Genomic DNA, 72,089 nt, shown 5'->3' with positions numbered 1-72,089 from the left:
AATAAGCACTTCTTTATTCTTTCTTGCCTCATGTTTATAGAATGTTTTCTCAGACTCGGGAGTTTCTCGTTCAAGGGCGCAGACATGTTTGTTGATAATTTCAGAATGTAGGACCCGATCAATATTTCACCTTTTTACAGATAGCCAAATTTGTGTAAGAAACATTTGAATTAATAACTCATTTGATTTCAAAACATTGAAATATGTTTTATTTTTAGAGAGTATGTTTTACTTTGTGATAAATATCGATAAAATTATTTTCAATCGAGTTCGAAATACAGAATAAATTTATGCAACCAACGTCTCGCGAAAACTCACGAGGGTGACCTGTCACAAACGAGTATGGCTGCCGCGAAGTTAGACCCAGAGATTTTGGAAATAATATTTTCATATTTAAGTATATCTGATCTTAGGAATTGTTCATTAGTTTGTAAAGATTGGTACAAGTTTTTAAATGACGAAAATAATGATGTGTGGAGATTTCACTGTGTGAGGAAACTGGCTGAGGAGGCTTTAAAATCTGACTTGTTAAAAAATGTTCCTACATACAAAGCGAAATTACGCGCATTTTATCATGCATGGAATCCAAATGATTGTTCAAAGAACATGTACGTTAAATCCAAAGGGTTTTCGGTGCATCGGAACCCTATCGCTCAAAGTACAGACGGTGCACGGGGTAAAATTGGTTTCCGGTCAGGCCGCCACTGTTGGGAGGTGTGGTGGGAGGGACCTTTAGGGACTGTTGCTATGATTGGACTGGCTACCAAATATGCTCCTATGCAGTGTCATGGATATGTAGGATTACTAGGTGCAAATGACCAAACTTGGGGTTGGAACCTAGTGGATAACTATCTTCTACACAATGGAGACAGTCAAGGAAATTATCCAACAGTGAACAATGCACCTAAATATCAGGTGATGAGATGTGTTCCTGATGAGTGTTCTGGTTTTATATAAAATTTTTATGCTATTTTATGAAAATCAATGGGCTTATCACAACAATATTTTTACACTGTTAATATTTGAATGTGTAACATTCCATAATACCATAATATTATACACTGTCAGAGTTATCCCTAAGTAAGAATTTAAATTGGTAACGGTACGTTTCGCCCCTATTGATGTTTCGCGCTGAGACCATTCGCCCCAAAAGACCTTTTGCGCCGAGACGTTTCGCACCCGATTTAATCTTCATTGTCTATAACGATATAAATACGATATGTTTTAAGATAAATATTTACATATAAGGTTAATATTGACTTTATTTAAAAAAGTTCTAAAGTTACTAAAAAAACTTTCATGACTGTTTAAATTGTTGAAAATAGGCTTATACCATAATTAAAGGTATAATTATCCATGTGCAGATATAATTATGTTTATTCAGCAATCATAATTGTCTGATTCAGTTTTGTAATTAAGGTGTTATAATTATAATTTGGTTTTCAGTGTCCGCAGGGACTTATAGGTCCTTATACGTCCCTGCGGTGTCAGGTGTTAAGTATAACCCATATAAATTGGTATTATTGATTGAACCCATAGGCACTCCCCAGCTTAATTGTTAAAAAATATATATCTACTATACTATAAAAGTTATGTTTATAGTATAGTAGATATATATTTTTTAACAATTAAGCTGGGGAGTGCCTATGATTGAACCAATGGATTGGATTAATATAACACAGTATAAAAGTTAAGAAGTTGATAATTGCTGTTAACAAGTGATAATTGCCACATAATTGATTGATCTTCGGCGCGAACCGTCTTGGGACGAAACGTCTCAGCGCGAATGGTCTTTCGGGGCGAACCGTCCCGCACTCTTTAAATTATAGCATGGGACATTAAAAAAGTAGAAGGGGGTCTGGGTTCCTCCCTTCATAAAGGGACGAGGGGGGAATACCAGAGTAACCAAAGGACTACGTCAATCTGATTAAAATCAGATCCTTTGATTCGCTCAGATTGCTACACAAGGATCTGAAAAAACCCTATTCAGGGTCATCTCCTGGTGACCTTTCAATTATCCAATCAAAAGTTTGCTTCCAAGAATTTAGAAGTATCTCGGAATTCAGTTACAGAAGTGAAAGCCTTGATGATACACAAACAGAAAATTGTGACTTGGTTTCTGTACCCTGTCAAAAGAACGACCACAGTTTCTGCTGTATAGAAATATATAATTTAGTATTGCTTTTGCCTTTTTAGCTCACCTGAGCTGAAGGCTCAAGTGAGCTTTTCTTATCAAAATTTGTCCGTTGTCTGTCGTCGTCGTTGTTGTCGTAAACTTTTCACGTTTTCATCTTCTTCTCCAGAACTACTGGGCCAATTTGAATCAAACTTGGCACAAAGTATCCTTGAGTAAAGGGGATTCAAGTTTGTTCAAATGAAGGGCCACGCCCTCCTCCAAGGGGAGATAATTATGAAATAGCAAAAAAATAATGGCTAAATTATTGAAAAATCTTCTTCTCAAGAACCAATGGGCCAGGAAAGATGAAACTCATGTGGAATTATTGTCAGGTAGTGTAGATTCAAATTTGTTCAAATCATGACCCCCGGGGGTAGGGTGGGGCCACTATGGATGATCAAAGTTTTACATAGGTGTATATAGGAAAAATCTTCTTCTCAAGAACAGCAAAGCAGTGATTGGTAATATTTATGTGGAAGCATCCTCAGGTGGTGTGGGCTCAACTTTGTTCAGATCATGACCCTCAGGGTAGGGTAGGGCCACAATGGACAATGAAAGTTTAACATAGGACTATATAGGAAAAATCTTCTTCTCAAGAACAGTAAGGCCATGATTGGTCATATTTATATGGAAGCATCCTAAGGTGGTGTAGATTCAAGTTTGTTCAAATCATGACATCCCGGTGGTAGGGTGGGGCCACAATGGACCATCAAGTTTTATATCGGTGTATATAGGAAAAATCTTCAAAAATCTTCTTCTCAAGAACAGCAAAGCTATGATTGGTCATATTTATGTGGAAGCAGCCTCAGGTGGTGTAGATTCAAGTTCATTCAAATCATGACCTCCCGGTGGTAGGGTGGGGCCACAATGGACGATCAAAGTTTTACATAGGAATATATATGAAAAATCTTCAAAAATCTTCTCAAGAACAGCAAAGCAATGATTGGTCATATTTATCATGTTTATATGGAAGCATCCTCAGGTGGTGTAAATTCAAGTTTGTTCAAATCATGACCCCCCGGGGTAGAGTGGGGACAAAATGGACGATCAAAGTGTAACATAGGTGTACATAGGAAAAATCTTCAAAAATCTTCTTCTCAAGAACAGCAAAGCTATGATTGGTCATTTTTATATGGAAGCATCCTCAGGTGGTGTAGATTCAAGTTTGTTCAAATCATGACCCCCAGGGGTAGGGTGGGGCCACATTGAACGATCAAAGTTTTACATAGGAATATATAGGAAAAATCTTTAAAAATCTTCTCAAGAACAGCAAAGCCACAGTTTGTCATATTTATATGGAAGCATCCTCAGATAGTGTAGATTCAAGTTTGTTCAAATCATGACCTCCAGGGGTAGGTTGGGGCCACAATGAAAGTTCAAACATGTAGAGAAAAAAGGTCACAGTTATTTAAAAAATTATGTGAGCATCCTTAGTTAGTGTAGATTTAATTTTGTTCAAATGATACCCCCTCCCACTCCCTTCTGTGGGTAGGTTGGGACCACTTATGCATTTAAGATTTTCAATACTAAACTGATTTTTCCTCTTTTCCTAGCCACAGTACTCAGGTGGGCGATGTGGCCCCTGGGTCTCTTGTTATACATTCTCAAACTATACACATTTACATTATTAAATTTCCATTGCCAAGGAATTGAGCAGATATACGTTTCAGATTTTATCTGGATCAAAATAAACAAGTTGTTTAGTCCTTCTGTTAATCTAGTCTGCATCATCAAGATGTTTGCATTTATCTCCAAGTAAGGTGAACACAAATGTAGGATTGATACAGACTTCCTTACAGTGGCTGGGGGTTCATTCCACCAGGTCTAGATGTAGGAAGTTGTTGAACAAACTGTCACACTTCAAATTTTTGTCACTCGAGTAAACCTTTTTGGGCTTGCTTTAGTCCATATTTCATCAGCTCTTCGACCCCAATTAACCTATTTCAGATATTTAAGCCAATTTACAGAATCATCACTGATATTCATCCCCAAACTCCTGGGTCAATATCAAACATGTCAATGTTAAAACATTTATATATTCAGAAAATTTACTATTACAGTGTTACTGTATTGCTTTTTAAAATGATTTTTGGTACATGGTGTTTTGGTACATTACATGATGTTTTATTTATTTTAGGTGGGGGAGAGGATTCGAGTGATACTTGACTGTGAAGACAATACATTAGCATTTGAAAAAAACTATGAATTTTTAGGTATGGCAAAGATTTACGATTATTAAAAAAATACAGATTGAATAAGTTCGCCTACTACAAAAATTGCATATTTAAAATAACGCTCAAACTAATTATTTTTAATACTAGACTAAAATAGTAAATTTTACCTAGATTAGAAGAGCTTTATATGCATTGGTAATTTGTCCATCATCCATCTGTCTAGCTGTTCATCTGTCAGTCTGTAAACAATTACTGAAAAACACTACTCCTCCTCCTACAGTTTTGTCCAATTTCAATAAAAGTATTGTTTGTTTGGAATTGCCTCCCACCTCATTGAAATGACCCCTCCTGGAAAAATTTTATTGACCAAAAATAAGGTTTTTTTTTTTTTTCAGTCAGTTCTTGGCCTGTTACCATATGTGCCATCCAATCACTTAATAAGTGTAGGATCCAATCAAAACTGGATTCCTGGTTGATGGGAGATACCCTTTTCAAAAAGGCAGAAAATAATGTGTTCATTCCTTATTGAGATTTTTATCATCAATTTTTAATTTTTTAAAAAAAAATAATTTCCCTCCCTCCCTCCTGGGTCTGAAACCTCCCAGGCGGCAATTCCAAACAAACAATTTTTGAAGGATGGCCCAAAGTTGATACATGTACACAAAATACATATTTCTGTACATCAGTTTTTGATTTTAATGAAGTTTGTTTCATAGTTACTAAAAATAGATATAGTCCTTTTGAAATTCTTTTGAAATGTCATTCCTTCTAAAATCTTTGTCTGATTTCAAGAAAACTTGTTACACAAAGAGATTCATCGTTGGATACACATGGATGATGTCATCCTTTACTCATCATCACTCGGTGTTGAGTAAAAGATAACGTCACTTGTGCATACATGACAGTGAAGTAGATTACTCTATAAAACTTCAATTTTTCTAGCAGATTTTGATTTTGACAAAAACAGTGTTGCCATAGTTACTTAAACTTGAAATTGCTTTTAAATTTTTCAGTTTTAGGTCACAATAAACGGATTTCAGTTGAAATCTTGGCACAAGTAAAGCCATGTGGCCCTTGAAGCTTTTGTTATCATGTGGCATGTAGCTTCTGAAAAAAAAAACATTTTTACTTGATTTTTTTCTTATGTTTCTTTTTCCTGATTGATACTGACATTTTATTGGCTATACTTTATTTTGATAAGGTGTGGCTTTCCGTGGGTTACCAGACACGCCCCTGTATCCTTCCGTGTCAGCAGTGTATGGCAATACAGAGATCTCAATGGTATACTTAGGACCGCCCCTCGACGGATGACATCAGTTTCACAGACTAGCACAATCCACTAATAAGAATCAATATAACAGATCTTGTGCTCCACAATGGAGATGCGAGTCTCTGTTTAGGGAGACTGCCTTTTCCCTCCATGTGAGTGGGACTGGAAATTTCCATTAAGTTTGAGTAAAATCCAGTGAGAATCATGTGTTACCGAGATTTTTTATGTTACTTTTGCTGGACCAAAAGTAGGAAAATATATCCATTCTATGTGTCTCTCATTACTGCTGCTATACAAGATTACAGAGTATTTGTAGGTCAACAAGAGCAGACATACCATCTGTGTGTGTGTGTATGTAGATTTATAAATAGTGTTTGTGTTTTCAGTCTTGGACTGAGATTTTTATGAGATGTCTGAGATTTGAGATTTTAAATGACATGCTTGTGTGCTGTGTTGTAGCAGTATAAACCATGTTTATTATTATTATTCTTATTACATTGTGTATTTTTTTTTTTTTTGGTACAAAAAACCCCATCTGATGCTGATGTCAAAGTGCTATTGTAGCCGTTCATAGAGTATTTAACTGGGCGAAAAATATGTAAAAAGTGCTTAATGAGAATTATTGATATGTTCCTGGATTGCATACATTTTCCAAAAACTTTTTTTGTTTTAAGAGTGTACATTTAAGAGATCTTGTTCCTTTAGCTACAAATAATCATATATTGATCCTATTACCGGTACTTTCTAAATTTGTCTCCATGATAACATAGAGATGTGTGCATTAGTGGAATGTTTTTCAAGGTCTCTTAATACTAACTAGTCATGAGATATTTTTCTTTTTTCCATATAAGGTATGATCATATATTGTATGAAGCTTCAATGTAATGAAAGTGATTAAAAAAAGTTGAATAGTTTGAGAAAAATTTGCATCAAATTTTCTTTGGTTAGCCACTGAGTTGGAGGAGTAAGTTTCACTTTGCCTGATAATAATTTTACTCTCGAGTCTTAATGACTGGTAGCAAAGTAATCTTACAAGTTGAGCATTTTAATTCTAAACCTGTAATGTAATTAAAAAACCTTCTCATGTAATTATAAGATATTAGAAATATGTACACGAAATCTCATTTTTTAGTCAGTTTTATAAATTAATGAATGTGTTTTCATAATGTACTTATTCATTACATGCTTGATATAGTGGAAGTGTACATTCACTTCCAATAGTTTAATATAAAATGAATTGTATGAGTATGAAATATTATGCAAATGTAAATGCAGAAATGAATGATAGTCAGGGGGTAAATGTAAAAGATTGAATTAATTAAGATGTAATAGGAGATGTACATGTGAAAATGATGTCATGCATATATTTATATGTTAAAGCTGTATAAGACCGCGGAACATTAACTGGCAAAATTGGAAATATGCAGCTTACGTCATTTCCATCTGTCGCAGTCAAAACACTTGATGATATACAATGAAATGGGCGGGTACAATTTGACACGGACGTCTGCGAAAACATTGGATTGAAATTGCAATTCGAAATTCATTTTCAATCCACCTGAGCTATTTTTCGCAAAGTTATAATGTATGATCGAAACGACAAAAAATTTCAGTTCCCAAATGCGTATAGTTTGAAATTAATGTATAACAATTTTCTATTTTGAGGACAAACAAAAGTTGAAGAAGATGTAGCTATATGTATATTCTTTTAGGGGAAGACCATTTGATTCTAGAAGTTGGGGGGGGGGGGGGGGGGGGGCTGGCAAATTTTGTCGAATCAGATTATTTATCATTATGTCTCACATGAAAGAATATATTGAATATTTGTAGGATGAAAAAAGACATTATTTATTTTCTTCTTCACTGAAAAAATTTGAAATTCAATTTCAATCCATCTGAGCTGTTTTCAAACCTTAAGTTGAATGTATGATTCAAAAGACAAATAAATTCAATTCCCAAATACATATTGTTTGAAATTCATATTTATAGTTTTTTAGCCTATAATTTTACGGACACGTCAAAGTCCTAGAATACAGAGATTATTTTTTCAGAGGACGGTTATTTGATTCTAGAAAGGGGGGTGTCAAAAATTGTCGAGTCAGATCATGCCTTCACATGAAGAATATATCAATTCCTAGGATGAAAAGAGCTTTTATTTTTTATTTTTTTTTCTTCTCTGAAAAATGTTTGACAAACTAAAACAGGGAGGTGTTGTCCAAACTAAAACAAAACGTTCTTATTCATTTCCAAGATCGTTCATTCCCCCCCCCCCCCCTCCAACCACCCAACACACACATACCAAACAGAAATCAAATATTTGTTCCTTTATATTTCTTTAAAAACATGGGATAGAAAATTTTGATTTATATATATATTTCAAATTATTTGTCTTCTGTGTCAATCAGTAACACCGTGCGTTCTAGCGTAGCTGAGGTGGATTGAAAATGAATTTCGAATTGCAATTTCAATCCAATGTTTTCGCAGACGTTCGTGCGGAATTGTACCCGCCCATTTCATTGTCTATCATTAAATGTTTTGACTGTAACAGATGAAAATGACGTAAGCTGTATATTTCCAATTTTGCCAGTTAATGTTCCGCGGTCTTATTGTATACAGTGTATGATTGTACAACTCAGTGAAGGTTTTAATAAAATTTCTCAGAAACAAAGGATGTGTTGTGAATATCAAATAATTTAAAGCTGTTTGAAGCAGGAAAGGGGGAGAGAATAATAAAGCTGTGTTTAAAATTTCCAGGTTACCTCCCATTCCCCAGTGTGAGTGGGTTGGCTCTCGCTCTCAACCTTCATCAATGGTTGATTTAAAGGGTATGGGGACAAGTATACCCCCATCCCTTAAAAAAATTGAAAATTTTATTTGCCTGAAATAAGTGTAAACTATATAATGTATAATAGAATTAAACTGGTAATGCATTCGAATCCATTTTTAGCTCACCTCAACGAAGCCTACATAGATAATGCATCTAGTGATGAACACTACCAAACTTGCTTGAGGTGCTGGATCAAACCTAGATTTCTGGATGAGTGACCAGGGTTAAATTTTGGGAACAGGTACATTCCCCACTAATGACAAAACCTCATTGTATAATGCCTCTAAGGATTTACAGTTCATTCTCTCAAAACAATGTAAATAGTACATGAGGTACATAAACATATAAAAACGTATATACGTATAATACATTGGGTCAAGCAAAAGGTGAGATATAATTAAGCTAACTAAGGAGCACAGACCATACTATTAATTTTAGTAACAAATGTACATGCTTCAAATGCAGCAATTAACCTGACGCACATTTTCCAAATGAGTGACCAGGTTGTGCTTGAAGACAGCCCCTCTCCCTCCCAATTAAAGAATCCCGGAGTTTTTCGACTTTCTTCTCATAAATAATCTTTAAAGGTTTGTGATCTAACACATACAAATATGTCCATAAAAGATAATATATGAGAAAAGAATTCGGAAAGGCCCGGGGATATATATTGGGGGTTAGGGGTTGGTTCCTAACCCCAAGCAACTCTGGGTCCATTCCCAAGAAACTGCAAGTCCTTTATGTATTACATACTTTTATCCAAAAAATTATGCAATCGCATCCAAGGCCATGGGGTGGGGGAGGGTGCGATTGCACCCATTTTTAAATACACTCCAAAATTTTCATCTGCTTCAAAGTAATGCCGCTAGATTTTGTTTATTTTTAAAATATGTAAAAAGAAAAAAAAAACTTGAAGAATTACCATAACCCTCCAAAATGTATCCATTTATTTAAAAAATTACAATAATAAGTAAGGGGTACTGGCCATCCCTGCACCCCCTTTCCAGAAACCTGGAGACGACCCTTGTATTTTTAACACATATCTGACCGAATTGTAAATCTAACCAATATCACTTTCGTATGCAAGAAGGCATGCTTAGTCTATGTTTTGTATTCAGTAGAAACTGTTCATATATAGCTTTCAGAGATATCTTTCATTGTAAGCAAAACTTCCCCCAAAAATCTGAAAAGAAAAATAAATAAATTTAAAAAAAAAACAATAAAAAAAATAAATAACTCCCCAAACTCGACATTCTTTTATAATGCTGGAATCTGCCAGTCTTCATCTTACATCAACAAAAAGTTGTGGGGGGGGGGTGTCAACCAGCATCTAAATGAAAATCAACATATAAAAACAACAGCAAAAGAAATTACTCTGAAAAAGTAGAGGGCGGGACCCCCCCCCCCCTACCCTGCATGGCCCTGCGTTCTAGGGGCCTGAGTGTTTATGTAGTTTACTGCAGAAATCCATTTACCTGGTAAAACTTCGTAGATAAGCCACGAGGGTAAAAAAAAATATAACCCTCTTTCGGCTTGGTTTGCGTAGTGAGTGCTAGTGGTAATAAAACTATTAAGCATTTAGATATTCCTTTTAGTGGATTTTATTGATCAAGTTGGTCCTGAACAAAATACACGGAAATCATGATGACCCCTGCCAAGACGAGAACACCCAACACCGCTCCAACGAAATATGATACTGTGGCTTTTCTTCCAAGGAATTTTGCTTCATCAACATCACCATTCTTATAAGCTTTATCCCCAAGCTGCATCCAATGAACACCAGGCATGCAACAGAGCAAGAAGAAGAAAAAGAAGCAGGGACAGTGCAGGGCGCTGTGTATCATGTGGTTTATTCTGTTGTGGGGATTCGATTTCACCAGGAACTCATTGTAAACTGATTGCTCTTCCTCTGGCAAATTATAAATAAAAAAGTGCACGGGTTCATTTTCATAGTGTGGTCTCTCAGCGCCTAAATGCGGAACTTCGATTGGTTCCCTAGACAACGGGACCGTTCTTTTCACAGCTCTTGGGGTTGTTGGACAACTGTAAGCTTTCCTTTCTGTAGGAAACCCCGTACTTTGAAAATTTTCCTCAAGTTCTTCACCAATGAAAACGTTTAATTGTCTTGTTGTGTGAGGGTGTTTAGATTTCATGGATCCGGTATAGGACAGTTTGGAGATTGCCCCTGGAGAATGGATTCCTTCTTCTGTATACGGATTGTGATAAGTGGAGAAATCGGAAAAAGGACTTGAGACTTCGCTTTCTTTGGTTTCCGGATTATGGATATGTAATGTGAACTGGTCTTTCCCTTTATATTTATACTTCTTGGACTCTGTGGTTGAGCATTGAGCTGTGTCAATTCCAATGCTTTCATATTCGGGTTCTATGCTGGATTCCGGAATGGTTATTTCGGAAGTCGTCGGCATGTATAAATGTTCATCAGCCATTTTAAAGATTCTGTAAAAATAAAATTACATTAAATATTCTGTAAATGATATATAAATTCATTTTATAATTCGATTAAACCTCTGTATAATATTCTTTTCTATTCTTACTGAATAGAAATTGTCTTTTCTTGGCTCAAATTTACAATATACAATTAAGAGATTCTTATTAATCCAGCGGCACTGTACGCCTTCATTCTCATCATATGATCTGGTACTTAATATATCCTTCATATATATTCCGGACGCTCTATAACAGACTACTCTATATTATAAGGTAGATCGACAGCTCATCAAACTGCACAGATTCAGCTGATAATAAAAGAAACTGACCCTACAACCATGTATCATAAATTTAGGGTTCTTTAGAGGGCATCAACCTGGTCTTTTTCATATCCCATTTAGTACAATGTATGTTTCAAAAAGAACAATTTCAAGAACCCAATCATGTCGCAGAGTAACAAGAAATTGCATACCATACATGTACCAATGAACGAGGAATTTTTTAGTTTTAGACATAATTACAGGTGAAAATGATTCTTAACATTTTGCCCTAGTGATCCACCGTACTTTTCAATAAAAAAAAAAAGGTCTCTAGATAGCAGTCATGGGTCAAAACTGTCGGTTTCCGAATATTGTTGTTTATGACATTTTTATCAAAGGGAACCCAGTGTTAAATCTAGTATCATCAGATAAATCATCAAATGATAATTATAGAATATTTATCATCTAATTAAAAGAACAAATAACTCTATCGAGTAAATATTTTAAAAATTATAATTTGACAAGAAAACGCCTTACCTGTTCCACTGCTTAGTTACCTTGTGTGAGCAGTGGCGTGAAACCGAAGGCTTTTGTTTTTGACAATATTCTGACGACAATGGTCGCAATTTATCACCACATTACCTGTTTTATCAATTGAAGCAAAAAAGAGTTTTTATGTAATTCGCATCTGAGAATCTCACCATTGCATGTACACTGTACATGTATTTGTTCCATAGAGTCGTAAGCGGTTACCCAATATCAGGAATAGTGGGCTTTTATCGTAGCTTCTTCTAATTCTTTGTTTTTAAAGTCACATTATATTTGTTACATGATAAAATTATAACATTTGGGGGAAGGAATATCAATTTTCCCTTTAAAAAAAACTCTTTTCCAATACAGTATTTCAATATACATGTAGGTATAAAATATAAGATTTTGAAAGAATTCAAAATTTTAAAAACGGGGTGTCTTGATAAGTTACCCTTGCGATAGATAATAAAGCCTGTACAAGATTTTAAAATTCTCTATGTATTCTATGCCCTTAATTTATTGTCCGCTCAAAAAAATTGCATGCACAAATTGAAAACCTGACTATTTGAATAGTTCTCCTGAAAATACAGGCCCACGGGTATGAACAGTTTCAGAAGTGTGTTTGAGAGTGTCAGGGTGAGGTTGTGTGTGTGTGTGTGGTTTTTTTTTGGGGGGGGGGGGGGACTTCCCCAAAAACCTGAACTGATCCAAAAAATAAGTGTGGGGGGGGGGGCTTCCAAAAATAATATTAATCTGACAAAAAAAAAAAATTAAAACTGTCCAAATCCTAGAATTTGCCAGCGCTTTTCCTTACAATAACTTAACAAAAAAAGGTGAGGAAGGGGGGACCAGCAACTAAAGGAAAATTTACTATTGCAAAATACTATACTCAGAAAAAGTGCTCCCCCCCTCCGCGTTCTACGGTTCTGAGCTAATCAAATCATATGCTATATGAACTGCAAATACATGTGCATATTTTTAGTTCCTAGACCACCTGAGTCACTCGTCGGTTGTAAAACTCCTATTAGCACTGGCATCTAGGAGACACACTTTTTGCATGATTACAATGAATACTTTTAAAACTTTCTTCCAAAATTGTGAAATTTATAGCCCTTGGTCTTTCTGCCAGGTCCAAGGGTGGTGCTAAATTGGACATGTGTAGACAATTCATATAATATCTTTGAAAACATTTTTTTCAAAGGACATCTACTTCAGAAACTGCGTATATGATTACAATCAATGAGTACTTCTGTCTTCAACCATTACGAAAATTGTAAAATTCATGCCCCTCCCCTTTCCCAGTTCCATTGTTGAAATGAAAATTTTCATTGTCAGAAAGTCAAAGGGGTTAGACACAAAATCTGTAACTTAAATAGTCTTCTCCGATACAACATTTTGTAAAATTGCCATAATATGAGTACATGTACATGTAATTGGACTACTGCAAAGAAAATAATATAGTATCAAAACATGCTCAAAATGTGTAGATAAACGATATAATAAAACCTTGACGATGTGAAATAACGACGTATCAAAGACTGAAAAAAACCTCTTTTTTTAAAAAAGCAAAACATTTATAAAAAAAAAAAAAAAAAAGAAGAAGACTTTTTAGGAAAAGGGCCTTATTCATTTGAAAACGCTTGAATAAAACTTGAATATTAGATGCATTTTGTAGATCAGAGAAGGGATTGTATCGCATACACATCACCAACTGCCCATCGATAATGTACATAGATAATGTACAAATTATTGAACGATGATAGATTATTTACTAGAGAATGCTTTACTGTTGCATATTCGTTACAAATAAAAATGGCATGACTCTTCTTAAGTTCACTTGAGCAATTTGGACTGGAGAAATGAGCCAAAGTTTAAAATTCTCAACCTTGTGTGAATTATATACAAATGAGAGAAAAAAATAGGAGGTTTTCCAAAATTTATGGAAGTTGCCTCTCTTGTATTAGATCATGTACTATCTAGAACGCATTCCACCTTCTTATAATATCAGGAATAAAAGATATGTTGAATAATTTTAGTCTGCATTTTGACACCTTTGGAAACCACTGTCCGTCCGTCCGTCTGTTACGCTTTGGGGTGCCCATCTCTTATCCTCAACTCCTCTTATACCACTGAATGAAATTTAATATGAGACTTTCACAGAATCTTTATTACATAGTACACTCCTATTTTACGTTTTGATCTGACACATATTTCGGGTCTCCCATAGCAAAACATGGACTTTGTCATTATAATCATATGGGAGGCAGGGATATCATTTTGTGAGCTCAGTGCTCACGGTACCTCTAGTTTATATCTATAAAAATCCTCTTGGCTCATGATCATTCTAGCTGATAAACTGTTTGAATGATTACTATAAGCAACTATAGTCCTTTACAAAAAAAAAAAAAAAAAAAAAAAAAAAAAATCAGATTCATTTACCCGGATTCATGGGCCAGGCTCGTGGGTGGTTTAAGTTGGTTGTATATTATGCATTTTTAATACAGTATACATACGTTATCTTAAGCTTCTTTGCTTGTATTTTCTTGAAGCCAAGCTGCATGAATAAGGCAACGATTATATTAAAATCCACATCAAATTTTAAAGTTGACACACGAGTTTAAAGTTTCAATTCCTTGTAGGGCCAAAGTGATCAGCACGAGAAACTCATGATACTTAGGTATACCATCAAGACCCTGAGAATATTGCATTCTCCGAGTTAAAACTTATTAGGTTATCAGAGATTACAGAGCTTACCTCAACGAATGGTATCTTTATTTTAAGTAAGGCAAAGTCCCACACTAAACTAATAATCTAGTAGTGTGCATCCCTAGATGCAACATTTATACAATTTTGGTCTGATAGGGCATGCAGTTACTTGAGAATGGTTTTGTTCTATCCTTAAACTACTAATTATCCATTTATTTTTTTTTTTTTAGTAAAATCCAACATCTAAAGCAAATTTTAAATATTCATCCCTTAATGCACCATCCACGCAAGTTTGGTCTAGGGAGGGCTTGAAGTTCAAATGGAATGAGCCTGCTCCAAAAACTTTGACCTGGTCACTCATCTGGAAAATGTAGGTCAGATCCAGTATCCTAAGCAGGTCCAGCAGTGTGCATACTGTGTGCATGTATCATCTATGCAAGTTAGGTCAACATGGGGCATATAGTTACTTTAGAATGAACATCCCAAGAAATCCCGTCCGGTTTAGCTATGAGCTGAACTCAATACAAGTGCTATTAACGCTAATCACCGATATTCCCCTAAGAGTGATTCGAGACAATTTATGGCAGAATCTTGTAGAGGTGGATCTAAAAAAAAAAAAATACTTTTACAAATATTTTCCTCGGATGTCATTGATAATTAAAGCATTTATTTCCTTTAATATGCTCAATATGATTTTGCTACCACGCGTTCTTCTACCTTTTTGCATGTGGAATTTATTTAAATTTTATTTAGAATTAATTAAATTTATCTTGAAATTTAGCGATTTCTTTTTTTATTATAGCCTTAAAATATTTTTAAATCTCAGGAGAATCTATAGTGTACAAGTCCCTCTAAGACACCGTGAGTTACCCCATACCCTGCATATTTAACTTACCCCTTGAGAAGAAGGTAAACATGGCCTATTTACACCCTTCCTACTACGCATTCAAAGGCAATATTTCTCAATATTTGAAATTTTAATTCTTTTCCAAGTTCAAGTTCAAGTTCAATTTATTCACTCAAACCAATTAATGGTACATGAGGTTCTATGTACAATATATACAAAAACAATATGCAAGATACACGTGAAATGGCGGAAATACATTCAAATTATAAAGTAACCAAAAAAAAAAAAAAAAAATAATAATAATAATAATAATAATAATTATGGAGGACAGACTTGTTCATATACCCTATCTATGTAGCTGCATAGTTTGATTAATACCTTGGAGTCAGCAGTTGACAACAATTCTGAGAATTTGTAGAAATTTGGTCTATTACAATATTTACCCGGTAGATACTTTTTTCTGCATTCTGAGAAAAATTGACATTCTAAAATATAGTGATACTCATCAGCTATTTGTCCATTATTACAGATATTACAGAGTCTATCATTTTTGGGAATTCCAAACCATCTCCCAGTCTCAACTGGGAGATGATGATTTGCTGTTCTTAATTTAATTAAAATTGTTCTAAATTTTTTAGGTAGAAAGTCTAAATATTTTTCAAATCCAAATTCTGTTTTGAAGATACTATACATATGACCTTTAGACGAATCGCGCATATCACTTTGCCATTTCTGTATGTACTGATCTTTAAGACGTTGTTCAACTATAATTTTTAGCCATTTTATATTTAAAAAGGCCTGTTCATTCCATATATTTGAGAAGCCACAAGTATCAAGTATATTCTTAATACATAAAATCCAAGGGTTCTTATGACTTCCTGAACAAAACTGTTCAAATAAATTCTTATATGTAACATAAACAATCTTATTTTCAGGGCTTACCAGTAATTTTGCCCAATGTGATATCATTCTTATATACACCGTTATATACAAAGGGAATCGACCCGTTTCGCCATAAACCATATAACTAGGAGTACTACTTTTCAGATTAAAAATATATTTCAAAAACTTGAGATGGACGCGTTCAATTATTTCAATGTTCTCAAAACCCCATATCTCGCATCCATACAAAAGTACTGGTGTGACAACTTTATCGAACAAATCAAGCTGGCAATCTACTGGTAAATTAAATTGTCTAATTTTTCGTATAGCACCATACATGGCTTTTTGAGCTTGCTCACATAAATGTTTTTTAGCCTTACAAAATGAACCGGATCGGGAAAATAGTATACCTAGGTATTTAAATTCATTCACAATTTCAATAACAGAATTATTGTAGTAGAATACATTTTTTACAGATGGACCTTTCGAAAAAATCATAATTTTTGTTTTGTCTACATTGACATTCAGTTTCCATTGTAAACAATACGAATGAAACTCATTAAGAGCGTGTTGCAAACCCTCAGCAGACTCAGACATCATAACTGTATCGTCAGCATAGAACAAAATAAATAATTTAAAATACAGCCAAAATTGGTTTTCTACAGTATTTGAACTGCTTGCATTAAAGGATAGCCCATGCACATTTTTACTAATGAGAAATTCTTCTAAATCATTAATATACATAGAAAACAAGAGAGGCGATAAATTTTCTCCTTGGCGTACACCAATGTTACAGTTGTAAAACTCAGATGAAAAACCATTCATAGTCACAAGGGACTTAACTCCATTATACATATTTTTTATAAATGTAAAACATTTACCACTAATGCCATTATTTAACAATTTGTACCAAAGCCCATTTCTCCACACCGTGTCGAATGCCTGTTTAAAGTCAACAAAAGCACAGAAAAGTTTCTTTTTGAAAGACATAACCATATTTGTAAGAAAATGTAAAGTCAGTATATTATCTAAGGTCGAATATCCTTTCCTGAAGCCAGTTTGACTTTCACTTATAAGGTTTAAATTCTCTACATAGCATTCCAAACGTTTACATAAAATGGAGGTAAAAAGCTTACGCAGCTAGGTTAAGGACGCCCATGAAATATACGCCTTAATATATTCAGGGAAAATGAATACAATTTTAATATTTTTTATAACAGCATTAGTTTTGATGAATGTGAATCGTGGTGTGTGCACTTGTATATATCGGGTCTCTGCTGAGTTCGGCCAATGCGACTTCGCTTACATCAGCTGTTTGTCACGTGACAGGTTTACAATTAGAACATATATGTACTACTACAAAGATCGTAAAAGTTCAACGATATACGGGCCTCTTTCCGCTATAAAATTTATTTTGTTTTCTTTGAGACAAATTCCTTAACATGAAAAGTGCTGGGAGCAACTTCCTCGTGCTCGGGAAATTTGTAAAATTTTGCCGTCTTTCTGTAAACTCCAGACATAGATATAATACACATTAGAATAATGTTACATTACGAAATAAATAAACAATGCACAACCAGCTCCCAGCACTTTTCAGAATAGTAGGAATAATAGCTACACGTGTTTAAAAATTCAGAATTTATAGTGAAGCGGATATCGTTGAACTTTTTGACATTTTCGAAGGACTGGACCTGTCATTCTAGCACGTTACTGTACAGATGTGCTCCCTACGGCTTATATATTATGTCTACACATGATCAATTTAGTTTGACAATATAATGTAGATTAATATATTTCAGAATACGTCTCTATTTTGGTCGGACTACGCGTGTTTCGTCATTAATTTTATTTTTACAAGCTATGATAAAAGCTTGATCCACGCCTCAAGTACAGAGAAACTGCGTGTCAAACTAAGAAATGACGTCATCTCAGTAAGTACAGCGAGATCAAGCTGGCTTTCATTCTACAAACGCTAAGTGCTATTATGGCAAGATAAGTTGCACACTCAATTATTTTTATAATATTTGTGAGAAACGAAAGTATTTAGTTTGTTTTAAAAAGAACATATAGTATTTATTTATCGAGATTCATTTGCATTGCTTTAACGTGACGTCATAATAGCTTTCCCGAACCTCGGCATAGACTGACGTATATATGGGAGTCCTTAACCTAGCTGCGTACCAAGACAACTTAAAAGTGTTATTGGACGATAATTTTCTGGATTTGTTGGGTCGCCTTTATTTTTGAAAATCGGTTTGACAATACCTGTGAGCCATTCGTCTGGAATGACTCCACTATCAAAAATCAAATTAAACATTTTTTTGTATACAGGCAAAAAAATAGATACTGTTGATGAAATATGTTCGTTTAACAATTGATCGTAGCCTGCGGCCTTATTATTTTTCAATTTTTTTACTGCAAATAAAATTTCTTCCTCACTAATCTCAAAGTTCAAAAAATCATCACATTCATGGCTGTCTGTTGAGAACCTTAAAGTATCACCATCTTCTACGTCATTATCATAACCTTCATTGATGCCCTTAAGAAAATCATACATAGCATTAATATCTACAGCACATTTATTTGACATATTTGGACCATTTAAAATTTTCCAGTAATCTCGAGTATTTGTAGAGCGTAGTGATTTCAAGTTTTTTGTCATGCCTTTTCTATAATCTTTTATACATGAATCCAGTATCTTTTTATAGCTTTTGCTTTCTAATTGAAGATTAGCTTTATTTTCTAAACAAGAATTTTTACTATTTAATCGCTTTGCTAAATGATATCCCCCAGACACTCTCCTTCCCATCTATGCCCTAAAATCAGCCCATTCCACCCCGTATACATCCGAAGACATATTTATGAAAAAACCTGTGTTTTTATATGGCATTACTTTAGTAACCTGTGATACGCTTATATTTTCTAAAAAAAAAAAAAAAAATAAGGGTTACAAACTCAGACATGGAATTTAATTTCCTTTTTATTTTAATTTGTTTATCGTTTACTCGTTTATTTTCTATAATTATATGTTTCATTTTAAACTCGTTATTATTATTGAGCACGTAGGAAATTGAAATCACGCCCCCCCCCCCCCCGAAAGGCCTTATATTATATTGTTCTTTTAAAGCTTTAATTTTAAATCTGAAAAAAATGTTGGATCCTTCCCTCAACAGTGCTGCCATCATTTGTCTCGCATCACTCTCATGGGTAATATAAAGATTAGCGTTAATTGCGCTTTGATTGAATTCAGTCTAAAGCAACACCGGAGAAAATCCACAGAATTTCTTCCCATGCCTGTTCAAAAAACATTATCTTGGTCACTCATCCGGAAAATGTAGGTCAGATCAAGCATCCGTTGGAACCTGGCAATGTGCATCCTTAGATGTATCATCCATGCAAATTTAGTCAATGTAGGGCTTATAGTTACATGTACTTGGAAATTAAACCTGCTCCAAAAACATTAACCTGGCCATTCTTTGGCTGAAATCTAAAACCTTGATAATGATTGGTACAATGAAACACACTAGAACCATCGTCCATGCATCTCTGATTAATATAGGGCATAGAAGTATGGAATCCGGATAGGGCCATATAATAGTTCACTATTGCATCATAGCACCATCGAGATTTGGGTCGATGGTGCAATTACGATGAAGCGATGGTGCGATGACAATGAAGCGATGGCGCGACAATGATGATGCAATGGCACGATGTTCAGCGATAGCATAATTGTGCGAGGAAGCGATGTTTACTATCGCTCTAACGTGCTATCGCACCATCGTCATCGCATTTTCGTGCTATCGCATCATCGTCATCGCACCGTCTTGTCTTCGTGCCATCGCTTCATCGCATGGCGCCATCGACCCTCAAGTCGATGCTCGATGGTGCGATAGTGAACTACTATCCTCATTCCATAAGAAGTACTTGAAAAGAAATCTGCTCTAAATACGTTAACCTGGGACGCCGACACTGACGCCGACGCCGAGGGTTTTACATAAGCTCCCGTCCAACTTCGTTCAGATGAGCTAAAAAAGACGAAAGTGACTGTCCTATAAAAGTGTCAGCCTACGCGACAGCTTTCAGTTAAAATTCGTTAGATTTTATGGAAAAAATTGTCAATATCATAGGTCAAGGTCACTAGGATGAAAGTGGATATGTTACATACGATAAAGAGGAAGGAAAATCTTTGGGTTTTTAAGGAATGGGGTCAATTTTTTTCATGGAAATATTGAGGGGGGAAATCTGAAGAAGAACAGTTAAGTCAAAGTGATCCAGATGAGTATTGCGTCTACAGACCTCATGTTAAAAATTACGTCTACAACGTTCTTAATATCTTTTACTGTCTTTTATTTCTCTAAACCCCCAAAAGTTATAACCTTTCTATGCAGCATAAGCAGGCTTGAAATGATATTTTAATTGTGAACACAGATTATTTACACCTCTTCATTCAACAAGCATCTTCCGCTGACTATCCAACTCTTCAGTGGCCATTATGAGATTACGCTAAATGGTACTCAAATATCTACAATTCATACGTAGGCAGGGACAAGCGAATAAGTATGATCCAAGAGTGTCCGAGGATATAATGTAATACATATATTCTTGCAGTATATATGAACGCGTGCATGGCAAACTCCTGAAATGATAAAACGGCTTGGAAACACAAAGTCTTCTTAAATTACAGTACTGCAGTGATGGTAATCAGAAACATTCAAAACCCAAAGATTGCGTAATTTTTTGAAAACATCACAGTACCTGCTATCACAATTAATATTTCACAATCTCCCTTAACCCATTCACACCTTGTCTAACGGTACCCATGACTCTTTCATAATACGGCAAAATGTGTCAATTTTGTGACAAATATTTGTATTTTCTATCATGTAAACATGTTTTTGTTTACCCTTGTTAACTCCGACCCTTTCCTGGCCTATAAGCGAACAGCTTGGCCAGCTGATTACCACATATCTCTGAAAGCCATTTCCTGATTAACTTGATCCCTGCCCACGTGCCAAAGAGCCCTGAGTGGCTCTAGTGGAACTGTATGTATACAAGTCATTAATCAGTCGTCTCTGGAACAAACTGGTATGTATAGATACTTGTTCCTTTTTTCCTCTTTTTTGTCGAATCTTTTCAAAAATACTATAATTTAAGCATTACAAATTGTAAAAGCAAACTTATTTTCAATGAAGTTCAAATTGACAATTGGTCATCTCTTAAATTTAAATTTCAGGTAACTAAATCAACATAAAAGAGTGGTTTTTGATAAGAAAATGGTATTTTGCATGACATGCGTGTAAATGTTTAAAAAAAGCTTCGTTCTTGAATACAGTTTAGATAAGGAAGTACAACATAAGGTTTCCATTTAAAATTCCACTATAAAACAAGACCGGAATTCAGGGCATTTTAAAAAGGAATCTGAATAGTTTTTCAGGTGTCATTTGTACCTAATGTAATTAATTGTGTTTTGAACTGAGTAATTATGATAATGAAGGTGTTCACTCAAATTCGATCCCACTCTAAACATGTATATAAAACAAGGTGATGTACACAAAATGAATCAGGATTTTTGTCGAGGTAAATTCCGAATTCATAGTGTATTGATAAGATCACAGTACAGGTACCTGACGTTTTTACATAATTCTCTTTATTGATAAAAAAAAAAGTCCATACAATAATAACGTTATTATAATAGTATGGAATTTTTTTTTATCAATTAATGCGGGAAAATATTTTTTAAAAAAGTCAAAAAGCCACACAGGGTATATCGGGGAGGGGGTGGTATCAGGACCCTTTGTTTGAGATTTAAGATAACCTTTTCAGTTTCTCCATTTTCTGTCTATATGTACATTGTATTTTTTCCTGTCCATCTAGCTTTCTTCAAGATGAGAGTGTTCGGGCTTCTTTCGTTGGCCTTGCTGTTCAGTATGGCGGTGTCTGGTAAGTTTAAGCATTGATGTACTGTAGTAAAATAATGCCTTCAGTTTACGAGATAACGAAGCCAATACTTTATTTGCAATTCCCCCAATACATTTCAGAAGAAGAAAATTGTTTTGGGAACACCTGTGAAGAATGCATGAGAAACAGCGAGTCTGGAAGATGTATCTGGTGTGGAGCCGCGGTCAGTTTGGTTTGATAAATATTTGTTTGTATAATTAATTCTGAACTAATCGTAAAATTTGATACAGGTAGGGTGTTTGTATTAGTGGGGGGGGGGGGGGGTCTGAGTTCAAAAAAATCATCATCAGATATTATCATAAACATTTTATCATAAGCTTGTGAATTCCAATAAGTGGCATTCACGTGGGTTCAAGAAATAAATAAATAAATAATAAATAAATAAACATAAGGAAAAAGCATGTAAATCTGTTTTATGTTTTGAGTATTTGCATGTTCCATCATATTGAATAAATCTGTTCATTTGAAGACTACATTTATGGTAATAAACAGCAATAATGCACTTCATTCTTTGGGTTGGGACTTTCGAATATTAAGTTTCTCATCAGTGAGTTGAGTAACGATATGGAGATTGTATTTTGCACTTGTTCGAGTCCAACACATATAGAGTTGAGAACGTTTTTTTAACATTAATTATAGTCGAGATAGTAGATGGTATTTATACTTAATAGAAGGGGTTCATGGCCGTAGGAACCGGGGGGGGGGGGGGTGGGGGGTGCCCATACCCCAATAATTTTGCCGATATATAGAATACTATAGATAACATAACTACTATATGCTTGTGCCCCTCTATAAAAACGTCTGATTAACTTTTTTTTTTTTTTTTTTAAATTTTTATATGTATAGTTGTGCCCCTTCATAGTGAAATTGCTTCCTACGGGCCTGGGGTTATTTGTACACATTTATCAGCACGTATTTAACAATGTCAAGGGTAGATAGCGGCTGCGAATACTCGGTAGGATCCACTCAAGCACTTCCGAAGTGCTGCAGATGTTGAAGACGACACACTTGTATTGTTATACAGCCACTTATGAAATACTTTTACGAGAAAGACACTAAAATTCTCTTAAAATATCATATGAAAATCATGGATTTTTCACAATATTATTAACATTTATATTCTGAAAATGTATATTTTTTTAATAGAACTTTACTTCCGGTCCTCGCTGTATGTACATAAGAAATTTCAAAATGAGACAGAAGTGCCCTGGAAGTCTTGTCCACTGGCCTACAAAGCTAACCTACATTAAAGTAAGTCAACTTGAAATAATATTCAAACTACATGTACATCTTTTTTTTTATTTTCACAAAATTAGTCAGATTTATGAACAGAATGTTTTATTTTCCTTTAATCTTTTTTTTTTTTTTTTTTTTTTTTTTTTTTTTTTTTTTTTTTTTTTTTTTACAACAGAGCAGGGGGTTTTCCGATTCGGTTATTATAGGGAATGATATCAACAAGTATGCAGGTCGTAAAGGTAAGCCCCATATTAACAATGCATATCATCAATTATAGAGAACACATTAACAGGTATATTGGATGAAACTAACTATTACAGCAAACACACCCATGATATTAAATATTGGTGTCTGAAACAGCGAACTACTTCGAGTAAAAGTCGGGTAATGTTAAAAAAAAAACGGAAAATTCTTTATTGTCTCTATCAAAACTATTATATTTTACCTTATGCAGGTGGTGTAACCGATCACAGAATTGGTGTGAAGGTACCTGATACAATGTCCAGGAAAAAGAAGGTATATCTACACTGTCCATGTTTACACTACAAAATCTCTCATCTTCCTAGTTGTTACACCCAATCATTTGCTTATTGACCACAAATCGTATATTTCCTCTAAATTCTTTGAATTTGATGATTTGATATTCACAGGTCACAGCTGTTGTTATTTTACCAAAACCTGGAAATGACGACCCAGTACAGGTCACCGTAGACGTGGAGTGCAGTAAGAGGTAACGGGGAATTAAGACTTTATTACACGCGGTCTGTAAATGCTTAGCCATAATAATTAATATGCGAAAGATATTTTTTTACGTTTGATATTTTCACTTCTAGAGTTGTTTCAAAGAAAAATCCATACAAAGTAAAATGTAAAAAATTGAAGCGAGGAGAAGAGGTAAGACGCAATTAATTTTATCGATATAATTATCTATTTTAGGTTTAAAGTATTCTTAACAAAAAAGAAACGGTTCCTTACAGAAAAACTTGTTTCTGCATCATTTTTAGAATTTCAGTGTATTCTTTTTATTGTATAACGTATCAAAACTGAATTTCATTTTTAATTAATTGAGTTTTATTTGACAGTTTTACATAACAGTAAAGGTGAAATTTTTGAAGGATATGACAACGAAAGAGTGAGTTGTATTTAGATTTTAAATGTCTTAAAATTGTCAAGTGTACAAAATCTCTACTAGATTTTCATAAGAAGATTCTGTAATTTCTATTTATAGTGTATTATTATATCTATATTTAGCACATACATGTACTCGACCTCTGAGAGCACTTGTGTTGCAGGAAAAAGAAGTTAAAACTTAGGGTCAAAATCGGCAAACTAAAACAAGTTCTTCGAATCTTTGCCTCCGGGATTGAACCTTGTAAATGCAGCACAAAGGTATGTTGGTTCAACTCCACTGGAGAAATAAAAGTTATAACGAAAATAAAAAAAAAAGATCTTAAATTATACTGTTTATTGAAAATTCTAGAAAACAAATGCCCCTACCTGCAAATGGAAAGATTCCAAAGGTAGCAAAGGCAACAGCAAGTGTGTCTGTACAGACGCTGATAGACCCACTACCACCGGGGCACCTGTCGTGGTAGAAAAGCCAGTTATAAGACCAATGGGAGGCGGAATCCCTATTGGGGCCGCGGGTGGCGGAATGGGTACAAGATTCACCATACCTGAAGAATCACTGAATAAACTTCCGCTTGGATCTCCTGCTGATGACATTGAATGCGAGGTAACCCCCCCTCTCCCCCCCCCCCCCTCTTTAGGTTAACACCTGTGTTTCATCGAATGAATGTTTTTTAAAAACATTTTTTTTATTTTTATTAGAATTGTAAGGATCAATGTCCTGATTACGGGAAATGTGTGGACTGCTTTGTGTTCTCTGGTTCACCTATGCCTAATGCAATGTGTCGCCAGTTCTGTGGAGGAAGGCGTTTTGCACCAACTTTCAGACGAGTCCGAGGATTCCCTGGTATATATAATATAATCTACAATATCATCATGAAATTCATTAACTTCCATTTAAAGTTTGAATATAATCTTAACTTTTTTCCTTTGTTTTACTCCAGACAATGTTAACAAGTGCACGTACAGAGATGAACAAGGGTGTTTAATGAAATTCCAAATTATTCATGACAGATTCTTTGAAGTTTCCATGAAGAAAGGTTAGTGTAAAATCCAATGTTATAAATATCTGTGTAAGTCTGTACTATTTTTATTTCCATCTTTGATTTTATATGACTCTTTGTAGACTGCCCAACAGAACTTTGCCCACAAAACGCAACTTGTTCATCGGATTCAAGCGGTGTAAGTTATGTCGTTATTTCTATTTGTTTGGAGGAGTTCCCACGATTCCACTTTATTTTGTGAAATGCAGAAAAAAAACAAGAAAAAATGAATATTCAACATATTAAAATTAATTCAAGCTTTCATTTGTTCCAATCCCGAACATTTTACCGTGAAGGTGGCTAAAGAACAGAGTGTTTGTCCTCCCTCAATTCTTATAGATCTAGAAGGTCAAAGTCACGGGGACTAGACGTATCCCCAACGATCATCCGATTTCGAGGACATATAACGTTAAATCTGCGCTTTTGAAATTAATTCATTTATTATCGCTTACACGAACCTTCCTTATAAAATTACAAAATATTGTCAAGTGATTTTAAAAATCTCATATCAAACGTTAACGTTTAAAAAAAAATATGGATGTTATTGATGCATTTTAGTTTAATATTGTGATAAATATTTTAATTCTTTTTCATGGTAGAATGTCTGCAGTAACAATGGAATGTGTAAATGCGGAATGTGCGAGTGCAACCCTGGGTATTACGGACAAACCTGTGAACAGTGCCAGGTATAAACATTCTTTTTTCCTCTGCAGTAATAAAGTTCTGTTGAATTCATCATCATGATCATCGTTATTTTCTGTGTTGCACTGGTACACTGTTCATGCTATAACAAAGCAACATTAATATAACCTTATAGTAGCTCACCTTACTTAGGTAGAGACTCAGGTCAGTTTTTCAATTCCTGGCTTCTGAGATAATGGAGAGGTATAATAGGTGGCAAACTCTTACAAAGGTATATATGTGGGATTTGAAACATCTTAAAAACATCAGGGCCAGATGTAAATGTTATCATCCTCAAATAATGTAGATTCTTGAAAGTTTGTTAAGTCATTTTCGCACAGCTTCGGAGGAAAACAATAAATTTCAAGTTTGATTTAGAAGTTGATGTATTCTTAAATTCTTCCACAGAACAGGAAGTCAATTTCTAGTCATACTTACATATATAATCGACCCTGTGTTGTAGTAGAATCAAGATGCTGAAGTTAGTGACTGTCGGAGATAGCTCTAGGTGAAGGTGAAGGAGAAGAGAAATATGACTCATGTGAGCTTTGTGGTCGAAATGACCTCTTTGTTAATTTGTTTTTTGTTAAACACTAATTTTCAGAACTGTGGTGGAAAATGTAATGAACTTAAATCCTGTGTGGCATGTACATCGTTCAGTGACTTCAGTGGCTACAAAGACGAGAGAGAATGCAGAATCAATTGTGCATCATATAATATTCAAGCCTTGAGTCCTTTCATTCGTGAGTAATTGATTTATCATCAACATACCATGAATTCACAAAGAATCTCAACATTATTTTATAAAGATAAGTTTTGGAGAATTTTAAGAATACTTTATCCTGCATGTTATATCAGATACATAGTTAAAGTAAGAAAATACCCATTGATTTTATAATAATATTTTTATTTCATTTTTATCTGAAGCTCAACGTTCTGCAAACTCCAAAATGTGCCAAGTATTTAACAATAACAACTGCTTCTACACCTTCACATACACGACGACAGGAAATGACGTGACGGAAGTTAATGTTCTTCAGCAGCAGGGTATGTGTGAAACTTTCCGCTTTCCCTCTGTTACTCTTCAATGCTACCTTATGTAAAGGGGTCTAAAACATGTACCTTCATTTTCATTTAAGATTTTCTTTTATTATTATTAAATATTTGCTTTGTGTTTCTTTGCAGTTTGTCCTGAATACGAGGGAAAGTAGCAGCAGAAAGGGCAATGAAATTATACTTATCAGACGAAGGCGTCTTGCCAGAAATTCATTGTAAATTTTGCTTTTTAATTCCTGATGCGTATCATTAAGTTTACCAAATATACTTGGTTTCTAATAATTGACAACGAATTTTTCTATTATTTTTATATTAAATAAATGTATATACATGTAGATTAGCAATAAATTTTCTTCAAATATTCAACGCTTCTTTTTTTTTTTTTTTTTTATTAAGATGCTGTCGGTTTCATTGTTAATATATGTTATTGGTATTAATGCATTATTGTCGTTTTAATACAAATTGGATTGAAATGTATATAATCTAGACCACGAAACTGTTCAGCGTCACACTCTATCGTTTAAATCGTTAAAACAAAATTTCACCAGAGTTCAAAGCCTTTCAAGTTCCTCGCATAATGATTCTGTTCCGGATCTATGGACGTTATTCCCCCACTCTTAGCTTATTTGGAGTTTCCAAGACCCTATCAAACTTCAGAGCAAATACTTCCGACTCTTCGGAATCGCTAGTAAACACGACCAGTAAGTCGGATCCGTCGACAGAGGAGCGTTGCACTCCAGCTATTTGCCCCTTTACTTCTCGGTTATTTGGAGTTTCAAAGACCCAGTTGACTTTGTTTTCTCTGAAACTTACTACGTAATTCTTTGGAGAATCCTTAGCTGTATTTTTGCCTTTCAACTTTCGGAATCCTTTTGACCCATCGCCAGTTTTAGGAGGTGTTATCTGCACTCCGAATATGAGAATATCCTCCGAACTGTCTGAGGATCGAGCTACCATTATCTTAGATGTAACAACTGATGACGTCATATTTAGCGCAGAATCAAGGTTTATTTGATTTTTCACAGTTCCATCATTTGAGTTAAGCTGAAGAATTAGTTTTCCATTCACTGAAACACCCCATAATGAGGCGTTATTTATTTTTCTTCTCTGTGTTAAAGGTTTGTAAGTTTTCCCGGAAATTTTGTTTTTTCTTTTATCAACAACTGGTCCACTATTGGATTCGAACATAGCAATTTTTGACAATGGTTGTGGAATTTTAAATATAAGATCAGGATCTGTCCCATTTGATACATCCTTGAAGCCCCAAAGGAGATGTACAGCATTTGTCACGCCCTCTGGTGGGGGTAAGTTTACGTAGATCATATCTGTGTCTGTGTTTTTCAAAATTTGTGGGGCAACACCAAATCCAACCTCCTCCTGATTTTCATTTCGTGCATCCTGCTTGTTTTGTTGATATTCGCCGACAAGCGGACCCAATCTATCAAGTCTTTCAAAGTTAAAAACCCAGGCTGTTTCTAGCCGACCCATCATCACGTTTTTCATGTCAATTGCAAACAAACGCTGCATTCCAAGGATATCGGGCTTAAAAGAGAGAGAAAATCATATAAGCTTAAATGCAAAACATTGTTTCTCAGTCGAGGAATCATTTTTAATTGCAAATATCTGGAATTGCCCTGTACAAGTATTTTGATGTAAAAGATAAAAAGTTTGTCACTAAAAATTAAATTCAAAAGAAGATACCGGTATTCTATACATGTATTTTTATTTACTAGTAGCAGAAGTACTGATTATTAATCACACCATTACGAGTGAGAGTGACGACTTAATGAATGTTTGAAGTTTCAGTTAATGCTAAGAAACGATTCAAGTTTCATTTTTGACAGTAAAAGACGATAAAGTTTTGATTAAACTAATTGAAAATAACAATTGTTCTGATCGGAGTATACAGCATAGATCACTATTAACGGCTCAATGAAATATGGAAATAACGAACTGTAATCAAGCTCAAAAGTACATTCAAACAATACAAAATCGGAAGCAGAGAAAACACAGACCTCTAAAAGAATCAGAGGTGAGATCAGGTGCCATGGAGGAGTAAGCATCCCCTGCCGACCGGTCACATCCGCCGTGTGCTCCTTGTCATTATCGGGCAAACGGAAAAATTCGTAGGAAATTCAGTGTATAAATAATGGCCTTACAATCAGTATGAAAAACTCAGTCAGCATTCGACTTAATGATAGATTGTATTTGCTGACAAGGTCATTGTATCGACCATAGAACTAGAAAGTTGACTTCAAACGAGACTGTTGATATCCTTGTTTCATCAACTTGTTTATCAATAGCTTGCCTCGTTTTAGAAACTGTTCGTACGGAGAGCATGCTGTTTCGTATAGGTTCAATGTGACGCGAAGTCAAGCACACCACGACCTGCAGACAGTCCAGGCTACTGAAGAAATTGTACTGTTCAAATTTAATTTATGATACAGGTGTTTCTAAGCTTTGTTTTCTTCACAATTCCAATCCACATATAATTACATTTAATTTGATGATTCATACATATTACCATTACCTGATGTATACTATAATCTGGACGGAACTCTGTAAGGATGTAAATCCGATGCCCTGAAACAACAGGTGGTGCCACTGGTATAAAAGTTCCGTTGGTTCTCTCCTCTTCTGCACGAAAATCCATGGAGGCATGAGGTATGCCGTCTACATTTGATAAAAAAAAAAACCAAAAACTTTCCTTGTATTATGTGCTGTATGCACAAAATATCGCCTTTAACCATTTATTTTCTCAACAGGAACTTCAACACTGCAGTGAATTATCTCGCCTAACTACTAGTATACCATATGCAAAAACATGTATTATTATCCCCCACCTTCGCGAAAGCTCAGGGACATCGTCTCTCATTTATCTGGCTATCCATAGTCGTTTCTTTTGAATTAGAGAAGATAGGGCTTTCATGTTTCACAAGTGCTTTACCTGGGACAAAAACTTTCCTAATATACTGTGATTTTTGACCTAAAAGTTTGACTTTACTTTTCAAAAAATTATAAATTTGGTAATAATTTTTGAATGAGAAAACATAGGGCTTTCATATTTCACATGTGCCTGACCTGTGACAACCCTCTCTGAATATACTATGGTTTTTGACCTTTTAGATTGACCTACTTTTAAAAAAATTTTAACCTTGGCGTTTGCATGTTGCCTTTGCACCCGAAGAGACAGGGCTTTCAAATTTTTACATATGCATTACCTGTGTAAAGACTCCAAATATACTATGATTTTTTATTTCATGACCTTGAGGCTTTGACCTATTTTCATTTTTTTCAACTTGGCCGTACCTTTTGCACCGGAAGAGTCAGCGTTTTTTTTGTTCTCATGTGCTTTGACAATCTTTTCCAAATATACTGCGATTGTTGACCTCAGACCTCGATCGAAGTTTGATTTTCAAAAACTTTAATATCGGCCGTAAATTTTGCACAAGAATACTATTATATTACTTAAAAGAAAATGAAACTGTTTTAGCATGACGGACAGACAAGACAGTTACATTATACCATAGATCATTGCACCTCAACCAATGGGACCTCAAAAGTCTCTGAATTTCTTGTAAAAATAGGATTACAAGTTTCAATTTATATTTAATGGATGAAAACAGAATGTGATGTGATAAACCTCGGGTGGAAGAGAAAAAAAAATATGCTCTGATCTTTCAAAAGGTGAGATGTCCATACAGAAATAGATCTAAGGAGAAATATTATGATAAAGGAGAGGAAAGGGTGATACTTAACTCGAGCTGGACAAGAGCTGAATGACATGTCAAATGGCGTAGATAAAAGAAGTCAACAAAAGGGCATGAAAACCTGACTAGAGAAAGGAAATGTACTTAGATGAAACTGAATAAGCAGGGAGAGAATATAAGTACATGTATTAGAGTACCGGACGTTTGTCAAGAAAAGCCAGAGAGACCCTCATTACATGTACATATGACAGACGGATGGCCAAGTGATCTTCCGATTGAGTAGGAAAAGGAGAAGTTGTACAGTTTTGATTTGCAAAACAATTCAGTGCCACAAATCCCAACAACCTGTCAGAAAGCGCTAGCACAACTAGTACCATTTAAAAAGTAGACCAGGAAGAGAGCCAGATAATTGAAGAATGGGAGCGCGGCACAACCAAACATTATTTCTCAAACAGTACTCAGACAAACACATAGACTACTATATACTTACTGTAGGCCTCTACACCTTCTCTAACAGACATTGAAAATACATATACATGTACATAAGCATATGACTGAATGAGCTGCAGGTACTTCGTGACCTATAACAGGGATGCTTACCAGTTTGTTAAGTCGCCCGCGTGGCGCAGTGGTAGAGCGTCTGCTCTTATAGAGTCGCGGAGTAAGGAGTTGATCCTTACGTCGCGGGTTCGAATCCCACTGTGGGACGTGGAGGCCGATCCTTCGGATGAGACCGTATAAACCGAGGTCCCGTGTCGTAGTAGGTGCTGGCATGAAAAAGATCCCTGCTCAATGGCCGTAAGTGCCGAGCATAGGTCAAAATTTGCAGCTCTCCTCTGGCAAGTGGTGGCCTCTCCATATGAGTGAAAAATTCTCGAGAGGGACGTTAAACAACAAACAAACAAAACAAACCAATTTGTTAAAGAAAGGAAGAACTCGGAGATCAAACTTCTACCTATCCTAGGAAGGTAATGAGGAAGGATACATTTAATATTTAATGAGAGGTCAACTATCAATTCAGGGACATGCCGGCTTGAGTAACTCTTATGTAGATAACACCCCAAATTATATTCAGCATGTCCGTTTCCCTGCATTGATTCCACTGTTCAGTTAAAAAAAAAAACATTCAACATTCAATTCATGTTTGGTAATTTCTAGAAGCACTATACGACGAGAGTCAAAACAGTAAACATTCAAAATGCAGAGAAGTAAGATGTATGAATAATTTAAACTGACATATTTACGGTAACAAAAGTGACTTACTTGATTCTTTGGTAATCAGCAACCCCTGTCGTGAAACAATAGCTATGATGCCGTTTTCTTCGGAAAGTGTTAAACTATAAACAGAAGTAGTAAATTTTATTGAAGGTTTAAATGCGAAAAAGTATCAGATACAAAGATTATTGATGATTTCCTTTCTTTAATTACCTGTACGTAGGAAACAAACTCTCTCCAAGATTGATCAGCGGTTTCTCTATTTTTCCATCTGAATCGAACATCACTAAATTATGTCCATCCGTTCCAATGACGTCACCATAAATGTCCATGATAGGCAATGTTGGCCGCCGCAGAATGTCTCCATACCAGGCTACTGTACCATTGTCTGGAATCAAGGTCACATATCCCCTGCAAAGACAATGATAGAAAGATTTCGTCAAAATTGTAGAATTTCTATTTGCTTTTTGTTGCATACTGAGTTTTTTTAAATGCACATATTTAAAGATTACAATCATATTGGAGATCTGAATATTTAAAACTTTTCTAAAATGTTCAAATGTGAACCTTTGCTAATTAGAGCTCAGTAAACTTACATTTTCATGAATCTAATTTTTTTAGTCTTCCAGAATAATGAATGTAAAAAAAAAATGACATACTCATCTCGCAATCCATTAGCTTGACATACAATATTGACATCGTTTGCTGCACAACCGAGTGAATTTAAATACGGTCCTTGTACAAAACTCTTGGGCCAAGCTAACGATACATTAGAAGTAATATCTAGAACATACGAGAAAGTTCCCGACGGACGACAACCATACATAGGGCAGCTCTCGACCGGAAGTAAATAAACACCACAAAAGAGCGAGAAAAATACGATAGTAGAAACTAAAATGACCGCCATGATCTTTGGGTATATTCATCTATGATCCCGGTCATCTCACTGAAGTGGTTATCAACGAACACAGCGCTATCAGTACCACCTTACACTTTATTTGGGATAATAGAGTGCATAAATGTAAAATTGTAATGATGCATAATGTTTGATTTCATCTTTAATTTGTCTGAATTTAATAGTAGTATCCAGTGATTAACAGAAAGACTATACCAATCTCCTTCTTAAAACGGGTGATATTAAAACAAACATACTTGTGTATATAGAAGCTAAATCAGGATTGCCCTTTATTACATACAATTAAAGATAACAATATCTCGCGATAGCTCAGCTGCATATATACATTGTACATCAACCATCTTTAAATGTTGATATAATCTATAATGGTCACTGAATTGATAGCACGCCTTGCAATTTTGGGTGTTTTAATAAACATCCCTGCATCACATCAGGATTTTGTGTCCAGCTGTCCGTGTTATGGGTGCCGTCCATCCGGAACATTTTCTTTCAGCTTGAGTCCGCCTACCAATGCTTCTGTCGCCTGGACATCTCAGTTTTTCATTGGTCCAGTACCTAACGCTCTTGGTTGTGTTGGAAATGCTAACAACATTATTTGTCAATCAAATGGGCCCCGTGAGGTGTAAGTTTTATCTGCATATTCAAAACCTTCCCATTTTTGTTGAAAAAATAAACTGGTGTAATAACTATCAAATTGAAACTCTCTCGCAAGGTCTCTAACCACTACCAACCTAGATCATTAATTATAGCAATAAATAAATAATGTGCGATCTTCAGAATGTATTAGTATTAGGGTCTTTGTGGAAATACGTGCAGGGGATACCTCAGTCTTGACGTGGCTACCGGAAACCTTATGTGGAGAGATGGCATTTTAAGATTCCCGGTACTTCCGGTGATGGATGTTTATGGTGACGTCATTGGATCAGATGGGCATAGTCTGGTGCTGTATATGGATGATGGGACGTTGAAGCCAGTTATACGAATGAGTGACTGGGTGTATCCTATATTCAGGTTTCATTTTACATTTGTTGTTAAAATTTTCACTCAGGAATGTGTGTTAAAACAAAAATACCTTATAAGAACTATTACATAAACAAGCAAAAGCAAATAAGGATCATGCATGAAATACTTGAATGAGTGTCGAACGCTATTTCTTTTTATATAGTTTATCAATAACAGAAGACGATATCTTCATGTTTGTTTCTAAGAACGGATACGTCATCAGCTATTTTCCTGGTATGTCATTTCAAGGAATATATATAAAAATACATGTATATGCATTTAAAATCGATGCTTAAAACTGATTTTGAATATGTATTATCCCTTTGAAATTCAACAATTTGTTTTTACATAAATATTGATTAATTCACCATTTACATAGATGGTGTTTGCCATGCCAGTATACCACTTCCGGGTGAACTTGAGCGGGTCAATGGAACATTCCACCCCATTTCCACCCCTGTGATATCAGGTCGTCGGGCGTATGTGCTAACACAGTTTATTCCAGAAGGAAGCAAGGTCACAAAATATATTTTCCTGCCCTATCAGAATGATTTTCGATTTGTATGTCAGTTGTTTTATAATTTGGTCTTAATATTTTCAGGAACCAGGAAATCTAGGTATGCGTCGTCTATATGCGATCGATGTGATTCCAAGAATGGTAGATAGGCTACATATATCTTGGGTGATCAACTTTGAAATGGAAATACCAAAGAAAACCATGAAACGAGGAAATGTGGTTTTCTTCGATCAAGAAGAGGAAGAGAAATTAAGTGATACAGAGAAGGTTCCGCCTCGTGTCATGGTGAACTCGGATACGGACACTGTTTATGTCAGTCTTCCAGCACCATCCGGTACCGGTAGTACCAAATTCTGGGCTATTCGGGACAACCAAACTTCTAATATACCAGAAATTCTGTTTAAGACAGAATATTCTCTGTCATCCATGGCAACCTACGAAAAAGGTAGCGATAATCAACACACGGTAAACAAGAGAAAAGACGGACTATGGGAGAAATTTGGTCCACTGCGGGATAACACTCTGAGAAGTGAAAGAGAAAGAGAGAAACCCTCATCAGTGTGGGCAGTTCACAACAATAAAGAAATCATACTCGAAATTTCGCCGTTTTCAGGAAGTATCATAAAAAGCATTAACATTTCTCAGGTTTTGAAATCAAAAGCGATGGTAACATCTGATATCATGGTTACGAGGTCCAACGTGAATGATGCAGACCATTTAGTTTTTACTGCTACTCTAGTTAATGGGCCGTCTGTTGCTTTTTCTGATCTATGTAAATCGCTAGGAATCAGCAAGTCAGAAAACAAAAATTACGTTATTCAAATGGAAGAAGACGTATTAAGTTGGGCAATACCGACAGCCAAAGATCTTCCAGGAATTGGACAAATAGCAGGAATCAAAACGCATGACGATTCTAATGACTTACGAGATATGTATGTTGTTTTTGCCGGTGATAATGAAAGTTCAGTTGTTTTTGGCGTCCACTAATAACCAATGATTCAAGAAAGAAAACAGTATAGTTATACTATCAATAAACTGATTTTTTTTTACTTATCATAGACATTTTTTCCATTTATTATCTTTATCTTAACCACCTTTCTCCCCCCAAAGGATATATATATATATATATATATATATATATATATATATATATATATATATATATATATATATATATATATATATATATATATATACATACATATGTACGACTCCAAAGTCCGATGGTGACGCCAAAGTCCGATGGTCTCGCCAAACCCCGATGGTTTGATGTCGGTACGGACGCCAAGGTCCGATGGTCACGCCAAAGTCCGATGGTTCGTTTCCTATGAGACGCGCTGCGCTAAAGTGCGATGGTCTGACACGCCAAAGTCCGATGGTGCCGAGAAAAATCAACGTTTATGACGTCACAATATTCTGACGTCAATCCTTGACGCCTTTGTCCTGCATTCAAAAGCCATCAGTTCAGTATTCGTCCTCGCATACAATTTTACTGATTTTGCTTATTGCTTGCATCCACCAGAGATATTTGGATAATTAGTCCTCGCACCCACTTGACTGATTAGGGTTAGTACTTGCTTCGCACCAACCCGAGAGATTTAGGGTTTGTCCTCGCACACTAGTCGAGTGATTAGGGTTAGTCTCGCACCCACCCAAGATATCTAGGTTATAGTTGTTTGTACACACTTTTCGAGCGATTAGGGTTAGTTTCGCACCTATCCGAGAGATTAGGGTTAGTTTTCGCATAATGATATTTATTTATAATACTTATTCAAGACCTTGGCATGGCGCGGCATTGCAGTTTGGCGCGGTAGTACTACGACGTCACTTTCCGCACCATTGGACTTTGGCGTGTAAAACCATCTGGGTTTGGCGCAAACCATCGGACTTTGGCGTGACCATCGGACTTTGGAGTAAGACTCTAAAGTCCGATGGTCACGCCAAAGTCCCATGATCTCGCCAAACCCCGATAAGATAAAGTAACTAAACCATCTTAATAGAGATAAAGTAACTAAACCATCTTAATAGAGACTAAAACTGCCAATTTTTCCCAAATATGTTGCCTTTAAAATCCATGTTACAATGTTTACTCAGCTATAACGTCTCAACTGCTCAACTATGACGTCACGCCCGATGACACTGTGTTAAGAAAAGACAGAGGCCAAGGGAAAATCAAAGAAAATGTAATAAACAGAAAATTTAATGTTTTGTAGTTGGATATGGAATTTATTTCACTCGTGAGACAGTATTTTTTGATATTTTCACGAGTGCGGAGCGAGAATAAATTCCATATCCAACAACAAAACATTGAATATCCCCCCTAGTATATAATAAAAAATAACAGAACGCCGATTAAAACTCTACCGGTTTCAATTATATAATCAGGAGTTTTGACATATTGCTTTTGATACAAACATGTGATGTAACAATATACTTTGAAATGTTTGTATCTATAGCAATATGTCAAAACTCCTGATGATATAATATTGATACTAATATATCGGCGTTCTGTTATTTATCTATTTATTTTTAATTATTTTTAATTCTTGTTAGGATTTCTTTCTCATACTTTGGATTATAATTATATATATATTCCTTAATGTAGATTGATATAAATTTAAAAAAAATTGTAATGAAACCATAATTGAATATTTAGAGAGAGAATGTTGAAGTCAAAGACTCACAATTCCGTACCTGTTCGATTTTCATACTTAATCCGCTCCGAGGGGTGATCAATACGATACCTGTAAACGTCACAACCGCAGTATCACATGACAACAGAGATCAATGAATATATTCAATATTAGTGGATACATGAAGCGTATCTCAGTTGAATCTATGACTGATCAAAAATGGATAATTTTCTTATTCTCTTTGTTTTGACTCTCGTTGAATGTAAGTTATACTTACGTATTTCAGAATAAGTTAAATTTCATTATTTCTGTGATCTACATACACATAACTGATAAATGTTTGATTCATATGTATGTATTGATTTCTCTTCTACCACTAGAGGTAATTAAAACGCACATGTACTATGGCGTATATACGACCACATTTGAAGAAAGAGATAATAACTTAATCTTTTGTTTCTATGTATACATGTATTATTGAAAAAGACAAAAAGAACTGCTAATGAAAAGCTTTTCAGGTCCGTACCAACAGTTTTAGAAGAGAGGCCACCTCCTAAAAAACGTGACAAGAAAAATCAAACAAAAGAAAAACATCAACAACAATAAACTGTCAAAACTTTTGAAGGGGGGGGGGTCTTTCTCTTCTCTTACGTTTTGGTACATTTAATTCTTTTCAAATCCTGGAATTTACCTGTGCTCCAACTTACAGCAACAAAAAAAAGGGGGGGGGGGATCATCAAAATGAAAATTTACTAGCATAGTACTTTACAAAGAAAAAAAGTGCCCTTCTCCGCGTACTACGGACCTAATTCTATGACGGTATTAACCTATGTTTATTGTCTGTTGTAAGCCAATAACAAGACTGTATATCTTTTTCAAAAGTTTATTATTAATTCAGCGGGATCGTATCGAATTTTTAATGTAATTCTAGGAATGTCATCAGAATAGACAAACGCAATTTGTAAAAACGATAGTTTGATAAAATCCGAAATTGTCAAATGTCCAAAATAATCAAGAGCTGAGAGCTAGAACTACAAAGAAGCAACCAAGACGCCCAAAGGTAGTAGAAAGGCAAAAGTGCAGCAAACAGGGTATTTTATGCTTAGAGGGTATTTATGGTCCCGGATATAAAACTTTCTTTATTTGGCTATTTACCCTTGCTTTGCCATGCACATACGCTTTGTCCGTAGTTCTGTTTATTGACCAGTGACCCTTAATATGGCACTGCCCTCCAAACAAAGTATACCAACGACTGTATTATTTAAGAGCCTAGTCGCCATCTCAACATACAGGAGCTCGAGCCCTAAGATCTTTTCCTTCCTTCAGTTTCCAATTTCATTGCTCTTAGTCAAGAATCTTCATGAAAACGTTGCACTTCCGTTCTTGTTTACTTAATACCGATGGGTTGGATTGGTCTCTTCTGATTAATTCTATAACAAAACAATTAAAAAAAATTATAGTTCATTGTTCCAACATCAAAGTCCAATTTGTTCTATCGAGATAATTATAGTTCATAAAATTTAAGTCTCTTTGTTATTTATTTAAGTCCTTGTATTTGGTATAACATTAATGTACATGTACATCATAGTTTTATAAACTTTGATTTTATTTTACTGTCAATAATACGTTCACTTTTAATATATATAGTCTATGTTTAAAATGTTCAAATAAAATGTCTGTTCTAAACCCTATAGATTTACACAGTCCCACACGAGTGCGTCCACTTCATTTTGTAACGATAACAAATAGATGTATAATTTATATTGCCTTAAATGAAAATACCATTAAACATTAAAGTTTTATCATTTTGAAACTATTTTGTTGGATACGTATAAAATATCTAAATCTATTCCAAACGTGTGCTTCGCTATAACATTATAGACGACAATTAAGCAATGGAACTAACGAAAATTGATTGATCATTTTGCGTAGTGGCGGCCATTTTGCAATCCCCGGTATGATATATACTAGGTGTTTTAAAGCAGCAAGTTTGAGAGAAAACAAGATGTGATAGTGAAACACTGATGCCTCCATAAGGCAACTTACAGCGGAGGTTAAACTTTCTAAGATGCAAATCAAATATGTTCGTACCCAAAGTAAGGTCTTGTCCCGAGGAATATACCTGTGAAATATGAAAGCCACCAACTGTTCAAAAAATATGACCAAGGTGTTTTTTTTAAAGTAGGTCAAACTCCAAGGTCAAAGGGTCAAAGTTGTTTGTACCCTAAGGAAGGTCTTGCCACAAGGATTACACATGTGAAGTATGAAATCCCTAGCACCAACCGTTCAGAAGTTATGGCCAAGGTTAAAGTTGGGTAAAATTTTGTAAAACTGGGTCAAACTCCAAGGTCAAGGTCAAAAGGTCAAATATGATGGTACTCAAAGAAAGGTCTTGTCACAAGGAATACGCATGTGAAATATGAAAGCTATATCTCCTACCAATCAAAAGTTATGAGCAATGTTAAAGTTTTTGCGGACAAACAGACAGACAGACGGACGGACAGGGCAAAAACTATATATCCCCGAATCTTCGATATGGGCGCATAAAAAATGATCAAATTAAGTTGAAGATTTTTATATATTTTGAAAGAAAATTTCTATGAACGAAACACTGCATTTCTAGTTAGGTGCTAACCAGTGAGCTACCGGGGCCGATATCCACTGTCCTCATAGCCAAATCAACTACATCCCCTCTCTTTGAAATATCGATATCTTTGCCTTTAAAGACGCACGACCCAGATTTTTTAGCCTTTGGTGGGACTTTCACCTGCAAGTCCAGAAGTAATCAACGGCACCAAATGTATCAGGAAAAGAGAAAAAATATGGCTGGAATCGAACCTGGGACCCCTGCATTTCTAGTCGAATGGTCTAACTGCTGAGCTCGCCACGTTCCACATAGTCTAAACTACTACAAAAAGTTTTCAAAAAATTATGACGTGGTACCATGGGACAGAATTTAATTGATAAATTAAAGATTATAACATCTTGTTATACATTTTCATTCAGTAATAAATGTGTTTTGAGAAGTGTTCAGATTGTATTAACAATGAAATATTTGTTTTAAGCAATACATGTATAAATTCAATAGACTCTCAAAATCTTTTCCTAGATATTCTGGCTGGAGAGACGTGTTATTTTAGGAACTACTATAATAGTTATTACGTGTCTGGTAGAAAATACTGCTACTCCTCCTGCTGTGGAAGTTACTATAACCGCTACTGCTGCTATAGGACCAGGCGAGTAACTTTATAATACTTCTCGTAAAGAACACTAAATAAACAGCTATATAAAAGTTTTACTATAACCGCTAGTGCTGTTTTAGGACCAGGCTAGTAACATCATACTGCTTCTAATTAAGAGCACCAAATAAACAGCTATACAGATTTTACTGTAACCGCTAATGCTGTTATAAGACCAGGCTATAGTAAGATTATACTTAACACTTTATGATACAGCTATAGGAATCTTACTATAACTGCTACTGCTGTTTTCCTTAGAACCAGGATAGTAACATCATACTTAACACTTAATGTACAGCTATAGATATTCTACTATAACCGCTAACGCTGTTGTAAATATGACCAGATGAGTAACATTATACTGCTTATCAAATACATGTAACAGCTAGAGATCTTACTATAATTGCTACTGTTGTTACAAGCCGAGGCGAGTAATATCAAACTGCTTATCTTCTACATCACTAAATTATATGACCCTACTATAACCATTATTGCTGTTCCATGAAAAATCTATTAACATTTACTAAACACAAAATGAACAATTACTTACCCGATTCCCTAAAGTACAGATGTACTTGCTCACTCCTTAGCTTTGCAATGCATTTTTTAAACTCTCTAATTTTGAAATGTGTTTTCTCCAGTCCTAACTTTGAGATTCATTTGCTCCGCTCCCTAACTTTGAAGTATATTTGCTCCACTCTTTAACTTTGTGATGCATTTATGCTTGTTCCACTCAATAGCAGTGAAATATACATGTACTTTCTCAACTCCCAAACTTTAAAATGAAGATACACTCCATCACTTTGAGAAGTACTTGCTCCTCTCCCTAGTTTATGATGTACTTGCTCTACTCCTTTATTTGGCGATATACTTGTAGTGGGGGCACAATAGCTGGAGCTGTGGTTGGGGCGCTGGTGTGTATAGCTGTGATTGCTGGGGTCGTTGTGTGTGTCGTCATGAAGAAGAAAAGATCCAGAGGTGCTATCATTGCACCATTTCAAAATAATACCACAGGTGTCACGATCGGTAAGCTCAAAATTACCACAGGTGTCACAATCGGTAACCTCAATATAAACGCAGGTGTCACAATCGGTAGTCTTGCAATTACCACCGGTGTCTCAATCAGTTAAGCTTTAAACTACCACCGGTGTCACAATTAGTAAGCTCAAAATTACCACAGGTGTCACAATTGGTTGACTTAATTGAAATTACTACGGATATTACAGTAGGTAAGCTTGAAATTTCCAAAGGTGTCAAAATAGGTGACTTGAAATTTCCACAGATGTCACAATCGGTAAGCTTGAAACGTCACTAAATATCTCTCTTATAATTATTTATGTTTTAAGTATGGCGATATGATTCAATCACTTGAAAGGTCTATTAAAAGGTATATTATGAATATTTCTGAAATGTAATATTAATTTCTCCTCGGACATGTTTTGCAGTCAGAACGTTTTTTGCAATTTTAAAATGCATATTTTTTTTTCTCAGTGCACTCCAACACACAGAACCAGTACACAGGTCCACCAATGCAAGCTTACCCTCCACCACCCCCGGGCTATAACCAAGTCCCACCCCCTCCAATGTATCAGCAACCTCAAGGATACTCGCAATATCCTCCCCCTCAGTATCCCCAGACTGTTGGGGGCGGCATCAATCCAGCTTACCCACCAAATGCTGGATTTACCATGTGATATTAAAATTTTTCCACACTGTAAGACACTTCACACAAGTTTTCTATTACCAAGTATTATTTGATAGACTTGTTATTTCTGTGTTACTTTTTCATGCATTTTTGTTTTGATCCAAACCAGTTTCTGTTGGAGGATAGAGATCTGACACAAAATGTCAAAAGAACATTCTTTGACGTAATTCTAATGCTTGTATTGCTATTGTCATTTTTATAGCAGCAATTTAACTAAATCCTGTGCTTTACATGATTATAAATATGCGTTTTTATATGTGTTATATGTCTATTTGGTAATTTTCTGAATAAAACTATTCTTCTTAACATTTTTATAGGCGGCTTAGATCGCCCGCGTTGGGCAATGGTTAGAGCGTTTGCTTTAGAGTCGCAGAGTAAGGAGATGACCCTTACGTGGCGAGTTTAAATCCCACATCGGGACGTGGAGACTGGATCTTCGGATGAGACCGTATAACCAGAGGTCCCGTGTCGCAGTAGGTGCTGGCACGAAAAAAGATCCCTCTTTGCTCATTGGCCATAAGTGCCCGAGTATAGGCAAATGGTGGCGTCTCAATATGACTGAAGCCAACAAATAAAACAAGCTTAGATAGTGCCGTGTTTGGCGACTTTGCAAAAATAATATTCGTTTTTTATCTCGAGGAATTTGTTTTGACATATCTGGCTCATGTTTCGTTTACAATAACATATATTTAAACTTTGATCAACTACGGATATAGCAATCTCGAAAAAAAAAAATTAGCGAAGGTACATAAAGGAAAATATTTCTTTAGTATTAAATCACAATCTTCTAAACACTCATTTGATCTAAGGAAAAGAACCTTGAGAAGGCGTTGGACATTTTTCTGCAATAAAAACGTTCGACTGAATCTTTCCATTAACTATGAGCTGATTGTAAGGTGTCTATTTGAAGATATAATTTTCTCTACATGAAATCAAAACATGTTCCTGTCCCTTGAGGATAATGAAGGATTCAATTTTCATTTGAAGCCCTCGATCATGAAGACGCAAGGATCACAGTTTTAAAATTCAATATGAAATTTTACTTTATTTTCACTGTTTCTCTGTGCATATGGTCTGCGTTACGATGCAAATGCAGAGTATGTGTATCATTAATTAACAAGGAATCCAGAGGATCAAGCTAAATTTCATCCCATTCTCAGAAGAAATTCATGAAATACATTAATTTGATCATTGGTAGTATAGTTTTGAATGAAGGTCAGTTTAGCCTCACCTTGATCCCTGGGAATACACTTTTTACACTCTCTGGTAAAGAGCTCATAGCTAGAATATGTAATTGCCATCATGTATACATTTCTATTTCATATCCATTGAATAGAACACCACCACCACCCAAATGCACTGACTCAAAAATTTAATCACTTGAAATATGTATTTTTTCACTATATTTTTGGATTATTTATTGGTATTTGTTTTCCTCAAAACACTAGCGGTTAAGTTTTTAACTGTGCTTTTGTGTAGTCCTCTGACAATTTTTAACGAAATCAATAATAATAATAATAATAATAATAATAATAATAATAATAATAACATTAATTAAATATATAAATAAAGAAATAAAAAATTTGAAATTTTTTTTTATCTCATTGTAATGAAAGTGTTCTATGTGATTTAGCATGATCTTAACCTATCCATATATCTATTATGTCCTGAGTTTGAGTACAGATAAATAGATAAGTCTAAAGCGAAAAGGAACTGTGATCTAGCCACCGGTAACAAATTCGTTAATCGATATTGAGCAAACAAATAACGTGAAAGTTTGTACAGAAATAGGATAAAAAATTTATGCATTGAAACCCTATTATTGACAGCTTATTCACTGAGTTCTAGCAAAGGTAATTCATTATTTTAAGAGACGGAGCAGAAATCATGAGAAAACTATTGATCGGGAAGTCATTTTTCGTATCATGAAGTTTTGAAGTCAATAGCTCGGACAAACATTTTCAATGTTGAGTTTTCATTTGAACACACACAAATAAAAAAAAATGCATACAACTTATTTATATTCATATCTATGGGGAAATGATTCTGTTGGGGATAGAGAGGTGGGGAATGTAAAAAAAAAAATCAATTATTTTTTTAACGTTCTTGGGACATGAAAAAAAAAACACTTTGACCCCCAACTTCCACATTTTGTTTGATCTTTCGTATATTTCATCTTAATTATTTATTTTTATGTATAAGCATTTCTACAGTACAACAAGGTGGCATTTGGCATACATTATGTAATAAGTGTCAGAGGGAGTAAATGCAGGTCTGTTCAAATGATACATGTATCAACCAGGGTCTGAGAAGGATCAAGGGTAAACGCATGTGATTTAAATACCACCCCCCCCCCCAAAAAAAAAAAAAATTGGAGATGAAATATAAGATAGCAAAGAAAACTGTCTCTAGTGAAAAAAAAGAACCATCGTAGGGATCGAACTTTTGTATAAGGCAATTGTGACCCTTTTTAATCCCATAGACTAATATTTTCCGTAGTACCGAATTTTTCATAGTATCGTAAATTTTGAACATGAAAGACGGCCTGGGCCTGTTTCATTAAGAAAAAAAATCTTCGTCTGATTAATCATCTGACATAAATGAGTATAAGAGGATAATACTCCGTCCAGGCACATGATAATACAAAACAAAACAAAACAAAAAAAAAAAAAAAAAAAAAAAAACAAAAAAAAAAAAAAAAAAAAAAGAATTTAAGTTTTTTGATTAACATTTTCGATTTTCTCTCTCTCCCCCTTTTTTATTTTCATAAAAATGATTTCATAAAATTTCTGAAAGTATAATCCTATTGTTTAAAAAAGCATGAAATGACCACCATTTTTAAACACCTTTTTATTTTTGTACAAGAATAGGTGAAAATAATTCATGCTGATTTATATTTATGGTGGTAATTGATTTGTTCATCAAAGAGCTTTTCACTTGATGATTAAAAACTTCGTCTTGTCAATGAATCGAACGATAGAAAAAAAATGCAATACAGTTTCTAGTGCATAATTAAATATATGTTCATTTCTCAAGTTGAGAAAAAATTGATTTTAATTGAATGTGTGTGACCAAACGAGATGTATTAATTGATTTACTCCATTTTTAATTTATCAACATTTTCTCTTCTCAAGAAAATCTCAACATAAGAAATTGTTGCTTTGATAAAAGACAGTGCATTATGACCGCCATAGCTAGTTAATCGTCTACATCCTCTGGAACATACTGTGCATTAATTCGAGATTCTCCGATATATGCTCTGGTATCTGATGGTAACATCTTAACCCAATCCTGGGTCCGTATTCGATTAGGAATCTTCAATTTATCTAGTTTTTTCAATAAATTTGGCGTAATCGGTCTATGTCTGGAGGGATAGACTTTAGGTTCGTTCCCTATGAGTCTAGATGGCACAAAAGTTATCACTTGATCACTACCACGTGGTCTGTCGAACGATTCCTCTTCTGAGTAAGTGTCATTAACATATTTTTCGTTGTTATTCAGATCCTCAATAATTTCCGGCAATGTCATTTTGTTGCTATTAGTCCGGGATCTTTGAGGGCTCCTGTTTTCTTTTTTTACACTACAGATTGACCTAGAACTTCCGGATTTTAAAAATTCTCTTACTTTTCCAATTTTCGATGGTTGACCAAGGCCCAGTTCATGATGGGTCATTTCATAGCTTCGATTCCTTGATTTGCTAAGGTCAAGATTCGACTTTTCTCGGGAAAAAGATGCGATTTTAGGAAGACCTGGTTCGTTGATTGGTTTCTCCCCAGCAACGAAGGAATAGCTGCGGTGAAGAACAGGTTGTCGGGTATACAAGTATCCTAGCAGGTTCTTTCGGGCTGTGTCTTTTCTCGTGTAAAAGTCACGTTTAGTGAGCGGTAGAAGAAAGTTTTGAGAAGTTTCCATTTGAGGCACTTCATTATCAGAATGAAGACGCTGCCGATTTTCAATATGGTTGGCTTGCCGATCTCGAAATCTACCATCAAGAACAGGTTTGTGAACCATCTTTTTACCAGGTAAACTGCTATCCCGATTTGGTTCTCTGTGAAACATGGGTGGCTAATGATCTTGTAAACAGCTGTAAATGGATGGACATCTCTCCTGAAGAGATGTCGTGTAGCACATACTGTCTTGTCTTATCTAAGGCTTGTCAAGCAATGTACGGAAACCTAGAAAAAAAATTAAAACTGTATATCTTTAAGCTGATTATTCTTTGTTGCAATCAAAGAATTTTTTTTTAAATGTATCGTATATCAATATCAATATAAATTTATATTTTATTTTGAAACCGATACAGGTATGATCCGATCAAATGAAAAAAGGTGAAAATAACGAACAGTGATCGATCTAAAAAAGAAAAAAAAAATCTGTGAACAGGCATGAAACACGGACTCCCGGATATTCCAAAGATGGGATCAGGTGCCTGAGGAGTAAGCATCCCCTGTTGACATGTTAAAACGGCCTTGAGCCTATGTATTGATAACGTAGATTGAATATTCCGTATAGTCAAGTTTAAATTTAAAAAAAGGCCTGACAATCGGTATGAAACATGTCAGCCAAACTACGACCCAATGATAGGTTATAAATGCCATAAATGTCATTAGAACGACCATAGAATTTACAAAATACTGACTTAGAACAAGGTTGTTGAAATCCTTGCAACAACTGTTACATCTCAACTTATCTGTCAGTAGCCTGCATCGGTTTAAAAATTGATCCTACTCGGAGCATAACCTGAGTATGGAAGTTTGGAGACGTAAACACCATATGCAGGGGATAGCGGAATATTACTACATGAACAAGTATAGCTTTTTTTCTAAAGCTTGACGTCTTTAGCAACAACCTTAAACAGTAAACTGACATTCAGCTATCAGGTCGTATTATTTTTTAGTTGTTCTTTACCTGTTCTTGGCTTTGTATTTCGTCAACAGATTTGTTACAGACAAACTTTTTCAGTGAAGAAGAAAAAAAAAATATCTGTCCTTGATCAACTTGAAAATAAATAATCTCTTCTTGACTGACATGAAAATAAATAATTTGACTCGAAAAATTTAGCCAGCCCCCCCCCCCCCTTTTTCAGAATCAAATGGTCGTCGCCCTAACGTACGAAAGACAGTGCAAAAACAAAGTAAGAAAAAAAGGATGAATTCATTTCTAATGTTTGCACTAAATTTCTGTTAAAATTTAAGAAAAAACACCTTTTAATAGTTGCTTATGAAAAATTAAAGTGACAGTTTCATTTATTGTAATTTTTTTTGGTTCGTTTTGTCGACTTTTTTAAAGATTGAAAAATCTAGAAAAAATGTTAAGTCGTACGAAAATTAGATCAACAGAAAATTATCTTGCCGTGAACAGCATTTTAACCAATGAAATAATTGAAAATTTTTCACTTCATGTATTTTCTACCAATCACAAAAGAGAGGAAGTGCAAAGTCCGAAGACTGTAAAATACTTCAACTCTGTATACCGTCTTCCAAGGAAGACGGTAATAAGGAAAGCTTACAATGGGAAAACTGAAGTCATCTCCATTGTCATACAATTTAGTTGTAAGTTGGCCCTTATCATCTTTAGTCATTTAAACATTCAAATATAAAACAGATGTGGCAGACTGTGGTATCTTTTAGTTCGAGTTCACTGGGATAATTATGGAGTAGACATCTGTTGTTAATTGATAAAACGTCGTCGACTCTGGAAATAATTAAATAGATTGTTTGTTTTCTTTGCAAGTTTCTTTAAATAAACTAATGATTTGATTTCAACAATTTTAATGAACGGTTTATATGATCCTTGTATGTTATTTAAAAAAGCATAGTTATTGCATGATCACAGTATTACTTTACATTATTACTAAACATAACATATTAGGTATAGTTAAATACAATTTCAATCAATGGGAAGAAAGGATTTCGTTGTCGGAGCAGCACAATCACAATTTATTTTACACTTTGATAAATAAATAAATAATAATGAAAAAATACAATGAAGCCGCAATTTGATTTAAAAAAATTATTTTCATAGTCTCTGGTCTTCTCTCAATTTTTTTTTTCAAATGATTGCTCGTTTCTTTGTGTTTAAATGCGCACATAACGTTTAAAACCGTGGAGAGATAGCAAACTTATAGAAAAAAGTCTTATTTTTTTTATCATCTTGTGTCAAAAGACTTATCTTGCCATATTTCAAAGTATATTTTAGCAAATCAAAACACAATATCGGGAGAAAATTTCCCTTCCTATATCACAAGAAGCCGATATATCAATAAAGTGCTAAAATACCATGTGAGGGATCATTGAAATTTTAAAGATTCCAGATCCCTGCCGAACCCATATCAAATGCACTTTTCATTCGGACCTTTTCTACGGACCCAAACCACTGCAATGGGTCTCGTTATCGGGGCCTAAGGTTTACTCCGGTCTGAAGAAACATTGACTTTGCTTTAAATCCTTGCTCAGAGCCTGCTCGAGTTGAGCTCATTCCCCACACCGAGGCGACTTCTCAGCTGATTGAGTTTCCCTGACGCTATAAATAGAAGTCACGGGTCTTTTATATGACCCAATATCATTGGTTCAAATCAGTCTCTTCAAAACATACAGTCATGTATGTACAAATAATGTACTTTTGTCCTTAGAGCAAGGAGTGTAACCATGAGAGTCTGTGTAGTAGACATACTGCTGCTGTCATAGTTAACCCGAATGAATGTTATTTATTAGGAGGATGATCTTTGATATGTAAATTTCGTAAATGTTATAATGATGGATTTATCTTCTATGGAAAAAATCTGTACATACTCACATTTGATCTGTGCTATATAAACATAATGATCTATACGTGTATTTCAAACTTTAGTCCTTTTTTCCATAACCTTAAGATACATTTGAAACATACATGTACTTTGAACAGTGCTTTTGTATTTGAATAAACTGATATTTTTGTAATAGTTTTTACCCTTTTTATTAAAGGACAGGATGCACGACCTATTAATAAGGTTTAAAACTACATTCTTGATGTTTAATTAAACCGACTATAATCACTATATATATATATATATATATATATATAGAGAGAGAGAGAGAGAGAGAGAGAGAGAGAGAGAGAGAGGTATATGCATCTGTCTATGACAATAAACTAAGTGCAATTTTGTTTTGTAATTCATTCATACTATTTCCGATATTTAATATTTAGATAAATTGATTTTTGCAAAGAATCCAGAACAAACTTTTGAAAATTGTTCTTAATATTGTGTTAAATATGGAGCATTTTACAATGTACTTATAAAACAGATTGTCTCCATCACCCCCCCCCCCCCCCCCCAAAAAAAAGCATGAAAAATTTTACTGTAACGTCAGGCATAATTTTGAATGCTCGAAAACTGATTTCTGAGGAATATGTATTGTTAGTCTTTATTTACATCTGAAACGAAAGAAATGCATTTACGATGTAACTTTAGGTCGATTTTACAAAGTGGACATAAATATATATTAAGTTTTGTACTGTACATGTATTGAGTCATCTTCATTGGAAAAGCAGTATTATTGAATTTATATAAACTTCTAGTTTAATATTTTAAATAAAATAAGTCCACATTTTCAGGTATTTAACACTTACCTTCATACTATTTGCTTCAAAATAGAAATTGTTATGCATAACAAACTAAATGATTTTTGCACTCTTTGTTATCAAAACCAAATAAGCTATTTTAAGGTTTAAATACACCAAGTTTATGCCCTTCAAATATCAAAAAACAAAGCATAGCTGATCTCGAATTTCAGATTCATAAGATATACATGGATAATTTCCCCCAAGAACGTGTTTTTTCTTTTTTTTTTTTTTGACCTGGTGCTCTGTATAAGTTTGTTACACATGAGAACTTTCTCACTTAGATCTTTGTTAAACAGTCACCTACAAAGGTGACTATATAATCCAATGATTTCTTTGGTGTCAAGCGCATGCAAATGTGACAGAAGTTTTTAAAAGGGCAATTTCATGTTTTAGATAAAATGATATTTTTAAATGAATTTTTTATTATAACTCAGTAGTTTTTGGAAGACCTTGACCACACATGTCGTCCAGAAGGGAGCACACAAAATGGCACTGAGTCAGGCCCACGAGGTTTATTTTCTGTTGTTTATTACTTGAATGTTAAGATAATTAATAAGAAAAAAATTAAAGAAGAGCTATGGTAGAAATCTCGAATTTTATAATTACCAAAGGAACTCTTAAAGCTGAGATAGGAACGGCCAAGCTGTAACAATACCTATAGAAAGTATGCTTGGTGACCAGTCTTAAAACCAATCAAGTGAATAAAAAAATAAAATCAATCCTTTGAAATTTAAACTGTTCTTTAATATTTCTCTTTGACACAAGTAAAGAGCCATTATATACATGAAACGGATTTGGTAATGTATATCTGTAAAAGTTAAAAAAAAGATACATCTGATTAGTTTCCTAAACTCCAGGATTGTTCAGAAAATTCACTGGAGGAACTTTTTACTTCAAATTGTTCTTCAAAAAGCCTCAGATTTACTTATAGACTGAACTTTTAAATATGCTATAAAACTAATGCAGTATTGAAAAGGTTTGAGTTTAATATTTCCTTATTGATCATGCATTTATACTTTTCAGCAATTCCCTGACAGCTGTAAGAAAACGTCCAAACTTGCGTAAAACTAATATCTAAAAAAAAAAAAAAAAAAAGAATACATATTTCATATGATTTTATAAAAATGGATGATTTGAATTGCAGAGTATTAAGAAATACAGAAGAAAACTGACAATTATTGTGTCGTTTAATTTGATATGGATTACAATCAATGTAAACATATTCGTGAAGCTTTTTGAAGAATCATTTCTAAAAATTTTGTTTAGTTGGTCAACTGGCTACAGATATGTAGCTCGCTGGTCTGAAAAATTTTGATGGACGACAATAGAGCTACATGTACAGTGTCACCCATCGAAAAAAGTGTACTGTTTCTAGATTTATTTCTCCGTATATCTAAAAATATTACCAACCACATGTTCTTTTACTAATTCCACAACAAAACAGTATACAAGTATACTGGACAAGTCATGTAGCGCGTTGGACCGAATTGTTTTGTCACCCAAAATGGCAGTATAAATAGGCGAATTTTTCAATGGTCTCAATTGTAGGTCCAGGAGGCCTATTAACAACAGTTTTGGGAATGTGTTGTTGTGGAAGTAGTTCAAGAATATGTTAAGAACACAGGGTTAGTAATCTTCTAAATTGATAAAGCAGGACACTTTTCTGTGCACATTAATTTTTGCGCGCAATAAATATGCACTTTTTACAATGGATGACACTGTAGCTCTCTTGTTGCCCATTTTTTTCAGACTAGCGAGCTACAGATCTGCAGCTAGTTGGTCCACACACTTGAAATGTGCATCTTTCTTGTTGCTTTGCTCACGTTGATTTTGGAAGCATGATATTTCTAAAATTTTGTTCTTGTTGTTCAGCTCTTCATGCATCTTCGAGATAGAAGACACCACATAGTCTGACAAATCTTTTTTTTTATATTTGGATGCTTTACTATGAAAAGACATTGATAGCAAACTAACAAATAAACTTTATGATGAACTTGATAAATTCAACTTTTCTATCGTAAACTTCCCTTATTTGTGTAACAATGTACCATTATTACCTGCATATGGCATTTGTGTCTCACAGTTGATTCGATTCAAGAGCATGTTCTATTTATGAACAATTTCTAAAACGAGACATGCTACTGGCAGGTAAGCTGATGATACAAGGGTATCACCAATCTCGTTTAAAGTCAACAATTCGCAAATTTTATCGATACAATGGCCTTGTTTGCAAATACAATCTATTGTAGAGGTCGAATGTTGACTGACGTCTTTAATATTAATTCCTTATTTTTTCACCGACTTGCCTACGGATTTTTCCGTTTACCTGATCATGACAAGAGGCACTCGGCGGCGTGTGATCGATCGACAGGGAATGCTCATTTCTCTGTTGCACCTGATCCTGCTTCTGTTTTAGAGGTCCTTGTACGCTCTAAGTTGTTCATGAAGCTTTTAAAAGAATCATTTCTAAAATTTTGTTCCACTTGTTAAGCTCTCTTCAGTTGTTCGTGAAGCTTTTAAAAGAATCATGCAATTCTTAATTTTTATTCCACTTGATCAACACGTTTAAGATCTGCATCTTTCTCACTGACAGTTCATGATGCTATAGAAGAATCATTTCTAAAATTTTGTTCTAGTTGTTCAACACTTTTAGGATCTGAATTTTACTTAAAGAGTATTGATGCTTAATCTCTAATACTGGATGCATAAACATTTAAAAGGTATTTGATTGTTTGATAGCAGACGTAAAATAAATTTTATTTAATCCTCTGTTTCCTTGTTCAAACATAAAAGTATTTGAAAGTGACTAGATATTTGGTAGATGGACAAAATATTCGTCACTTGTTAAAGACAAATTCATGGGAAATGATTCTTAGATGAATCATGAGTTCCAAAAATTTGATTTTGTAAATTTTTGACCATATGTACCTCATTTTATTTCATTGCCTTTATTTAAAGGGTGTTTGCTTCATGATTTATCTAGATTTGGAGAGCACTAAATCTTTTTATACACTGAATTTTTACATTTGTACGTAACAACATACACTATAATGTACATGTACTTTAGATATTTAAATTTGAAGCTAAAACTAGTATATAAAATACGCAATGGAAAATATGACTGGGAAAACTTTTTTCGATCAATTTAGAATACTTATAAAAACTAGTACTTTAAAAAATACCTAACAAAGGTTTTAGATATTTTTGTCTATTATGAATGCTTTAACATTAATTTTTTTAGATGGTATGTTACTTAATTTGATGTTTATAAGAATTTCAACAACTTAAAAAAATTCTCTTTTTTTCTTTTTAAATCCCTCATTTCTGTTAATGTGAACCCGATTTTTCTTACTGTTAATACTACACACGTATATTTACATGTACGGAGATATCTGACTTTTATTTCTTTTAGGTATGACTGAAACTGATTTTTCTTATTCTAAATGCTTTTCAAATTTCTTATCTTAAAAAAATCACCTGAGAAACAATGAGGCAAGGAGATAGTATCGTGCATGTATCCCTTGTCTTATTTTAAGTGTGAAGTCGTCTACTTTAAAACATGCATAGTAATTTAAATGTAGTCGAGGAGCCGCGTTGACAAGAGGAAATATTTATTTAACACTATTGAAACCGACGGTATTATTGAAAATTCAATACGTTAAATAGATTCCGGTTATCAAAGGGGGGTTCAATTTAAGAAAAGAAAATGCATATATTTTTATTTGGTCTAGTTTTATTCAGGCCTGATAGAATATTAATTTCATGCTATTAGAGAATCAGTAGTATATTCTGGTTCGATTAAATCCATTCGTTTTATTTCATATTAATCATTTGTTCGTAATAGCTCTTTTCTCTCTTAAGTTTTGAATTAAAATGTAATTAGTATCAAAACTATACTGCATGTTAACTTTATAATTCTAAAATCAGAATTAAATGAAATCAATATACAATTTCTTGGTAAATGAAAGCAATGATTTTGTATACATGGATTAAAACTGCTAAAGGACAGGTTAATGATTTCTTTTCAAGCTTGCAGAATAGTTTTAAAAGTGACACGACTTAACATGTATGTATGATAGTTATTTTGTTTTTTAAAATGATTTTTAAAAGAGAAAAAGCTTTCAATTTAAAGCCAAATACGTCTAAGTCATCTCTAGTATTCATTTTCCAACTAGAATTACATTAATTATAACAGAAAATACAAATGTAAAATACAACTGATATGTTTAATAGAAAATCAGAAAAAGTGCAAAGGCAAGAAATTAAATCTTCCCACATCTGTTTAGAATCTTAAACACAAAATTGTTCAACTATTCAAAATGTTGTAAACAGCTTGTCAAGGCCCATGTAATTTGTAAACCGATATTTCACGTGTAATTGGAAAGCATTTAGGAGATAAGGTAGTGGTTAACTCACCTGTCCAAGGTAAATATATTCTCGTGATTTATGCTCCTATTCACCAATATTTTTTTCTTTCATGTGTTGATTCTTCTTATTTATTTATTCCTCCTTTAATATTGCTCTTTTGTTTCTATAATTTACAAATCACCTGTACACCTGTACACGTGTCTCGAGTCACACCTTGAAGACCAAACGTCTATCTCCAATATCTATTTTTAACCATGTTTTGCTAGAAATCCTCTCACAGAGTAAGAACGTTTACCAATTTCTGTCGATTATAAATATACACAGCTATGCTGGAGACAAACTTTAAAAGTTAAGTGAAAGCGCCCAATCTTGCATAACGGAGTCGATCGGTGATCTTTAATTTGCTTTACTCCCTTTAAAATCGAGGGCCCTCTCTTCGATATGTATTGATTCTCTTACGAAGACACCTGACCTATTTCTGAACTTTAAAAGATAGCAGGTTGTGGACTATCCACTCCAAGTTTGCCCCGATATCCGGTGACAATCGTTGATAACAATATAAAATTCCTAACACATATGGATTTTCTATAGGAATCAATTCAAATCGTTTCCAGGATGAACGATACACGTGAACTTTTATTTATTTTTTTATGTTCTAATTAAACCTTAATAAAATTATCTGATAAATTGATTATGAAGTGAATGAGTTTACATCGAACTTTATATTACCAATTAAAATTCTACAATTTATAAGCGCCCAATCTTCTGAGCTATTTTAGTGATTATATTTGAAATTGAATTTCTGTAGATTATTATTTTTAATTCATTTAAACACTTAATCATCGTATCAACGATCAATTCATGAGAGAAATATGACTGATGTATGCTTGAAAAAGAAAAATGCTGAAAAACTTCTTGCCGACCTTTCAGCGGACTATCAGAAAATATCATTTGTAACAGTCTTAAGTGCTCTCTGACAGTCTGAGATGGGCGTATTCACAGATGGATTAAATTCCTACCCCCTTGTACAATATCAAATGTAAGAACAGATCGACACAACATTAAGTAACGAAGATAAACGAAAGAAAAGGATCTTAAAACGCTCAAACATGGTCTGGTTGCTGTGATTTGTGTAACATACTTAACAATATTGCCAAAGCCCACCTAGAGCCCCAGTAGTGTATCAAGGAGTAGATTTGATTGAACCCTATATCTATCAGCTATGTACAATGTGGTCTTAATTACGCATTTGTGTCGATACTGAGATATGAACATATCTTTATTTCAATCAAAGACTTTTTTGTGATGTACTTTTGTTTCCTTTACTTACAATTAAACAAGAAAATATTGATGTTGCCATCAATTGTCGCCCGGGTAATAAATGCAGTAAAATCTTGATCATCAAACCGCTTAGACTTGTCTGATAAAGACATATGTCTGACGAATGATGGAGACTTTAGTCGAGATTTACGGAAAGTTTCTAATCAGATGAAAATCAAACAAAAATGATACCGTTTTAATCTTTATCATTTTCTCAATTAACTGTTGTCTGCATAAAATATAAATTAGAATCAGACACATCTATCACTTATCATCAAATATATATTTGACTCAATGAATATAAAACACAGACTGTGTAAAGATAAGTAAAATTAAATGTTCTAAAAAGAAGGACCTGTCGTTTTGTCGATAGTAAATGATAAGCGACTTTTTATATTACATATGAAAAACATATATTTTTAAAGATGTACTTCATGGAAGTAAATATATTGTGTATCTCGTAATTTATAAAGGTGTTACATTAAAAGTTTAAATCTTAAGTTTAAACTTATCTATAACTATCTAGATAGTTATAGATAAGTTTAAACTTTAAACTTTTAATGTAACAAAAAGAAAGAACATTCTGATGTATAATCTTTTTAATGTATGAAATATATGGAGATAACGAACAGTATTCAAGCTCAAAAGTACATTAAACAATACAAATTTTGGTGCAGAGGAATCACAGACCTCTAAACAACAGAAGTGGGATCAGGTGCCATGGAGGAGTGTCGACCGGTCACACCCGCCGTGTGCTCGTTGTCATGATAGGGAAATAACAGAAAAATCCGTCGACAATTTAGTGTGATAATGGCCTAACAATTAGTATGAAAAACGTCAGTCAGCATTTGACTTAATGATAGATTGTATTTGCTGACAAGGTCATTGTAGTTAACCACTTAATTCTGAATAAGTTCTCCCACCTCAATCCCATGCACCAAAAATTAAACTTACGAGATGTATAGAGCAGCCCGGTCCTCCGTGCTGCAATTATAGAGACAGAAATGCAGATAACCATGGTATTTGACAGTTTTAATTATTTTCTTGTAAATTGTATTTATTTAAAAAGCTACGAAAACTTGGCATCTTGAAAATATTATCTTTATTGTTAAAAGATTATATAAAGAATGCATTTAATTTTTTTTATTAAAGCTGTAATATTTTCTATCTTTACAATATTATCAAACGATGCATCACTATTAAGAGAAAATGAACTAGATATTTTTATGTTTGATTTAGGAACAAACAAATAGAGAGTTTTCTCATTAAATTGCATATAAAGAGACATATCTGCAGAGACAAAACTTGAAATGAAATGAAGCATGAAAAAGATGAAGATAAAAAAAAAAGTGAAGAGGGCATTTCAGAAACTATTACCCGGTAATTGTCTTGCTTCAGAATAAGAGAAATAATGCTAAGCATTTGATTTTGGGTTCTTAATCTTTTTTTTTCTCGTGCATGTAAAATAAAAATGTAAATAATCAGGATTCCTCAAATTTATCAAATTGATATCCACGCGAAGGCTGTCGCAAAGAGTTCTATTTTTTAAAAAAATGTTCTTAACTGTGACAAATTTTTCGAAACTAAAACACACATTTTGAGATGCATAGTTCTGTTTTTTTTCTTTTTGAATACCGCGACGATGTAAAGGCTTTGTGTAACTGTAGAAAACATTTTCAGTGCATGCAGACCTTGATTGATTGTTGTCCTCTCAATGCCGAAGAATGATCATTGCAATATTTGTCTGTGTATTAAGAAATATACAACATATTAGAAGTAAATTAACAAAATTTATTTGATCTTGGAGACTTCATGCTCTGTGCAATATACAGTTTAGTTGGTGCTTCTTGTAACGTGTGTTTCTAACTGTAAATAGAAAAGAGAAAGAGTTGTGTAAGTCTTTTGTATTTTTCTGTGGAAATGAATTAATAATAATAATGATAATAATAAAACAAACAAAATTAAACAATAAATATTGCGCTCTTAAATTAGATATTGCCGATCAGCCTATAATTCCATTCATGCTTAGAGCATGTCAAGGCCATGTAAATCATAATAATCTATACTTCAAAATGATGTTCCCGTGATTTTCCAGGATTGGAAATTATCCTCAATAGTTATTATTTCGTTTTGCTTGTTGTATAGGGATATGATAAAAAAACAAATTTTACCATGGTCAATCATCATCGAAGAAGTCATCACCGAATCCACCGAAGTATGGATAGAAGAATGGGGAGGGGCGGAAGAAGCGGGGGTACTCAAAATCATCAAAGAAAGAAAAGGCTTCCGCTGACAAGGTCAGGAGGACCACTAGCAGAAGCGTGAACACAATGTAGGCTACGTTACCCATCTTCTCAGCTCTACAGAATAGGAAAAAAAAATGTAATAAAACAAAATAGCGAACACAATATAGAGTAAGTTACTCATCCCCCCTCTCTCTCTCTGTCTCTTTCTCTCTATATTTTTTGTTGGTTAATGTCCGAGAGAGAATTTTTCACTCATATGGAGACGCTACCAGAATCACACAGAATCAGAGTAAATAGATAAAAATGAAAAAAAAATTAAGCAGAAGAACAATTATGTAATGAAGACTAGTTTGCCCATCTTCTTATCACAGCTCAAAAGAATGCATATGAAAAATAAAATGAAATGTAATGCAACAGAGAATCTATGTAGTCTGGGTTAATCATTTTAATTAACAGTTCTGCAGAATGGGAAAAAAAAAGATATATTATAGCAGAATAGCCAAGACAAGGTATGCTAGGTTCCCGATTGTCACATCTCTACAGCTAGAGTGATAAAATAAAACAGAAAAGCGAACACACTGTAGACTAGATTACCCATCTCAACTCAAAAGAATAAAAAAAAGAAAAGTAACGGAATAGATAATACAATGCAGGCTTTGGTACCCTTAATGTTTGAATGCTTTAAAGAATCAAAATACACTGTGAATAAGTACATAGGGTGCTAAATAAATAAAAAAGCAGAAGGCTAGATTACCTTTCTTCAGAGGTCTCCAAAATCAAATGAATAAATAAAATAAAAAAGAAATGTAACAGAAGTAATATTTCAATATTGGCGTAATAATTACCTAATAACAACTTAACAGAAAGTACGTGATCATGTCCTTAACTACTAAAAAATTATATAGGCTCTAGTTATTTTGGATTTTTCATTCATGTTTGCATACTTGTAATGAAATGCATGTGAAATATACTAGTATGCATCATCATTTACGTATGTTTTGTTTATAGGTTTGTGGTCATGTCTCAATAATAAAATACCACTTTCTCTAACCCCAAAGGAGACAAAAATCGATTTTATGATATATACCAGAAATAGATATGGATTTTGTCACCTACAGATATATATATATATATATATATATATATATATATATATATATATATATATATATATATATATATATATATATATATATATATATATATATATATATATATATATACACACACTGAATAGTCAAAACTAAGCTTTAATTAGTCGTTTTATGAATTATTGGTTCATTAGCAATTTGAATCATCAAGTATTTCGAGAAAAAAGAAATTAGAGAAGAGATTTTATTAATTGAAATAGATCGTTATTTAACAAGATATTTCATGTCTCTAAACATCATTTAATGGCATACGTGCATACCTTATTTAGCTACTTACAAACTGTATAATTGGTGTTTAATATTGATTTTTGTTATGCCTTTATCCTTTAGTTAGTGCATTTGACAGGGAAAAGGAATGAATGTGAATTTCAGCGGATAGCTAGTCATTATTGTTCCACAGATGTTATAATGACACCATTTTCATAAAGTAAAGACATTGTTTATATCTTAGTAGTCATCACAATTAATTTGGAAAAAGAATAATGTGCTGCTACTCTTGTACTTTGGATATTTGGATTGTGTTGTGAAACTTGTTTTAGTTAAAGTTTTAAGAAGAAGAATAAAAAAGACATTTCTATAGAATGAAAAAAGAGACCTTCATTTTGTAAAATAAAGTATTAATGGATATTTCATAATTTCATTGATATTTTAAAAGGGAAACACATTTTCAAGCCAACTTAAAAATTACCCAAATATTTGTTTTTGTCCTTAAAAGGTTAATAGGCAAATATTTACCTAAAGAGATGTCAAAAAAGAAAAGAAAAAACACACTTAGAAAAGAGTGTTTGTTTAGATTAGTTCAAAATGGCATGAGCTTGGTGTTCCGTTGAATTTGAGCGATACTATTAGGGATGGGGTGGGTTTATTAGGTAATATAAGAAAAGGGCAAAGTTATGTTTCACTGATGGAGAAAAAAGGACATTTTTAAAGAAACAAAGAAAATGCTGCAAGTCTTACCTGGTCTCCTAACGTGCAGACGGATCTAATCTATCGATATATCGAACTGATTGGTCTTAAATATGCCATGGGATGACGAATCGTCACCTTAGCTATAATTTGTACAAGACAATAATTTTCTGTACGTGATACCAGAAAAGCATACGGCAGCTGTCACAGGCAGAGGATTTTTATAGAAATTATGCCTTTTTCTAGAAGAAAGCCGCCCTTCTTACCGATGCATTAGTATAATAGTGTATTATTCGCTTCTATACATGTGTTTTTTTTTTCCAGACAGTCATTAAAAGCTGATTGGACAATCATATGATTTATGCAAATATCATATTTGCATTTTTGACTTGAATACGCATATCTTCGCCTTTGAACATTTGCCATTATTATAGTTTGTCGATTATATTGTATATATATTACCCAAAAATATAATTAACTGTTTTCAAACATATTTTCATTATATGCCAATAATCATTATCTTGGCTTTCACTTATATTCTATTGGTTAATTATATTCATGTATTTTGTAATAACTCGGTTACTCTATTGTTTTCACTAAAATTTTTTATAAGATGAAGATAAAAGGGTGAAAAGTTTTGCAACATACGCTATCAAGGAATTAATAATTGTGATATTTCTTTAGAATGATCTTTTATTTGTCATTAACAAGAACTTTGCAAAATGAATCTATTAAAAAGAAGTGTAAGAGAGGACAGAAGAATCATTTATCTGTTTAAATGACTCATTAGCTCTATAGACTTGATAAAATACACTTTGAAAAACGGTTAAAAAAAAAAAAAAAAACAAAATCAAATAGTGTAGAATTATGTTTGTTCAAATCATGAGCTCCAGGGTTAGGATGGTCCACAAAAGAGAATAAATTTTTACATGGGAAAAAAAAGGGAAAAAATCTTTCAATTATTTTCCCAAGATCATCAAGCCTATGATTCGTCATTTTAAGCTTTCTCAGGTAGTAATTTTTTCAAATTTAGTCAAATCTTGGCCCCTGGAGGATAGAGTAGATTTTGGCTCCCTGGCAAAAGAGGGAAAAGTATTATTGGTGAAAGTTTTACAATGGGAATCTTTAAAGGTCTTCCTCTCTAGAACAGCAAGGCCATGATTAGCCTTGTTAATATGAAAATATCCTAAGAAAATCATTTTTGCTCAAATCATGGCCCCGGGTTGACCCACAATAAAAGATGAAAGTTTACAAGTTTTATAAAGGAAAAACCATTAAAAATCAATTTCTCATACACCAATAGTACATAATGAAATTTTTTCATATGCAGGCATCTTCATGATGAAATCTGAAGATAACGAATAGCAATCATATCCAAAAGTCCTTTTAAACACTACAAATTTGGAGCAGGGCAAACACGTATCTTAAGGTGGAATCGGGTGCCAAGGAGGAGTAAGCATCTCCTGACCACCGGTCACACTCGGTGTGTGCAACTTGTTATGATGGGTAGATGAAAAGATCCGTAGACAATTCTGTGTTAAAATAATGGCCTAACAATTTTTATGAAAGACGTCAGTCAACATTCGACCTTATGACAGCTTAATTGTACTTGCAAACAAAGTCATTAAATCGACCATAGAATTTGCGAAATGTTGATTTTTGAAAGGAGACTGCTGATATCTTTGTCTCATCAACTTATCACTCTATAGCCTGTTTCGTTAAAAAAAAAAAGTTCTTCAGTAGCACATGATTTTGCGCATAAAATCAACTGACTTTTATGGCCAACGGGCCTCTTTATAGCCTTTAAAGTGCCTACTGGCAAGTTTTGCAGACAACCACAAATGACATCAAGAATCGATAAAATAGGGTCAAATAGACCGACGGAAAAAAGGAACGATTAACTCGTCTTCTTCATTTCTTTTCCTTTCGGAGACAACCAAAGAAGATATTTTTCTTCCATTTTTTTCGATTCTTTTGAACTGGACAAGATGACAAGTGTATTTTGGTTGGTTAAAACAAACACTGCTTCATAGCTGGCATATTATAATTAACACCCAAAATCTTCCGTTCCTTGTATGAGTTTTCTTGTATAATTCAGCCAACCAACATTTAGATATTCTCACAGTTCAACGTGCTAATCAAGTTCTGATTTTCAGAGGATTTGCAGTTCTTGATCGACTTTTTTCATAACCACACCTTTTTATGTTTATAGAGTAAACCCTTGTTATGAAAAACCCTTAAAGTAATAAAATGAATTATCAATACTGGTAATGTTAATTCAAACAGATGTAGAAATTTTATACAATTTATTAAAAAAAAACAAGATAACTATCATTTTTTATGTACAATATATAAAATGAAGAAGCCAGATAATGTACAAAGGAATGGATTACACAATAAGTACACAGTATGGTTTACACGACGGCTGATTATGGAGTTAAAGATGATTAGTCTGTAAGGAAAGAAAAAAGGAAATTTATTGATGCTCTTTTATACGACACATTGAAATAAAGCATTATCACTTATCAAAAAAAAAAAAAAAAAAAAAAAAAAAAAAAAATCCTGAAATACCCATTCGGGTTAATCTACGACACAATATTTATTTTTTTTTTGTATTTCTAGATTAAAAGTTTGCAAAAGGTAAACTGAATGTTAACAATCTCTCAGTTTGCTTTTTAAACTGTACGAAAATTGAGAAAGACGACATTTCTGTTATATTTATGCAATGTCTTACGAGAAATTGACTAGAAATATCTAGGTTCCAGACCAAATTCCAAATAGTTTTCCAAGCGGTCTTCGATCATGTCGTGGTGGTCTGAATCATAGGGTTCCATTTCATCCAGGTACTCTCTGGCCAGATGCATCTGGAACCGGCTTGGATACTTAGATCCCGTTTTAGGCTTCAACAACTGCTGCAGGTAGGGGTCATTTCTCGCATAGCGTGGGAGTGAAAATGAATTTGTTGTTGATACAGCAAAAAGTAAAACAACAGCACAGATAAAAAAGTGAGATGATTTCATCGTCCTGAAAAAGAAATAGAAACATGATTAAGCAATTATGGCACTAAGTTTTATTCCTTCCCCAATAAAAAAAAATCTGTAGAAGCCGTGATGTAAACGTATTTTTAAAAAAAAAAAAAAAAAAAAAAAAAAAAAAAAAAAAAAAATATATATATATATATATATATATATATATATATATATATATATATATATATATATATATATATATATATATATATATATATATATATATATATATATATATATATTTGTTTTCAAGTAATGAAAAAAACCCTAGCTATTTACATGTCTACCTGATCATTACAAAGAGCACGCGGCGGATATGACAGGTTGACAGAGGATGTTTACTCCTCTGTGGCACCTGATCTCCCCTCTGGTTTTTAGAGCCCCGTTTTTACTTTGCTAAAAATTTGTACTGTTTCATAGGTTTTTTTTAAGCATGATTACTGTTGTTATCTTCACATTTCATTATTTCTCTGTAATTTCCTTTGTAAGATTACATGAAACACATTTTCACGGTTAAATATCAGTATCGATAATTTAGAACTGTACATTAATTATTCCTATTTCTGGTTAATCAAATAATTTTGCCGCCATCCCATCTCCTCTGATAGATCCTGTATCTATAATAACTAATCAAAAAATCTGAAAGAACTTTTAAAAATCAAGTAATTTTGAGAATTTTTGAAAGAAAATAAAATGTGCATCATTCAATACAAAATTCTTATTAAATAAAATCTCACTAGTACTACTTTTAGTTACATAAATACAATATTAAAATTATGCCTTAATTACCTTGTGTAGCGAAATTCCTGAAGTTAACTTGGAAATTGCAAGCTTTTTCCTCTTTTTATACATATTCGGAACTAAGAGTCATTGTTTTCCAAAAAATAATTGTGGGATCAGTAAATAAACAAATTGAACCACAACATAAATATTGATATAAAATGATGGATTTGTCAGAAATATACGATAGTGTTCAAAGCTGAAGAAAAGTATAGCACAACACGGTTGTAAATAATCGAATTATAATTAATTCAAGATTGTGGACGCGAAGGGTGTCAATGACCTGTCACGCTGTCATGAAGATGCAAGTTAAACAACTCCTCATCTTTTACAGTTTATTTTTTCACCTTCCTTATTTAAGGTTGAAACAATGAGTATGTCTAAGTTAGTCCGACTGAAAGAAAAAAAAGAATGACAATTCTGTGTTATTTGACGAGAAGATTAAACTCTAATTTTCTTTTGTCTTATCATTGTTTGCAGTTAATACATACAATTAATAATCTCAGGTACACTATGTTAGTTGGATTACTTGTCTTTCTTGTTTGTTGTACTTAAACAATAAAACGCTTTCTTTGGCTGTTAGAATGGGAATTAATGTTGCAAGTGCTCAAGAGAAAATATATAACCCGCATAAGCGGGTTATGTTCTGCAATATCAGCAAACGTTATTCCTATACTAACAACAAAGAAAGCATCTTATTGTTTACATTTATGTCTGTTTAAATAGTCAGATAAGGTAGGATTAAGTACGATAATCATTGTGTTATTGATATGTACGTCATTGTATGTTTCATTGATGGAAGTGCCTAGTGCTGCTCAAGAAATCTATACAGACGGCTTGCTTAGTGCGTGATTTCATAACAAATAAAGGAGATAATATTCAGTGGATGTAAATATATTGTATTTCATCATACCCTGGCATACCCAGCAATTATAATTGACTTCCCCCAATAATTCATATTGGGGTTTGATGCTCAATTGGGGAAAATCAAAATTTTGAACAAAAAATTTAAATATAATTCGCAAGTTCTATAGAATTATTATTATTTAATGGCAACATTATAAGAATCAAATTATTAGATTTTTAGAAATACTAAGCAAGAAAATCGACGCCAGTTCATAGTAATACGAATATAGAAATCGGATCCATGTAGTAAAAACTGATTTCCTGAAAGATACCACCAGCATACCAAAAAGAGATATCTACACAGCAGCCATGGTGGTTTACCTTAGAACGACCGGAGATTTTGCACAAATTTTAATATTCAGTAACGTTTTCTGAATTTTAGAAAATATATCTGAAAAATCAATTGATTTTTACCGCGAATTTGCATGATTACTTAAATATTGACTCCATATTTATTTTAAAATTAAGTGCAAATCATATATGGATTAATTTTCCGTAAGAAATAGATTAAAAATTGTATAATCGATATTTTGCAAATAATCACAAAAACATCATATTCCATAATCCAGAAAATTTTCATGATAACAGGTACATGTATGTTTGTCATTTTTTTTAAATTCTTGATCTTTATTTTGTAACACACTAAGCTACGCTAAACAAATATAATCAATTCAAACATGCCCCCTTTTTTTATGAAGTAAAATATAGAGATAAAAAATTAAAAAACAAATAAGAATACGATGCAATTTTTTCTTGCAAGAGCAACTTTTTACATTCGGTGTCATTTTCCTTTTGAAATCCATTGGAAACCTTCAACATTCATCCCCTATAACACACATGAAACCTTGTCTCGGCGCGGTAAAATACATCATATAGGAACCACATATACTTTCAATACACTAGGAATACCAAAATATGTATTGTTTTAGTTCAATTAAATTAAAACAATGACACGTTTAAAATAAATTCGTCATTTCCCCTCTCGCAATGTTCATTTGCGTTATTAAAATTTGCACCTCAAAACGGCTCTTTCATGTACGTCTATTAACCACAGACGCTGAATTTATTAAGAAAATAAATGAAATTTACAACTTAAAAAGAATATAACTATAAGCATTGAATTCTTATTTTTGGATGTCGTCGGTCCTTTAAGAGCAACGGTGCGTGCCGACAAATGATCACCGCCAGGTGCGGTTTATACGACCGACGACATCCAAAAATAACAATTCAATGTTTAATATCATTCTGCTTTAATATGTTACAGCTGTTTTACAACTTCTCATAAGCGTACTTAGATTTAACTAAAAGTTGACATGGAACTTAACTATGTTAGAATACATTAGAGCCGTTTTCATGACCTCATATAGGTAGTCTGTAGCCGTACATGTAATTATTTAGAAAAAAACCCCAAAAACTATGCCGTATTTATTCATAAAAATGTGAAAAGTTTACATAGAATCTATTGTGAAATGAGAAAACATTAGTTTCATATATAAGAAAATATAGTTTTAACAATGCGACTATAAAAAAAAGGATGGGTGGGGTGGGGGTGGTATGGAGGTTACTTTCCCTTTTAATACGTTACTGTGGTCCTCCAAAAAATCACCATTGGCTATGTACTGTATGGACCTGGAATCATTACGTTACGGCCGTACGGCACTAAAAGTGCATGGACGTCGAAAGAATATTGAGTTATTCCTCTTTCGCTTATAGAGAGAAAGTTCTGAAGATTTATTTATGGGCACTTTCTTAAATATATTGCCAAACAATGTCACTACATTTATTTGAGATATAATGGAACAAAGAAAAATTAGAAGGATCAGATACTTTAGCATTGTGTACAAAATACATAGCACGATAGCAAAAGTATGTGAGGATGATGGATTGAGCAGAATATTAGCTTTCAATGGTTAATCATCCAACTAGGAAATAATAAACTTTCTTTTATTATTTTAAAACTGCTAGAATATAAGATAAGATATTTTACAGATATTTGTTTCTTTGATGACATTTCAGTTCTAATTTTGTTTTGCTGATTGTGAAATACAGTGAAATGATTTCTGAACAATTTTGTTTTGACAATCTATATATATTATTATATGGTTATTTCTTTTTGAAAACCTATGAATTTAAAGAAAAATATTTTTAATGCATGAAATCAGTGTTCTTCTCAAACGTTTGAAATCGGTGTTCTTTATATATATTGACTTTTGTATGTATAATGATTAATAGAACTCGATTGAGAATAATGTGTATATTTCATTTAACTGAAAGTGGCAGCTTCTTTCCCTCTTTTTTTATTTAGCCCATAATCATTTCTTTTCATTTTAAGCATAAACAAATAAAATATTTATAAATGTTTGTATCAAATTTATTTCCAACAAATATATAACTAATTAACACAGAGGAAAGAATAACATAACATTTGTTTGTTTAGTAATTAATTTCTTTTTTGACAGAAGGCAAACAATGAGTATTCATCAGATGGCAACTATCGTGACCTAGTCTAGAATTTCCTTTGAAGACTTTCCTGAAAAAAAAAATAAAAATGTGAAGTTAAATCACGAATTTTAGAATGAAATATGGAGATAACGAACATTATTTAAGCTCAAAAGTCCATTCAAACAATACAGGAGCAGAGCCAACACGGACCTTTAAAACATCAGCGTTGGGATCAGGTGCCTTGGAGGAGTAAGCATCCCCTGTCGACCGTGTGCTCATTGTCATGATCGGGCAAACAGAAAAATCCGTAGACAATTCAGTGTTTAAATAATTTCCTAACAATTAGTAAGTAAAACGTCAGTCTGCATTCAAGTAAGTGATATATTATATTAGCTGACAAGGTCATTGTATCGACCATAGAACTTGCGATGACTTCAAACAAGACTGTTGATATTGTTCTGTCATCAACTTGATTGTCAATAGCTTGCCTCATTTTAGAAAGTGTTTGTACGTAGAGATTGCTCTTGTGTATCGAATCAACTGTGAGACATAAAACCCATATGCATGTAATAAGAGTATATTGATACATAAGTAAGGGAAAGTGACGATTAAAAAGTTGAATTCATCGCGTTTATCATAAAGCGTGGCTTTGTTAGACTACCATTAACGTCTTTTTCTAGTAAAATATCCAAATATGAAACAGATGTGTCAGATCTGTGGTATCTTTTATTTCAAACTCACTGGGATATATCTAGTCGACATATGAATGGAAGTAGATAGTGTTACTTGAAAATACGTCGTCGATATATCTAAATGTCGAGTTGAAGGCCACAACAAGTGTTTTCTCTTTCTCATGTATAAGGTTTTGAATAAATTTTGCTTCATATGAATACGAAAATAGGTCTGCTAATAACGGGCCACAATTTGTACCCATGGAAATTCGAACAGATTGTTGGAAGACCTGGTCTCCAAAATATACATATTAACTGTCATTCAGAAACTCAGATATCTTTTTAATGTCAACTTCAGAGTACTTGTGTGTAGAACCAGAATGTTTCTTAACAAAATAATGTTGCAAATGACCAATGGCATAGTAAGTAAATTTTCGAGTTCCATTTTTATTGAAAAAGCAGCTGTTTATAACCTACACAAATAAGACGAGAGGTCAAATATGGAAACAATGCAAAATTGTTTTGTCTGGCATCATTTATATGCAATTCGTTTTTTGTTTCTATATATTCTTTACACTTTGTACATACCTAGAGATCAGTCTCCCCAGCTCCAGTCCCTGGAGTCACTGTCATACCATCTTCTGTACCAGCTCCAGGGGGAGGCATCCGATACCGACACAGAAATAGTCAGTACCACCAGAACAAGAAGCAACAAAAGCTGAATGAAGTTCATTGTAGTCTGTGGTAATGTTACCAAACCTGAGAACAAAATGATAATTTTAACGTATTGTGAAATTGTGTATACATTCTGTAATTATGGCAACGGCTTTTAAACCCATGTTAAAATGGTTAAGAATGATATATCATTCTATTCTTTTATCAAAGACCGAGCAAATATAGGACATATCATGTTACATGCAATAAATAACAATGTATACTAGTATCAAAATGAAATCAAGGTCAAGTCATTAAATTTCTGTGGATAATGGAAAAGATGAAGTTGGTAATGTTAAATTTCCATATTTATTTTTAAGAAGTTCTGACCTCGAAACGTTAAATTACCTATCACGACAATGAATCTAGCAAATAATATAGTCTTTCTCTAGTACTGCAAGGTGGGCATTGGAAATGAGAGAAGTAAGATTTTGAGTTTTTACTTACTTGAAATAAACAATGATTATTTAGATGTATCTAATTTGAGACATGATCTCAAACAACCATATTTGAGACATTGTCTGAAACAAGTGTCATAAGTCCTTCCCTTTTTCCTTGCTTTTGTAGTATTCAGTACCCAATAGCATTAAAGTCAATTTTTAAAGAAAATTCAATTTTTAATTAATGCATATTGAAAAGATATATATCGAATAATTTTCGATATTCTCCCTTATTTGAATTTTCTTGAATTATTTAATACTCTTTATGTCAGAAAAAAGTGAATACAGCGGTAAAGTTTGTCTAAAAATGAGAATAAACATTTTTTACAAATGTATTTGTACATTCCTGAACTCTCCAAAGCCGAAGAGAACAGTTCTTTACAAGTAGTATGTTCATTTATATATCTTCAATTTAACCTTTTGTAAATGTTAATACATGCAAAAGGTCGGGAAAATTCACTTTTAAGCATCATTAAATTTCTATGGATGATGGAAATGATGAAGCTGTTAATGTTTAATTTTCTGGATGTAATTTTAAGAGGTTCTGACCTTGAACTTAACGTTAAATTACCTATCACAACAATTGTTTAACTGCGATAAGTTTTGCAGAAAATACAAATGTATAGTCATTCTCTAGTAATACACTGCAAGAAGGACAATGGAAATGAGGGAAGTAAGATTTTGAGGTTTTACTCACTTGAAATAAACAACGATTATTTGGAGACATAATTTGTCGAAATGCGCATCTGCTGCATCAAAATTGGTAAAAATGATGAAAAAATGATGTAAAAATATTAGGGATGTCAACGAATATTCGAACATTCGAATATTCATTCGATGAGTTGATATTCGAATATGAATTTAAGATTCGAATATTCGGTGTTTTTCAGATTTCATAAAAAGAAGTACTGCGATTAATAAATTTTTATTGAAACAGTGCTGGAATTCTTCCTGTTAAATTTACTAGCAATCAATTTCGATCTATACTTTCTTATCTTATAGATCTACGAATTAATTTTGTTTTGAGTAAGGTGTTAAGAAATTATACAATAATGTTTTATGCATAATACAAAACGTACTTTCATAGTTTTTATTAATTAAATACGATTGGATCTAGAATCGAGGACAACAAAATTAAAACCTTCTTTGAATGTCTAAAAGACGTGAAGAGTATACTTATCAAAACAAATTTAATTGATCATTGAATGAATGTCCGATAGAATTAGTCAGTAATTATGTATAGGGCTCAATTTCAGAATAAATGTGTAAATTACTTGATTATCTCGGGTTGTACATAATCCTGAATTTTATATTCATTATTGGGAAATTAGTTAATTACCTAAGAAAATTGTCTATGGAAAGAATTGTTTATATTTTACAAACATTGTATCAAAGATTATAATCATATCTCTCATTAGGGTGAAAATTGTAATTAATTACACGTATTGAAATCTGAAAAGTATACAACTATATTTTGCCTTTGGTAAGACGACTGGTTCCTCAGTTGGAACTACTATAAATACACATGTATCATTTGCTAAAATTATACTTTTCTACATTTAAATCAATTATTTAATTCAAACATTGACAAATATCAAATGGAATTCCTTATTGTACAACTACAAAGTCTTCATACATTTTTACTTCCAATATAAGATTACCTACGATAAATTTTTCATGATAGTAGGATATGCATATTTAAAATAAACCAGAATTTATTTATTTTATCGAATATTCGAATATATTCGAATACTTTCATTGAATATTCGAATATGAATAATGGACAAAATTGACATCCCTAAAAAATATGATATACATTATAACTCCTGGGTCGAGGCCTCTGCTGGTGGACTGTTAGTCCCCGAGGGTCTCAACAGCACAGTAACCTAGTACTTCGGTACCAGCTTGAAAATACGGATATATATTCAATCGCTGTGGTAATATTTAGAAACTTATTTCAAAATTAAGGATTATCTCCCTCATGCATAGCTCTGATCCTTCGACGTATTTGGCTCCAGTCTTTGGCACCTTTTTTTCAGCTCTTCCATATATACAATCCACTGTAGATACTATATCAAACTTTTATGTAATATTATTTAACAAAATATTTGACTCAGGAATCATACCTTCTCACTGGACATTTGGTAATATTATCCCTTTATATAAAAACAAAGGTGACACTACAGATCCTAAAAATTATAGACTCATTACTTTGATAAGCTGCTTGGGTAAACTGTTTACATCCATTCTGAATGAGAGACTCAATCATTATGCAAATACTGTCCACCTTATTTTAAAATATCAAGCTGGTTTTAGGAAAAAAACTTTTCTACTCTGGACCACATCTTTACTTTCTATGCATTGATTGAAATATCAAAATATCATAGGAAAGGGTTGTATTGTGCTTTTATTGATTTTGAGAAAGCTTTTGATTCTGTTTGGCGTGAAGGACTTTGGAACAAAATACTATAAAATAATACAGATGGTAAATGCTTTAATGTCATTACACAGATGTATTAAAACATTAAATCTAGAGTTGTCTCAAATGGTTTATATTCTGAACCTTTTCCTTGCATTGTAGGTGTCAGACAAGGGGAAAATCTATTCCCATTTTTGTTTGCAATATATCTAAATGATCTTGAAGACTTCAAGTACTCAAATAATGTAAAAGGTTTATCATTTATATCTGCTGAATTAGAAAAACAGTTTGATTTATATCTTAGATTGTTTGTTTTTTTATATGCTGATGACACAATTTTTTTGTCAGAAACACCAGAAGATCTTCAACACCAATTGAATATTTTAACAATTATTGTTAACCATGGCATCTGAAAGTTAACACTAATAAAACTAAGGTTGTTATCTTTGGAAAAGGCAATCCAAGAATTGAAAAACCATTTACATTAAATGGTAATATATTAGAAATTATTGATAATTTTAAATATTTAGGTGTAAGTTTTTGTAAAAATGGTTCATTTAATACAAATATTAAGGAATTATTTCAAAAAGCAACAAAAGCTATGTATGGCGTTATATATAAGAAAATGTAGAAAACACAACCTTACTGTAGAATGTACATCAGATATGTTTGACAAAATTGTAAAGCCTGTATTTCTATATGGATGTGAATTATGGGGTTATAATCATATATGGGGTCACCATTAGTTGAAAAATTGTATTTAAAATTTTATAAACATATTTTACATGTAAAATCATCTACACCAAATTTTATGGTATACGGTGAATTAGGTAGATACCCTATTTCAATTAATATTAAGGTAAGAATGATAAGTTTTTGGTGCAAATTATTATCTCTTTACAAGGTGATAAATTATCATCAAATCTGCTAATTGTTTT

At 33.5% G+C, this 72,089-nt stretch overlaps 7 protein-coding genes across 7 annotated transcripts; 4 read left to right on the top strand and 3 right to left on the bottom strand.

The window, feature by feature from the left end:
- Positions 1-307: 307 nt before the first annotated feature.
- On the top strand, positions 308-6,117 carry LOC133191898 (F-box/SPRY domain-containing protein 1-like). The gene is made up of 3 exons (XM_061327649.1): positions 308-915; positions 4,314-4,389; positions 5,552-6,117. The coding sequence occupies exons 1-3, from the start codon at positions 343-345 to the stop codon at positions 5,659-5,661; spliced, it is 759 nt and encodes a 252-aa protein (XP_061183633.1). The 5' UTR covers positions 308-342; the 3' UTR covers positions 5,662-6,117.
- A 3,912-nt stretch (positions 6,118-10,029) lies between these two features.
- Positions 10,030-10,902, bottom strand: LOC133179626 (uncharacterized). Its single transcript, XM_061314335.1, has one exon. The coding sequence runs from the start codon at positions 10,889-10,891 to the stop codon at positions 10,046-10,048; it is 846 nt and encodes a 281-aa protein (XP_061170319.1). The 5' UTR covers positions 10,892-10,902; the 3' UTR covers positions 10,030-10,045.
- Positions 10,903-21,976: 11,074 nt separating this feature from the next.
- On the top strand, positions 21,977-27,586 carry LOC133191981 (uncharacterized). Its single transcript, XM_061327784.1, has 17 exons — positions 21,977-22,058; positions 22,157-22,239; positions 23,223-23,327; positions 23,488-23,551; positions 23,767-23,828; positions 23,963-24,042; positions 24,146-24,206; positions 24,395-24,444; positions 24,605-24,701; positions 24,793-25,047; positions 25,143-25,287; positions 25,385-25,480; positions 25,567-25,622; positions 26,083-26,169; positions 26,769-26,907; positions 27,092-27,211; positions 27,350-27,586. The coding sequence occupies exons 1-17, from the start codon at positions 22,004-22,006 to the stop codon at positions 27,373-27,375; spliced, it is 1,581 nt and encodes a 526-aa protein (XP_061183768.1). The 5' UTR covers positions 21,977-22,003; the 3' UTR covers positions 27,376-27,586.
- Positions 27,587-27,823: 237 nt separating this feature from the next.
- LOC133197570 (uncharacterized) lies at positions 27,824-33,088 on the bottom strand. Its single transcript, XM_061333672.1, has 5 exons — positions 32,805-33,088; positions 32,359-32,556; positions 32,194-32,267; positions 29,751-29,893; positions 27,824-28,762 (listed from the first exon to the last, which is right to left on the bottom strand). Exons 1-5 carry the CDS (start codon positions 33,050-33,052, stop codon positions 27,824-27,826), a joined length of 1,602 nt encoding a protein of 533 aa, XP_061189656.1. The 5' UTR covers positions 33,053-33,088.
- A 338-nt stretch (positions 33,089-33,426) lies between these two features.
- On the top strand, positions 33,427-35,567 carry LOC133179616 (uncharacterized). Its single transcript, XM_061314327.1, has 5 exons — positions 33,427-33,683; positions 33,878-34,072; positions 34,227-34,297; positions 34,443-34,579; positions 34,665-35,567. The coding sequence occupies exons 1-5, from the start codon at positions 33,427-33,429 to the stop codon at positions 35,565-35,567; spliced, it is 1,563 nt and encodes a 520-aa protein (XP_061170311.1).
- Positions 35,568-37,390: 1,823 nt separating this feature from the next.
- Positions 37,391-42,399, top strand: LOC133179608 (protein shisa-5-like). The gene is made up of 4 exons (XM_061314321.1): positions 37,391-37,475; positions 40,323-40,449; positions 41,330-41,478; positions 41,944-42,399. The coding sequence occupies exons 1-4, from the start codon at positions 37,433-37,435 to the stop codon at positions 42,144-42,146; spliced, it is 522 nt and encodes a 173-aa protein (XP_061170305.1). The 5' UTR covers positions 37,391-37,432; the 3' UTR covers positions 42,147-42,399.
- Positions 42,400-45,260: 2,861 nt separating this feature from the next.
- LOC133179599 (uncharacterized) lies at positions 45,261-54,389 on the bottom strand. The gene is made up of 2 exons (XM_061314315.1): positions 54,176-54,389; positions 45,261-46,332 (listed from the first exon to the last, which is right to left on the bottom strand). The coding sequence occupies exon 2, from the start codon at positions 46,214-46,216 to the stop codon at positions 45,356-45,358; it is 861 nt and encodes a 286-aa protein (XP_061170299.1). The 5' UTR covers positions 46,217-46,332; positions 54,176-54,389; the 3' UTR covers positions 45,261-45,355.
- Positions 54,390-72,089: the final 17,700 nt, after the last annotated feature.

The sequence above is a fragment of the Saccostrea echinata genome, unplaced genomic scaffold (assembly GCF_033153115.1).
Source record: "Saccostrea echinata isolate AGI-Se365-2 ecotype Australia unplaced genomic scaffold, CSIRO_AGI_Sech_v1 ptg000001l, whole genome shotgun sequence".
Classification (NCBI taxonomy): domain Eukaryota; kingdom Metazoa; phylum Mollusca; class Bivalvia; order Ostreida; family Ostreidae; genus Saccostrea; species Saccostrea echinata.
Note: the sequence above shows the minus strand (reverse complement) of the source record. Positions and strands in the feature narration are given on the sequence as shown.

What these genes read in the sequence shown, in the direction of transcription:
- LOC133179616 (XM_061314327.1), top strand. Translation starts at nt 33,427, where the DNA reads ATGGTCACTGAATTGATAGCACGCCTTGCAATTTTGGGTGTTTTAATA. An exon ending in TGGGTGTATCCTATATTCAG is followed by an intron (nt 34,073 to 34,226) that starts GTTTCATTTTAC and finishes CTTTTTATATAG; the next exon opens with TTTATCAATAACAGAAGACG. An exon ending in TTATTCCAGAAGGAAGCAAG is followed by an intron (nt 34,580 to 34,664) that starts GTCACAAAATAT and finishes TAATATTTTCAG; the next exon opens with GAACCAGGAAATCTAGGTAT.
- LOC133179626 (XM_061314335.1), bottom strand. Translation starts at nt 10,891, where the DNA reads ATGGCTGATGAACATTTATACATGCCGACGACTTCCGAAATAACCATT.
- LOC133191981 (XM_061327784.1), top strand. Translation starts at nt 22,004, where the DNA reads ATGAGAGTGTTCGGGCTTCTTTCGTTGGCCTTGCTGTTCAGTATGGCG. An exon ending in CAAAGCTAACCTACATTAAA is followed by an intron (nt 23,328 to 23,487) that starts GTAAGTCAACTT and finishes TTTTTACAACAG; the next exon opens with AGCAGGGGGTTTTCCGATTC. An exon ending in AATTGAAGCGAGGAGAAGAG is followed by an intron (nt 24,207 to 24,394) that starts GTAAGACGCAAT and finishes TTTATTTGACAG; the next exon opens with TTTTACATAACAGTAAAGGT.
- LOC133197570 (XM_061333672.1), bottom strand. Translation starts at nt 33,052, where the DNA reads ATGGCGGTCATTTTAGTTTCTACTATCGTATTTTTCTCGCTCTTTTGT. An exon ending in GCTAATGGATTGCGAGATGA is followed by an intron (nt 32,557 to 32,804) that starts GTATGTCATTTT and finishes TTGTCTTTGCAG; the next exon opens with GGGATATGTGACCTTGATTC. An exon ending in GCTGATTACCAAAGAATCAA is followed by an intron (nt 29,894 to 32,193) that starts GTAAGTCACTTT and finishes TATCAAATGTAG; the next exon opens with ACGGCATACCTCATGCCTCC.
- LOC133179599 (XM_061314315.1), bottom strand. Translation starts at nt 46,216, where the DNA reads ATGTTTCACAGAGAACCAAATCGGGATAGCAGTTTACCTGGTAAAAAG.
- LOC133179608 (XM_061314321.1), top strand. Translation starts at nt 37,433, where the DNA reads ATGGATAATTTTCTTATTCTCTTTGTTTTGACTCTCGTTGAAT. An exon ending in TACTGCTGCTATAGGACCAG is followed by an intron (nt 40,450 to 41,329) that starts GCGAGTAACTTT and finishes ATATACTTGTAG; the next exon opens with TGGGGGCACAATAGCTGGAG. An exon ending in TACCACAGGTGTCACGATCG is followed by an intron (nt 41,479 to 41,943) that starts GTAAGCTCAAAA and finishes TTTTTTTCTCAG; the next exon opens with TGCACTCCAACACACAGAAC.
- LOC133191898 (XM_061327649.1), top strand. Translation starts at nt 343, where the DNA reads ATGGCTGCCGCGAAGTTAGACCCAGAGATTTTGGAAATAATATTTTCA. An exon ending in ACAATGCACCTAAATATCAG is followed by an intron (nt 916 to 4,313) that starts GTGATGAGATGT and finishes TATTTATTTTAG; the next exon opens with GTGGGGGAGAGGATTCGAGT. An exon ending in AAAAAACTATGAATTTTTAG is followed by an intron (nt 4,390 to 5,551) that starts GTATGGCAAAGA and finishes TATTTTGATAAG; the next exon opens with GTGTGGCTTTCCGTGGGTTA.